General features: G+C 35.3%; 3 protein-coding genes and 1 long non-coding RNA gene across 4 annotated transcripts; 3 read left to right on the top strand and 1 right to left on the bottom strand.

Moving 5' to 3' along the window:
- Positions 1–4,401: 4,401 nt before the first annotated feature.
- On the bottom strand, positions 4,402–5,425 carry LOC145051545 (uncharacterized). Its single transcript, XR_013683693.1, has 2 exons — positions 5,363–5,425; positions 4,402–4,547 (listed from the first exon to the last, which is right to left on the bottom strand). It is a non-coding gene; the product is annotated as an uncharacterized LOC145051545 (long non-coding RNA).
- A 14,799-nt stretch (positions 5,426–20,224) lies between these two features.
- LOC145053981 (uncharacterized) lies at positions 20,225–22,724 on the top strand. Its single transcript, XM_079002113.1, has 5 exons — positions 20,225–20,570; positions 20,678–21,705; positions 21,782–21,861; positions 21,941–22,205; positions 22,303–22,724. Exons 2-5 carry the CDS (start codon positions 20,955–20,957, stop codon positions 22,554–22,556), a joined length of 1,350 nt encoding a protein of 449 aa, XP_078858239.1. The 5' UTR covers positions 20,225–20,570; positions 20,678–20,954; the 3' UTR covers positions 22,557–22,724.
- A 13,212-nt stretch (positions 22,725–35,936) lies between these two features.
- On the top strand, positions 35,937–39,025 carry MTHSC70-2 (mitochondrial HSO70 2). The gene is made up of 6 exons (XM_079002112.1): positions 35,937–36,128; positions 36,542–36,615; positions 36,683–36,761; positions 36,853–37,419; positions 37,501–38,121; positions 38,194–39,025. The coding sequence occupies exons 1-6, from the start codon at positions 36,054–36,056 to the stop codon at positions 38,818–38,820; spliced, it is 2,043 nt and encodes a 680-aa protein (XP_078858238.1). The 5' UTR covers positions 35,937–36,053; the 3' UTR covers positions 38,821–39,025.
- A 15,451-nt stretch (positions 39,026–54,476) lies between these two features.
- Positions 54,477–58,287, top strand: LOC145053979 (fatty acid amide hydrolase-like). The gene is made up of 20 exons (XM_079002111.1): positions 54,477–54,600; positions 54,685–54,766; positions 54,861–54,970; positions 55,041–55,101; positions 55,192–55,385; positions 55,465–55,594; positions 55,665–55,742; positions 55,833–55,980; positions 56,079–56,191; positions 56,292–56,367; positions 56,466–56,537; positions 56,608–56,659; positions 56,743–56,910; positions 57,005–57,108; positions 57,225–57,317; positions 57,448–57,516; positions 57,596–57,660; positions 57,765–57,826; positions 57,925–58,020; positions 58,102–58,287. The coding sequence occupies exons 2-20, from the start codon at positions 54,685–54,687 to the stop codon at positions 58,159–58,161; spliced, it is 1,833 nt and encodes a 610-aa protein (XP_078858237.1). The 5' UTR covers positions 54,477–54,600; the 3' UTR covers positions 58,162–58,287.
- Positions 58,288–72,089: the final 13,802 nt, after the last annotated feature.

Here is a 72,089-nt window from a genome sequence, read left to right as displayed (position 1 = left end):
CGTTGGTAGCTATGGATTTAGTACCTGTTGGGAATTGGTAGCTATGGACTTAGTACCTATTAGTTAGACGCTGGTAGCTAAGGATTTAGTACCTGTAGGAATTGGTAGTTATGGACTTAGTACCTGTTGAACATTGGTAGCTATGGACTTAGTACCTATTAGATAAAGACTGGTAGCTATGGATTTAGTACCCGATGAATAGACTATAGCAGTTATGGAATTAGTGCTTTATGAACGAACATTGGCAGCTATGGATTTAGTGCCAGTCCTATAACCCTGGAAGTAAGGGACTTCAGAATAAACGAATGCAGGATAGATGACTCTTAGGTTAAATCCTTAAAGAGTAAAGAAGATAATGATGATGGGTAATTGGGTTGATTGTTTGATTGAACATAATAATTATATTATTGTGGGTTGAAAACCCTATGTACTCACCAGGTTTCCCAACCTGACCCACTCAGTTTATGTATATCACAGGTGACGAAGTGAAGTGACATTACACTTAGAGATTTAAAAGAGATGTAGATCACTAGTGTAAATCATTGTAAGTTCTGTTTATGCTTATGTTTCGGTATTAACGATGACATCCCAAACATTTTAAAATGAAATAAATAAGTTTCTTCGAAAATGTTTTAATAACGTATTTACCATGTTTTTCTGGGAACAAATTCCGCAACCTTTTTATAAAATGAAGTACTCTGATTTTTATAAAGCATAAACAAAATCGGTCTTTTCTGGCCGTGATTTTGGGGATGTCACATTCAACATAAGGAAAATATATATATGGAATGGTAATTGTGTTCTCAAAATTTGATTATGATTACGACATCCCTCTTCATAATCAAAATTATGAGAACATGGCAAATAAAAATATTATAGCAAAAGACTGATCAAATATCATGTCTTTATGTTAGACATTATGAATCGTGTCACATATGCTTCGGGTATAGGATCGATTCATATTTTATAATATTCTCGTATTCTAATTTTCCGAATGTCTAGGGCATTTAGAGGGAAAAATGAATAGTACCGGATATGACTAAAGTGGTTAAACAATTGTTAAGGACAATCTAATGTTCTCCAATGACTGGTCGCTTAAGGACATTTGGAAGTATAGTAATGGAAGGACCATATTGACATTATTATGAACAGACAGGAGTCTATTAATAATGAGTTGTCTTATGGAAAATATGGAATGTTTCCATATTGGAAGTTGAAGAATAGATGAGAAAGTTAGAAGTTTTTATGCAAGAAGGATGTTCAAAGGAATGTACTTTGAATTTAAGACTTCATTTCCATGGACTTGCCTTGTAACAATCTCCAAAAGAATATTTTGTAATATCATTGGTCAAGTCTCTGTAACTTTTGGCACCTAGACATTACAAAAGAATCATTGCATGATAGTTTAGAATCTAACACTTTCTAGTAGTGACAAGAATTTGGAATTCTTACACTTGCAATAAGGATTTGGAATTTTGAAATGAGCGTTATTGAAATGTTTTTCAATTGATCTTATTCACAAAGTAAGGACCATAGACAAACATAGTGTGCATGCTTGGAGCATGGCATAACTATTGTTTAGACAAACATAGTGTGCATGCTTGGAGCATGGCATAACTATTGTTTTAATTCAAGTATTAAGTTGATTATTCGAAACATTATACAATGAAGAATGAGTAATCAATATGGGACTCAAAATTTTTAGGCCATATAGGATTAGTATTATTCTTGTGTTTCACTTTGCATGTTTTGACTTCCTGAATAACTAGGTTATTCAAACCATCCACAGTCGATCATACTTTGGAAGTAGGTATTGAGGCAAGACTGTCATGAATGGGTCTGTAGAGGTGTTTTAGTCATAGCACAAGTTTGCTACAGTGTTCATGAGTGCTCCTGGAATAAGATTCGAGTATTGGATTCAACCTACGCTCATTTGAATCACTTCATGGATTTTATCACGAGTGATCATGAGACGATAATATCATATATTCTTGAAACGGAGACATGTGAGTTGTAGTTGCAAGTTGGTTGCACATTGACATATGTAAATGCACCAGTAACTTGGATGTTATAAAACATATCATTGTATGTAATTTGATGAGTAAGTACAAACAAGCATTTGGGTTGAAGTTTATTCGTTCCTTTTACCCATGTGGATAAAAGCGATATGTGTGGGCCCCTCGATGATTTAGTGATGACACCAGGCCTGGACTGATTTGATTTGTTTAATTAGTCGGTTGTCGTAAATCGGAAATCGGGAAACAACAGATGGACAGAGAGAATGATTATAATCCACGTCTCAGTCCATATGATATCTAGAATGGAGGAATATAGCATCCCTTATCTAACGGACGTGACATTGACTAGGTCAGAGTTCGACATCAGCTTTTAAGAGCTACGATTGCTAGTCGGGCTGGAGTCATGCTTGCAATGATAGTTATTAGACTTATCCAAGTGGGAGACTGTTGGATTACTGTCTAAGTCCATAACTATAATTGGTATGTACTTGACTCGAGAGTAACATGGTCCATTTGGGTTGCATGGCACCGGAACAATCTGAAGGATGGATAATTGAAAAGAGGTTACTTATGGTTTATTAATATATTATATGTTCTAATATATTAATATCAAATCATATTATTTAATTAGTATTGATCAAGAATTAATTTGGAATTAATTTTGTGATCAAAAGAGACTAATTAAATATATAGGTATTGATTATATAAATTGTTCATTCTTATAATGTGGGCTTATGATCCATAGTTCTTTGTGTTGGGCTAAACCTATGTGGTGACCCATGGATGATCCATGGAGGTTTAAACCCATGGATCATGAGGAATATGGAAGGTCACGCACATTAGGGTTTGCATGGTGTAACCCTAATTAAGCCACACTATATAAGAACCCCTCTAGCTCATGAAATTGGCCACTAATGGTTACACAAGAGGGCAAACCGATTTTATGAGTGCAAGTAACCTACTCTCAAGTTCCTCCATTGTTGGTGGTGTTATGTGATTCCATTTGAGGTGCAACACTTGGGGCACTAAGTTCTTAAAGGTCCAAGGCTTCCAACTACAACACAAGGTATGTCATCTAACTAGAATTTTGTAGTATAGATACTCAATTGTATGCTAGTTAGGATGATGTTTTGTAATATTGAAAGTTTGCATGTATATTAGAGAAAACATAGATCCAAGCATATAGGGTTGCATGTACACCATAGGAGTGTTAGAATGCTCAAAACCCTTCAGTGTATGATTCAACAAATAGTTAGTACAAGAATATAAGTCAAAGTTTATCTATTCATTTTATCCTAAGAGGATTAAAAGCGATATATTGGGCCCCTCGATGATTTTGTTTTGACTTATGTGTCGGGCCCGGTCAGAACTAAATTGATGTGTTCAATTATGTTCTATTTCAGACAAATCAGAAATCGGGAAACAAACTGCACGACAATAAGTATGACTATGTTCCATGTATTTGTCCGCATGATATCTTGTAGAACAGAGGATTATATGATCACTTATCTAATGGACGCATTAGAGTATGACAACGGCTTTTGGAGAGCTATGATTGCTAAACGGATTTTAAGTTGCATTGGCAATTATAGTTATTAGACTTATCCAATTGGGAGACTTTTGGATTAGGTGTCTAAGCCTATAACTATAATCGGTATGTACTTGACCGGATAGTATAATGGTCCATTTCGGGTTGCCTTCACCAGAACAATTTGATAGATGGATATTTGAGTAAGAGGTTATTATGATTTATTAATATATTATAAGTATAATATATTAATTGAGAAATCATATTAATTAGTATTGATCAAGAATTAATTTAATGATAAAAAGAGACTATTTAAATTGATACATATAAGTCGGGCTAATGATCCATGGTTTGATTTGTGATGGGCTTATAGGTTAATACATGAAATATTTATCCAAATCAAATGGATGGATCATGGGCTAATGTGTATGGATTAGGGTTACACATGACCCTTGATATTCTAATATATATATATATATATATATATATATATATATATATATATATATATATATATATATGTTGTGCTAAGCCCTAAAATCGACGACTACTTGCACTCCAAGAAGAGAAGTCGATTTTGAGTCACCTTAGCCTCTATCATACCCATTTAGTTGTTTATTGGTGTTTGTGACTTGTTTGAGGCACAAAACTTGGGGTGCTAAGTTCTCACAAGGCCAAAGTCTTACTAGCTACATCAAGAGGTAACTTTCTAACTTATTTTATGATTCATATGTTAAATTTGTGTACGCTAGTTTAGGCTTCATGCTTTGGATATTAATGTTGCATGTATAATTAGAGAAAACTTTGTTACGTCCCGATTTTCAACAAAAAAAAAAATTAAACATATAGAAAATATGTCCAAAAGCCTAAATTTATTGAAATATCATTGTCATACATTTATTAAACATAAAAGAGAGTTTTAGTGGAAGTCTAAAAACATTATTAATTTCTTCGATGCGAGTACAGTCATGCTGGAGCCTTTCCACGATTAGAAGAACATCCTGAAAAATAGTTATTCAACAACTGTAAGCCAAGGCTTAGTGAGTTTTCCCAAAATACCATATATCACAATACATATACATGCATACAATCAATGGCTCACGACCTTTCGCCGATCCACCAAATAAATGTGTATCTAGACTTACGGCCTACTTGCCATTTCGTCGTCAACACACGGGTCTATAGGCTCCCGACCTGTCGCCGTTCCGCCATCAACCCCTAACTTAACCGTAATAATTTAAATATTTAAACACATAGAGATTACGTTGATTCTACTAGTTCAAGTATAGTAACAATAAGCACATAAAGACTATATTTTCGGCTCTACTCAATGACTCAAGTATAATAACACAAAACACATAAAGACTATACTTTTACTCTACTAGCTCTCTATCCTAACATACATGGATATATATTGTAATACATAGTAAAGTGAGATAAGCCACCTCAAACAACGGTTGTATATCTCACTTCCCAATAGTTTCCAATGTGATTCCTCGATCTAAATGGATAAAATTGTATTTAAGGTTACCAGCCTAATAAATATAAGCTGTAATATAACTAATAATGATATTTTAGTTATATAATAACGTTCTGTTAATTATTTTATATAACCTTATTGGTCTAATATAAAAACGGTTTTTGAAAGAATAATAATTTAGTTTTAGCTATATCATAATCATTGATTTAATATTTCATAAAATAACTATAAACAGATAAAAAGGATATGACCAAGAATATAACTTCAATATATATAAAACTAAACTAATATTTTAATTTTATAACGATGATAAATTATCCATTATAAAAATCATACCTTTGTATGTAGAGTTGTTATCTTTCAAAACCTCTACTTGAAAAACATTTTGTTGTATGAAAAGTGTTACAAACACTTCTATTTATACTAAATTTTAGATAAGGATAATACCATACTTCTCAAAAATGCTAGTCATTATGAATAATGACACGTAACCCATATTATTAACACGCACTCAAAGAGAATTAAAGGAAGTCATTTCTTTGATCGACACATACACCTTTCGTATTTCTTGGAAGCTAAGTTTACACCACTATCAATCACAATTTTCACTATATTAAATATAAACTTTTATATAGTAATAATAATATATACGTGTCTAAATTTTCTTTTGATTAAAATATGCACTGATGAATTTGGTTAAAATAAAACAATTTCCATATGATATAAACACTCATAAACATTTGCTTTATAATCAATAAATTATTTATTGTCTTTATTCTCACAAGGATCGGTCATTATGCCTTAAAAGATATATATATATATATATATATATATATATATATATATATATATATATATATATATATATATATATATATATATAAAGAGAGAGAGAGAAAATTATAATAGATATTATTTTACGACTATCTAGTTTAATAATTAATAACTAACACCGTAAATATATATATATATATATATATATATATATATATATATATATATATATATATATATATATATATATATATATGGTTAATTTTTGTCGAAAAGACGGTGTTACAACTCTCCCCCACTTATTAGGATTTTGTCCCAAAAATCTTACTAAATAATTCTGGGTAATCACTTCTCATCTCATCTTCCAGTTCCCACGTCCATTATGTTCTTTTTTCGGTGTTGCCACTGTACCTTTACCAATTCAATCACCTTGTTGCGTAAGGTCTTTGTCTTTCTATATAAGATCGCAATTGGCTTTTCTATGTAGTTTAGACGTTCATCCACATGAATATCATCTAGAGGTACAATTGCGGATTCATTTGCAATGCACTTTCTTAATTGAGAAACATGAAAAGTTTTGTGGATTTGGCTAAGTTCTTCTGGAAGATCCAAACGGTAGGCAACTTTGCCTACTCGTGCAGTAATTCGAAAAGGTCCGATATATCTTGGGCCTAACTTGCCCCGTTTTCGGAATCTGATGACGCCTTTCCATGGTGAAAAACCTTAAGTAGTACAAGGTCTCCAACTAGAAACTCAAGATCCGACCGACGTCTATCTGCATAAGTCTTTTGTTGACTTTAAGCAGTTTGTAATCTCTCTCGTACCTGTTGAATAAGATCGGTAGTCTTGATCACAACATTAGTGCTTCCCATAACTCGCTGACCAACTTCTCCCCAACATATTGGTGTTTGACATTTCCTCCCATAAAGCATCTCGAATGGAGGCCTACCAATACTGGAGTGAAAGCTGTTGTTGTAGGAGAATTCCGCCAATGGTAGATATGTATCCCAACTTCCACCAAAGTCAAGTACACATGCCCGCAACATGTCATCAAGAGTTTATATCGTCCTTTCACTCTGTCCATCGGTCTGGGGATGATAGGTTGTGCTTATATGTAATCGTGTGCCTAGCTCATCATGGAACTTCCTCCAAAATCTGGAAGTGAAATGAACATCTCTATCAGAGATTATATAGACAGGTACTCCATACCGAGAGAACACTTCTTTAACATATATATCTACAAGCTTCTCAGCCGACGAGCTCTCCTAAATAGGCAAAAACTGAGCACTTTTAGTCAACCTATCTACTATCACCCATATAGTATCTACACCACGAGAAGTCTTTGGTAACTTAGTGATGAAATCCATTGTTATTTGCTCCCATTTCCACACTGGGATATCAAGAGGTTGTATTTTTCCATGGGGTTTCTGATGTTCATCCTTGACCTTTCGACAAGTCAAACACCTCTCGACGTACCATGCCACATCCCTTTTCATACAGGGCCCCCAATAATTTTATCTGAGGTCTCTATACATTTTTTTAGCTCCTGGATGAATCGAGTACTTGGACTTGTGTGCTTCGTCCATCAGTATTTGTCGGGTCCCACCAGAGTATGGAACCCAAACCCTACCATGCAAGGTTAATAACCCATGACTGTCCACGCTAAATGCTGAAATTTGCCCCATAATTCTTTCTCTTTTGCGGTTCTCTTCTTTTATTGCTTCATTTTGAGCTTGTTTGATTATTTCTAGGATGGGAGTGATCACAATCATTCTTAAACACATTTCCTTTATCGGCGTACTAGTTGTCTTTCGACTTAATGCATCAGCCACGATGTTGGCCTTACCTGGATGGTAAAGGATTTCGCAGTCGTAGTCTTTTACTATGTCCAACCATCGACGCTGCCTCATATTCAAATTTGGATGATCCATTAAGTAAATCTTTACGATGCTAGTCCATACCTACTATTATATTCACTTCTCGCATAGGAATGGGAATGAGATTTATCAGAAAACTAACATCGTAAATCTTTAGGGTATAGTTACGATAAACTTTTGATGCTTTAATCATTCGATCGTCAGCCATCTCGACTTTTAGAGGGTAATCTATATCCCCTAAGGTGATATCGATGCTTTTGCTAAATTTAAGTGATACGAAGGAATGACTTGCTCCAGAACAAAATAATACTAAGGCAGGCATAGAGTTGACTAGAAACGTACCAGTTATAATATCTGACACCACCTTGGCCTCCTCTGTCGTGAGCTGAAAAGCTCGCCCCTTGGCCTTTGGAGCTTCAACTCTGCCCTGACGCCCATCTGTTATCCTCAAAGTTGTCGGTGTTGGAACTTGTATTGCATTTGTTGATTTTAGAAGGGGACATTCAGACTTGATATGACCCATCTGGTTGCAGTGGAAACAAATGCGCGTCCCCTGCATCCCCTGTTTACAGTCTCGACCGTAATGTCCCTCCTTGCCACACTTATAGCAAACCAGGGTACGAAAGAATCCTTCGTGTGGTTTCCCACATTTGTTTCACTTAGGACCCTTCTGTCCTCCAGACCTTGAATCGGCGTGCTTGAACCTTTTTGCTGTTGGATGAGATGGAGCTGGAGTATGCCTCTTTTCCTTTGTTTGGATTTCCAAATCAATTTCTCTTTTCCTGGCATGCTCTTGCATCTCTACTAAGGTCATGTATGGATTTTTTGATACAAACTCCCTAATCTCCGTCTTAAGCATACTTAAGTATCAAGACATTTGCACCTGTTCTGAGGATGCATACTCCAGGCAAAACAATGCCCTTTCGGTGAACATCTTAGTGATCTCAGTCACTGATTTTGTGGTCTGTTTGAGTGACATATATTCTTGAGGGAGTCGCTCCCTTTCTACCGGTGGGACATACTCTGCCCTGAACTTTTCAACAAATTGCTCCCAGATCACCGCATTCTTCTCAGCATGTGAATAGTTCATAGTGACAAAGTTCCACCAGTCTTTTGCTCCCGAACGAAGAAGATTTTGTGCATATCTAAACTTCAGGTTAGCCGGACAAGCACAAGTGTAGAAACATCCTTCCACATCTGAAATCCATCTTATGGCAACAATTGGATCCTTGACACCATCAAACTCTGGGGGTTTGGTGTTGTTGAACTCTCGGTAAGGCATTTCCTTATCTCTAGACGGTGTTGCAGCAGAAACAACAGCAGTGGCTGAGGCGGCAACAGTACTAGCGACCGCAACATACCGTTCATCAAAAAGGGCTATTAATTCGGTTTTGATGGATTTGAACATTTCTGGAATCATCTCCCTTACAGCTGTCGATATCACCGCCTCTATCCAATCGCGTATATCAGTCTCGCTTGGATCTAACCCATCCGTTCCCGTTCCAGAACCAGAATCGTTTGCTCTTGTGATCATTATCATTCTGATGATATAAAATGGGAATAAATTAATATGAATGTATAACTCAAAATAACAGACCCTTTCTAGTTCCTTAGTAACTTTGTGGTTTTTCTTGATTCATGTATGGATCATGTGCTTCCGATAGTACGGGCTCATACTACTTTCCACACCTATCCACACTAGATCCAAGAATTGTCCCAATGTTTCCAAGTCACTACACTTATTTGCCAATAGGCCTTTTCACACACCTAGTGTTACAGGGGTCAAATTATTAGTTTCCCTAGACTTTCTTCTAGGATTTTTACTAACCGTACGATTAGAAATCTCTCCTAACATCAATAGTCGCCTTGTGTATGCAAATCGTACATAATCCAGGATCGGATAGATAGTCGAATAAATGATTCTACCCTAAGTCCACAACCAAACAAAGAACAGGAAGTAAGACTGAATTAAGCATTCTAAGGCTATAAAATCCTAGTTAGGTACCATTTAAAGCATACACTTAGTAATTATTGATATCAGCATGGGTTTCAAGTAGCACATAAAAGCAATCCTTAGGGCTACAAGGCACACTAGATATCAGACAATTTAAAATGCAACTCCTTTAAAGATCATTAGCCCTTATACTAGCATGCATTTCTAATAATTCATATATCAAAAAAATATGAACAATATGGATATATTGGGAATCACTTTCATTTCTGAGCTCCGACTGACTGTACGCATCACATCCTTTCCATTTGAATGGAATTCTTTCAAAAGATATATAAAAATTATTCAGATCCTTAGTTTGAGTCTGGAATCACATAAGTATTCATCCAATTCTCTCAAACTAGGGCTCTGATACCAACTTGTTACGTCCCGATATTCAACACATTTTTTTAAACATATAGAAAATATGTCCAAAAGCCTAAATTTATTGAAATATCATTGTCATACATTTATTAAACATAAAAGAGAGTTTTAGTGGAAGTCTAAAAACATTATTAATTTCTTTGATGCGAGTACAGTCATGCTGGAGCCTTTCCACGATTAGAAGAACATCCTGAAAATAGTTATTCAACAACTGTAAGCCGAGGCTTAGTGAGTTTTCCCAAAATATCATATATCACAATACATATACATGCATACAATCAATGGCTCACGACCTTTCGCCGATCCACCAAATAAATGTGTATCTAGACTTACGGCCTACTTGCCATTTCGTCGTCAACACACGGGTCTATAGGCTCCCGACCTGTCGCCGTTCCGCCATCAACCCCTAACTTAACCGTAATAATTTAAATATTTAAACACATAGAGATTACGTTGATTCTACTAGTTCAAGTATAGTAACAATAAGCACATAAAGACTATATTTTCGGCTCTACTCAATGACTCAAGTATAATAACACAAAACACATAAAGACTATACTTTTACTCTACTAGCTCTCTATCCTAACATACATGGATATATATATATATTGTAATACATAGTAAAGTGAGATAACCCATCTCAAACAACGGCTGTGTATCTCACTTCCCAATAGTTTCCAATGTAATTCCTCGGTCTAAACGGATAAAATTGTATTTAAGGTTACCTACCTAATAAATATAAGCTATAATATAACTAATAATTATATTTTAGTTATATAATAACGTTCTGTTAATTATTTTATATAACCTTATTGGTCTAATATAAAAACGGTTTTTGAAAGAATAATAATTTAGTTTTAGCTATATCATGATCATTGATTTAATATTTCATAAAATAACTATAAACAGATAAAAAGGATATGACCAAGAATATAACTTCAATATATATAAAACTAAACCAATATTTTAATTTTATAACGATGATAAATTATCCATTATAAAAATCATACCTTTGTATGTAGAGTTGTTATCTTTCAAAACCTCTACTTGAAAAACATTTTGTTGTTTGAAAAGTATCTATCCTAATAAATGAAAATGTTATTGCCATTTGTCATTCTCTTATTTATTTGGACACATGTCATTTTGTTATAATTTTGAAATATATTTATTTTCCACTTGTCAATTATTTCATTATTTATTTCCACTATATCATTAATTTAGTTTCCATAAATTAAACCTACTATAATAACTATTAATTTCAAATTTGAAATTTCAATTTCAATTTTAAATAAATTTATACTTTAAACATTTGTATTTAACATTTTATTATAATAACTCGCTTAATACATGGGTCTAACAATTAAACACATAATTTTAATTAATTTATTTTTTGCACGTTTTTTTTTCATAATTTTCACTTATTTCATATTTCAAATTCAAAATAAACTTTTCATCTAATCGTTTCAGTTTAACATTATGTTTTAATTAATCCGTATAATATACGGGTTTCACAACTAGTTTATACTAAACTTTAGATAAGGATAATACCGTACTTCTCAAAAATGCTAGTCATTATGAATAATGACACGTAACCCATATTATTAACACGCGACAAAACTGCAAAATTGGTCCCTGTGGTATTCAAAAAACTTTGGATAGGGTCCAAAAAGTTTCCAACTTGCATGGATAGTCCAAAATCAAGGATTTTTTTTTGTTTTGGTCCTGAAAATATTGAAATGTCCATTTTACCCTTATTATTTCTTTTTTCTATTTTTTTTATTGAGTTTAGTATTTAAAAAATTATATAAAAATAAAAAATAACAAAATATCACCGCCCCCCTCTCCATGACTACACCCACGGTACCCCTTCTCTCTTTCTCTCTCTCTCTCTCTCTCTCTCTCTCTCTCTCTTTCTTCTTCTTCTTCTTCACCTGCAAATTAAAAAAAAAACAAAAGAGCAACCCATAACCCTATCGTTCTTCCATTTGACTTTCTCGTTGTCCCTCTCTTTTACTCTCTCATACAAAACCTGCAACTTAAGAAAAAATTCTAAACAAATTTTTTTATGCGTGTACGCCTCTTTAGAAACCAAGATCTCCTATGAACACCTGAACTTCGATGAGCACTGAAACTTCAAGATCGCCCCTGCAATCTTCCTTTCTCCCTTTCACATGCAAAATCATACTTTAACCTGCATCATCTTCCATTTCTCTATTGACATCTTCCTGATTCAAAACTCTTATACACTAATTAACACACATGCATAGATATATACATACACAAACACTCTACAATCAATTTGCACGTGTGTATCTTAACTTTACAAGCCCTAGATTTGCAATATCCATGGCAGTTAACCCTAGAATTTACAAGACCCGTGTTGAATCGATTCAAATCGATTCATCTGGTTCAGTTGGACCTTGAACCTGTGATTGAAGGGTAAGACTTCCATGTCTCTCCTATCTTCTTTTTAACCAAGAAACCCATCTGGATTAATCAGATGAAAAGATTCAGAATCTGGTCCATCCATAATGCATTCATAGATTGTATTGATTTGAACATGAGATAGATAGGTTTTTCTGGGTTCAGAATCGCCTCCAGATTCAAATCGGAAAGATGGGATAACGCCAACATCCACAGTCGTGGATTGAATCGATTCTGGTGAGTTATGGCATTCAAGGGCTAATCGGGACAAATTGCGAACCAAATAGGGTTGCGACGGTGACCGACGATGGTGCCGATGACCACAGGTTTAGAGGATCATGGTGGTGTCATTGGGTTTAGGGAGGAGTATACGAAAGGAGAGGAATAGTCTGAGTCGTGACCTTCTTGGTCATCGAAGAGAGAGAGAGAGAGAGAGAAGAGAGAGAGAGTGTGTGTGTGAAATGGGTCATTCTTTTCTTTTCTATTTTTAATTAATAAAAGATTAAAATAAAAATACAAAAAATACAAAAAGGAAATTAGAAGGGTAAAATCGTCCTTTTAGGTTTCCCTAGGACCAAAAATACAGAAATTTCTTTATTTTAGGACTAAAACCACGGAAAGTATTCGATTTTGGACCTTTCATGCAAGTCGGAAACTTTTTGGACCCTATCCAAAGATTTTTGTAAACCACAAGGACCAATTTTGTAGTTTTGTCTTAACACGCACTCAAAGAGAATTAAAGGAAGTCATTTCTTTGATCGACACATATACCTTTCGTTTTTCTTGGAAGCTAAGTTTACACCACTATCAATCACAATTTTCACTATATTAAATATAAACTTTTATATAGTAATAATAATATATACGTGTCTAAATTTTCTTTTGATTAAAATATGCACCGATGAATTTGGTTAAAATAAGACAATTTCCATATGATATAAACATTTGCTTTATAGTCAATAAATTATGTATTGTCTTTATTTTCACAAGGATCGGTCATTATGCCTTAAAAGATATATATATATATATCTAGAATTATAATAGATATTATTTTACGACTGTCTAGTTTAATAATTAATAACTAACACCGTAAATATATATATATATATATATATATATATATATATATATATATATATATATATATATATATATATATATATATATATATATGGTTAATTTTTGTCGAAAAGACGGTGTTACAAACTTAGATCCAAAGCATTAACGTTGTATGTACACCATACGAATGTTAGAGTACATAAAACCCAACAATTATTTAATTAATTTCATTCATTTTGGCAGGCCAACTCAATGAGTTGGGAGCACCAACTTGTCGAGTAGAGAGTGTAATGGCCGCGGGATTTTAGAGTCTACTCGACGAGTCGGAGGACCCCGACTCGACGAGTAGGAGCTGGGTGAGAAAACCTTAATTTTCAGGGTTTGTGTCCTGTTTAAAGAATCTTAAGCCCTCATTTTCCGCCTCCCTTATCATCCTAACCCTCTGTGAGAAACCCTAATCATGTGTATCCATTTGTGTGTGAGAGAGAGGGGAGCTAACTTTGGGTGTTTTAGTGCACATTTAGAAGAAGAGTGAAGAACATCAAGCCTTGGAACGAGAAGAGGCTTGTGGATCAAGTGTTTCTCTGTGCTAGCTTCAGTTTGGAGGTAAAAAGCTACTACCTTGAGCATTTCTTTTTATAGATCTCTTTCTAGGGATTTTTAGGGCTTTCCCCCCCCCCCCCCCCCCTTATCTTATGGTTCTTGAGTTGCTGGAGCTTGCCATGGAGTTGAGACTCCAGATCCGAACAAAATGAGGTATCATGAGCCCAAAAATCCAAGCTTTATCAAATCTTTGGGCAAGTTTCCATGCATGAAAACATTTATGGAGCTTGTTTTGGCATTTTGAGCCCTAGATGCCATGCATGAACGTAAAGCTTGCAGCTTTACGTAACGATTCAGCCTTAGAAGGCTAGATCCAAAGTATGAGACCTTATTTCTACCTGAAAATGCATGAATGAGAAAATTGACTGAAGGGACTCGGCGAGTTGGTTAGTCGACTCGACGAGTAAATTAGGGTTTTTCCCGAAGAGTCTGAACGCATCGTAACTCGGCGAGTTGACGAGACAAATCGACGAGTTAAGTTGGATTTTCATAACATTTATGAGGAAACGAGGAAACTAGACGAGTCACATAGATGCATTCGATGAGTTGGGTCAACATGGATTGTTGACTCAAGTGTTGACTTTTGTTGACTTTAGGGTTGGTCAAGACATGGATTATAGAGACCATGGAAGGGTAGAATTGTCTTTTACCCATTCCAAGAGTTATAGTGATGGGTTAACTTAATTTATTTAGAGTTGAGGTTATAAGTGTTAATTAGAGATTATTATGGCATGTAGGCGGAGATTAGACTGTTCGAGGGGTACGAGGCTTACTTGCTTACTTACAAGGTGAGTTGTAACACCCCATTTATAAAATAAATAAATAAATGTATATAAGCCCTAAAATGAATAATAATTGAGCGAGACGTTAGTTTCGAGGAGTTAAAAGTCATAATTACAGAAGTCAGGGTGCATTTGGTAATAAATGGATTTAAATTGAAAAGATTTGAAGGCTTAAGGGGCTTATTGGTAATATAGGGATCTATTATGAAAGGAATTTATGGGATCAGGGTTTAAAAGGTAAATTTTGGATTGATGCCGAAAATTATATGGCGAAGAGGGACCAAAAGTGTATTTTTGGCAGTGTAGTTTGATTTGGAGTTATGGGATATATCCGATCCCTCATCCTCTCGTCAAAGGGGTGCAGCCAAAGAACCCAAACCCTAGATCGTGAGTTATCACAGCCGCCATCATCAATTTTGCTCTTACTCCGGTCACCCATGGTTGCCAACGACAACTACTCCCAGCCAACGTCGCCGCTACCCAGGGAAGCCGCCTACTATCCAATTTCGTCGTCGATTTGGGCCACCGTTAGTCGTTGTGGACGAAGACAAGGAGTCGCCTCCTTCCACCGTTCCATCCGCCATTGTTTCATCACCTCTCCGACCACCGAGCGCCATCTCCGGCCGCTAGCGCTGCTGTTGCTGCAGTACCGCCGTTGGGCCGCCTCTCCGTGTTTTTTTCTTCTTCTTCTTTTACTCAGTCAGCCATATCGCCGGTATCGATAGGATGGGACACCGCCATGGTCGTGGTGGGGTACTACCGACGACGCTGTGAGCGTCAAGAACCACCGGGAGCTGCTGCCCGCCTCCCTATGTACGCCGCCGCCTTTGCGGTTCTTCTAAGTTGCTCCGGTTGTGCTCCGCCATCCTTTCCCGTCGTCACAAGCTCGCTGCCGCTGGAAGATCTCACGAATAGTATAGACTAGCCACTGCCACCACCGTGAGGTGGTGGCTGCCATCGCAGTGTGCCATAAGGTGGGTGGCTAGGGTTGTGTTGTAATCATTTAGGGTATTTTGTTTAGTAGGAGTTCACGGAAAAGCTACCGGTGGTGGCTGCCGCCTTGTACCACCGCCGGCCACCACTAGGGTTGTGTGTGTGTGTGTTAGTTAGTTAGTGTGTGTATATAAAGCATTGTAATTGTAATTTCCAAAATATTAATGAAAATAAATGGAAAACCACCACCTTAGGGTGGTGGCCGCCGCCGAGAGCCGCCATTGACCACCACTACCCGAGGCGGTGGTGGGTGGTGCCCCACAAGCAAACCCTAATGGGCCTAGCAAGATCCTAATGGGCTCAAAGATTAATTTTGGGCCTATTGGGCCATGTTTGAGTGGAAACCCTAATTAGGGTTTTGGAAAACCCTAATTGTGAGTAATTGGGCCTTAGACTTATTGGACCCATCTTTGGGCCATTGGGATTGGAGTGTGTGTTAAGCCCAAATCACTCCATATCACTTATCTAGTAGAGTAAAGGACTTAATGGATTAAGTCCTTAATGGGTTAAGTAAGAAACACTTAACCCTAGTTATCATTTGATGTGAAACCCTAATTTCACTTGGGTTTTGTGTTGGTCCATCCAAGAATAATCAAATGGACTAGAGTAATTAGTTGGGCTCTAGGGTAAGGCCCATATGAAGGATTGGGCCCAATTTGGAAAATTAGGCCATAGATGGGCCATAGTTGGGCCTTGATGGTTGTATTATATTGGGCCCTTAGAATGAGACATGTTGGACTGGACTGAACAATTGGGCCTTAAGGGAAGTCCATGTAGAGGTTTGGGCCCAATTTGGAAAGTTGGGCCATAGGCTGGGCTTTGATCCCTAGTTGACTTTGGGCCTATGGATTGAGCAAGGGCTTGGGTAAGCCAAGCTAGGGTAATGTAGTAATTATCCAAAGTATGTATTTATAGTTATGAGTTCGAACCCAGTTATTAATTGGGTGTTATTTTGGTGTTGACAGTTCGGGAATCTGTCATCCAGCAGCTAGGGTTGAGTCTGCGGGACTTTAGCAGTGTGAGGTGAGTTTCCTTCCAGTAGGAACAGGTCTACGGCCACAATGTGGGCCCATTTAGTTAGCAGTAGTTCCGGACTACAGTCTGATGCAGTAGTTCATTATGTCTGGTGTCTTTGTGATACATATGAGTTATGTGTTCCAGACTATGGTCTGATGCAGTATGTAGTATATGTGTTTAGATTACATGCTATGATTATGTTATGCTATGTTCAGTTAGTTCCGGACCTCGGTCCGATGCAGTAGTTAGAGTGCTTGATATCTTTGTGATTCAAGCATGGTTTGTGTTATGTGTTCCGGACTCTGTTCCAATGCAGTATGCAATATATGTATTCATGCTAGTTGATATGTTTATGCTATGTTCAGTCAGTTCCGGACTTTGGTCCGATGCAGGGGACAAGGTCCCAATCAGTTCCGGACTTCGGTCCGATGCAGTCATTTCCGGACTTCGGTCCGATGCAGAGGGCAAGGCCCTGGTTGGTTCCAGACTCCGGTCCGATGCAGTTTCTGGTCTTCGGTCTGATGCAGAGAGCAAGGCCCTAGTTAGTTTCCGGACTTCAAACCGATGCAGTTTTCGGACTTCGGTCCGATGCAGTGGGCAAGGCCCAATAGATGCTTTATATGTTATTGTCTGTTATGTGGTAGTTTGGGGGAGCTCACTAAGCTTCGTGCTTACGGTTTTTAGTTTTGGTTTCAGGTACTCAGTTTTCAAAAGAGTAGCTCGGGAAGTTGCAGTGTACACACCATTTGTTCAGCATGGGATGTTTATACTCTGATATATTTGACAGTTGTTATGATATTTTGAGATATATTGTTTATGATTCTTATATGACGTCGATGAATATGGTTTTGTTGCTGATTTAAAACGAAATTTTCAGACTGTGTTTTTGGGATGTTACATGAGTCTTCTCACTATACTTACCTTAGTGGTAACATTCTGTGACCGAGGGCCTTGTATGCTTATTCTGAGTTATGTGATATCATAGATTATGTCTTTATGATTTATGTTGTGTATTATCCTGAGCTTTATTGAGTTAGGACCGGAGGGTCCAACCCGAGTTGTGGGACTGGAGGGTCTCCACGGAGACACATTGACCGGAGGGTCTTTATCGAGTTATAGCCATGAGAGGCTAATGAGATGTGTGTGGTATTTTAGGGAACTCACTAAGCTTTGTGCTTACCGTGTTTTGTGATATGTGTTTTAGGTACTTCTCATGATCGTGGGAAGGCGTCAACTTGATTGTACACACGAGATGGAGTTTATGTTTTGAGGATCCTGGATTTTAGCAAACAATTTATGAATTTGTGTTTTTGAAAATTTGACAATTGGTGTTTTTGGAATGTGATATTGAGAATTATGTGATTTTGAAAATGAAAATTTTGTTTGAAAATTTACGGTGTTACATGGTGAGCGACGGAGACAACGATGGTAGGCATGGCAGACGGAGAAGGCGACGACATGCATGAGCTATTATAGAGCAGAGAAATCTGACGACGTTGTTGAGTAGAGTAGAAATTAGGGGAAAATCTGGCACTACATTAGAGTGCGTGCGGTGGTGCGGTCGGACAGGAAGGAGACAACGGTTTTGGTCTGGACGGCTATGGCATAAGGAGGAGAAAAAAGGTTGAAGAAGACCGATGGAGGGAGGTACGATGATGAGGGAGCATCGATGTATGTTGAGGCGTTGCGAGAAAAGAATGTGTATTTTTATGTTTAGATTTTTGTGAACACCTTAGAAGACATTGGTCCATGTCTTGTCAAGAAGATCTCACGCAAAGTTTTTAGTTTTATTCATTTCCAAAAAAAAAAACAGTATGCGATGACATATTTGTACGTGTGGTCTGTGTGGCACAGACAGAAGTGGTTAAGCAGATCTACAGACAAAAAACAAACAACACCTAATTTGTTCTTCGACCCAACAGTTGACGACCAAACACGACAAATAAAACCTCAATCGATTTACAAATAATGGTCGGATATCCACTCGTTCCATGGCTCCATTATCTATCAATACTTGCTTCAATTCCCAAATCTTAATTAAGATATAGAAGGTTTGACTAAAAAATTACTATTGTGACCTAGATAATTACAACTCCTTAGGCTGCTACTCTCCACCTCCAATACAAATTTTGTTTTTTTTTCCGTAAGTTTAAACATAATTCAATGTTTTCATACTTCAACTTGCTATGATTTTTATGGAAGAGTTTACTCAGATCGATGTTGTGAGTTAACAAGATGAATTTGACTTTTGAAATGTTGCGCAACTAATCAGATGTTCAATGTAGAGTTGTGTTTTCATTTAGAGAACATTGTCACTTCAAATTCATATATATATATATATATATATATATATATATATATATATATATATATATATATATAATGTACTAACTTAAGCAAATGGGAACTCTGCGGTATCACATGATTCGAGAAAAAATATTTTTAAACAACAAAAGAGAATGCTATCACCGAAAGAAAAACATGTGACACACCTCCAAAAATATAACAAACATAGAACATGGAGATGGTGATGAGTTGTTGGTGTGTTTATTTTCAAATCTTCAAATGAGACTAGAAGTCTCCAAAGTCGTATTGTTATGACAATTACTTCGATACCTACCATTATTGATGTCATCTTCTATCATTTCATTTAAAGTTACAATAAAATATTATTAGTTGCTGGGGAATTCGTGTATAAATATATATCTTATTATATCGTGTACAAATACACTTTTCAAAAGTTGTGTATACACCTTAAAAATATATGGGTTTTACATATGAAATCAGCCACAAGATACCCACACCAAAAACAAGTTCAAATTTGGCACAAAACAAGAAGTTAAGTTCACAGTCACGGAAGGTCTTGAGTTTTGAATCTTAGACCTTAGACATTTCATTCATCAATCTCCAGCTCCCATCGCAAAACAAGTACAATGTTACAATTGTGAGATCATGCATTTATTCCAAAAAAATTGAATTTGGAAGATATAAGAAGTCAAGTTACGAAAAGTCATATCATATTATAATATTAAATCTAAATTATTGTCATTATCTTCAATTAAAATATTACTATATAGAAATCATCTTCATTTATACAATTATCTAAAAGTAGGATACCTGTAAATAATGAAGTCTTTTTCTCACAACATATTCATGCCCTTGCACCATGACGCTTTTGCAAGGCTGCAAGTGCGGCGGAAATGGACCGACTTCCAACAACCTTCGCACCAACATAAATAGGTTGTGCCCAACTTTAAAGGTTCTCAATTTTAAGATAATAATGATAAACAATTTAAACTCCAAATCCAATCTGTCATTTTTTGAAATTAATAATCTGTCATTTATTAAATTCAACAAAAATCAGAATAATTGGCGAATTCTATCAGCTGCTAACCATTTAAGGATATATCTCAAGTTCACAACTGTAAATTTGGGTGACGAACCTTCGAGGAAACTGCTCTCCCGATTTGACAAACCCATTTTCAAGAAATCGAGTATTGCAATTTGCAAATAATCATCTCGTTTCTTCTATTATACTATAATATATATATCATCACTACACGTTTTTTTCCCATCATACCCATGATCTAAACGTTGAATTGATCATCAACGTTTAGAAAGAAATCGCCGGCTTCAATAAGGTGTGTTTTTCTTGATGGATTTATTTTAATTTCTATTTCTTTTTTTCGTTTTCCGGTTGCTCAATGGATCTTAACCCAGTTCTAATAATTCAATTGCTTGCGCACAGGGATCAACGAAAAACTCTGTTTTTCAATCTTCAATTGGACGATTTCTTGTTGGGTTTGATTGGGTTAATGCAGTTTTCAGGAGTTTGTCATGATTATTGATCGGTAGGGTTTAATTTGTTCGTCCCCAAATTCATGCATCTGTTCATTGGATTATCGTGATCTTCGAATTCGACTGAAATTACAGCTGGGTCTTTTTCTTTTAGCTAGATTCTTTCTGCTTAGATTGATTTCTGTTTTATGCAAGAATCAAGATAGTTGGATAAATCTCTGATACAAATGGGTAAAGGAGAGCTAGGCATAGACACCGAGATAGATGAAATTGAGGGCGAATCGTCTTCACGTGTTCGTATCGATGAAGTGCGCCCCTTTCGAACACGTTACCCTGGTTTAGTTAGATTGAAAGCCTACATATTCGATGGATTAGGGGATTACTACAATAAAGAATGGGATCTGTTAGAGGGTAATGACAAAGAATTTTGTTGGTATCATGTTGAAATCCCCAAAGGGAATCAAAAACTTTCGCAATCTGCTCAATATCTTATTGATGTTCTTTGTCCTCCATTAAAACTACAAGACATTCTTTCTTTAATTAGCAATGGACCATATTGTGGGCATGTCGATGGGGCACTTGTATTTAGGGTCAATTCACCAGGTCCTCCTTCTAGCAAGTTTACCTTTAGATTAGCTGCTAGGGTTACTGAGAATTCTGTGATTACAGTGTCACTAGGGCGAGTGCCTAGATTAGGGTTTTCTCCTGTTGGTCAATCTCTTTTATCTGAAATCCCAAGTGTGGAGAGTCCAAGTGCTAAACAAAGTGGGTCATCGGAAAATGATGGTTTTGTGATCAAAGAACATGTTCTTGAGTTCTTGTTGACTATGAATCATTCTGAGGAGGCAGACAATCCTGTTCCTAAATCGGTTTCTAATTTGGTTGTTCATATTGTTGATACTCATGTGGATCATCTTGAGGATGTTGTTACTAAACTTGAGATCGAGCTTGATTCTGTAGAAGTTGATTTGGATAAAGGTAAAGTTCACATTTTTATGATCAATGAAGTTAAAGATTGGATAATTGCATTGTTTGACTTTAGATCGACTTTCAGGTGGTTTTTACTTGAAGAAACAGCTGTTGGATGATAGAAGATTCCCTAAAATGCATCTAGACTTGCAACGCCTCTTGCAGGTAATTAATCATTGTGGCCTTCTTTCTGTTTTTAATCTCTTCTTTATGCAAAAGACGTAAATACCCTTGGATAATGTAGGTGATTACACATGGAGAACAAGTGTTTCCAAGAGTGAAGGAAAAATGTTCAGCAAAAGATTGGTTTGCTAATGAAGACATCAATTCCCTTGAAGAGTTAATCAGACGATTGAAAAGATTAAAAGATAATGTTGGTTTTATCTCCAATCGTGTGACAGCCGTACAGGCTGGACTTGACAGCTGGCAGGCAGAGCAAATCAACAGAAAACTCTACTATCTCTCATTCCTCTCCATCATATTCCTTCCTCTATCCATCATCACAGGAGGTTAGATTCTACCACCCTTTGACAACTTTTAACTCCTTTTGGACCTTAATGATGTTAATAATACTAATAATAATAATAATAAATGATGACGTGGCAGTTTTTGGGATGAATGTGGGAGGGGTGCCATGGACAGGACAAAGAGATCCAAAGATAGCAGATGGATTCAGAAACGTGATGTTGGTTTGTGTGGCAACTTTAGCTCTTGTGTTGTTATCCTTCTTGTTTCCTTTTCTTTATAGCCGAATAACTGCTTGGAGAAAACAAAGAGCTTTGAAAAGAAGCTGGTCGCTTAACAAGAGGTCTTTCCTCAGAAGAACTGGTGGAGAAAGAGGAGGTTACCTTCGCCTCTGAGAGTATGTTAGCTGTTTGTATATCACGTTTTTCTGAATCACATGTATAATCCAATAGTAATACTTTTTCGATGGTTTAATCTTGTGAATCATTGGTGCATAACTAGTTGGGGTTTTTTGTGCATATGAATCATTTAAAATGCGTTTATGAGGGTGTGATTTTTGGCTAGTTGACTGCATATCGTTTTTGTATATGGATGTTTGCACCCTAGGTGGGTAAAAGATACGAAGTTCTTCAACTAATTACGATTTGGAGTCATTTGTGAAGTAGAATGTAAAATATTAAATAACAAATCATGACGTGTGACGTAAATTAAAAAGAAATATTGATTTTTTAAAAAGCTATTTATCTTGATGATATTTTAGACAAAAAATTTGGTATGTTTTATTTTAATTTATAAGAAAAGAAGGATATCTACGTTTGTATAGTGTTGGGCCATCCACTCATTCTTATTTGTATGAATCCGAATTTTGGCCAACTAAAGATAGAAGTAGCAGATGAGAATGTTGAGGTGGACATGGACATATGACAGGAACTTTATTGGATAGGAATCCAAATGAGGTTATAAGAAACTCTTTGGGAGTGATGGTTGAGGTAATATAGACATGTCCTTAAGAGGAGACGGCAAGGAAGATAAGGTCAACGATCCTCAAATGAAATGGGAGGAGGATAGTGTAGGCTTAGGCCGGGTCCAAAGGTTTTTCATGTTCAGGATAAAACGATACAATAAAGCCCCATTTTTTATGTCGTTGAAATACAACAGCCAAATATAGAACATAAATTTCAAAATCAACAATCTAACAACTTTTTTACTTAAAAAACTCATCATACAAACCAAATGTTTCAAAATCCCTATGTAAACATGTCTTCATGCATTTCGTAAAGGCAAATATATTAGTTAAACTCAAGAGAATCCAACCTAACCAACCCAAAATTATAATAAACTTTTTGTGACAATCCAAAAATAACAAATAACAAATGATTAAATAATAAATATGGTCATGTACACACTAAAGTTATGTACATAAGCCAAGAGATTTCACAAAACTAGAACCACATATATAAAACAGATTAGACCAGAAACCCAACTTAGTATCCACTTTTCATAGATTAATAAACAATAATTACTCGGAAAAAGCTAAAACAAGATATAAACTAACAAGACAAATATTACATACCCTTTCTTCTTTAAACTCCCTTCAATTATTAATCCTAAAATGTGATAAAAACAGTTAAAAAAACAAACGATTGTGGTCGAATAACACTAAGCATACTACCAAAAAAGCACATTTATAAGACTACAAAACATTAAACAATAATTTTATAAACTAAAACCAAACAAAAGTTAAGACGGCAACAAATAAACAATGAAAGTTGAAATCTTTAAACAATAAATACAATATGTGTTTGAAAAACAACAAAGGATAATTACCACAAAGTTTGACGTTTTATGTAATTGAAAAGCTAGATTTATTATTTATAGGTTTTCTTCTAGTTTTAACCGAAAAGTCAAAAAACTTTTCGATTCATTTGTTGGCTATCTTGAAGAATTTGCACTACTGAGAAGTGAGAAGTAAATAAAACCAATGAACGATAACGAAGGAAGCTTGAAGGCAGTTACGTTGGTGACTAAGAACAAATGAAAACCATCTAGGCACTGATTTCGAAGAAGAAAACGAGGTAGAGAGAGAGCGAGATTTGAAGATATATCGACTTTGAGAATACACGAAACATAGTTTTTTTTTTTTTTTTTTAAGAATTGAGATCACCAACAACTCATTTAAATCAATGTTATTGTTAGACCCCGTCTCCTTGTCTTCCCTTATACCTCATCTTCTTCAGCGCCTCGACTTCTTCAATGGCATGCTAACTTTGGGAGAAACTTGCCAAATTGTGATTTGCGCCTTCAGGTGTCGAACTCGATGTCCTCCCTTTTAGTTGGGCTCATGGACTGAACCTTTTATGGATAAAAGGTTTGCCCTAAATGACATAATACCCATAAATAGCTTCTTACAATTTGATGCCCCCTATTAGTATGTTGCCCTGGGCTTGGGCCGACCCTGGTCAGGCTTGACATGGATGAATTTTCTCTTTAAAGGACATGACCTCATATAGGAGGGTGTGGAGGCTAAACATCAAGGTAGATAGGAGCCTCACTCCCGTGTATGTTTTGTTTCATGATTAATAGTTTGAATTATATATTGTGTTCATATCTTTGTATCTTGGTTTATCCATCTATTGTTTTACTGCTTGCATTTTACTTACTTCCTATTGTTTGCCTCTTTTGCATGTTCTCGGAATTGGAGGCCCTAATTTGATTTTCTTTTATATTTATGTTGTTATGCCCACTTTGATGTACTTGTTATGTTTGCTTCTTTTATAGGTTGTTAGTCACTCATGTCGAAGGGCATCTATATGACACAATTGTTTTACCCTTACGGATGCACAAATGTCTACATCTACCTACCCTCCACCCCATATTAATGGGATTTTCGGGGTTCGTTGTTGTTCTAGTGTATAGTTCAAGTTTTGTTTTCAACAAGTTATCCTGTGAAAATATTTGTTGAACGTAAATATAGGGTGCAAAAAGTTTGAAGCAAAGTCTAAATTATATGTTTGTTAACTATCCAAACAATTACATTTTATCTACGACAACTCTGATCTTGAAATATCTCAAACAATCTTGAAAAATATTTTGTCATTTCGTGATCATTCTAAATACGGAATCTATCAAAGATATGACCTCTAAGTTTGTCAAACTGGAAAAATTCGATGATAGTGATTTTTCATAGATACCAAAAGAATATTTTTTTCCTTTGACTACTCTAAAATTTTTGTATGTTTTTAGCACCCTAATTCCAAAAAAAAAAAAAGTAGAGGATGAAACCTTGGAACAAATTTGCAAAAGGAGCAAGTAAGAGAATGACAATTACATATGTCGGGGACATACTTTGAATGAGATGCATGATGTCCTTTTTATGTTTATAAAAAAATAGTCTTTAGAAGAATTACGAGATCAATTGGAAACAAAATATATGGCATAAGATGCTTCAACAAATACGTAGATGTAATTTTGCAAACTATAAAATGGTTGATTCTTGACCAATGAGAGAGGAGTACAACTAGTTAGATTTTTTGGACAATTTTCCCAATATGACATGAATATGGATGTATCCATCTTTATATCGAGTTGTTATCAACAAGTCACCTTTTTCATGGAAATATTTTAAATGCATGTTGAAGAATAAGAATAAGAAGTGTCTTAGGTTTAATTGGGCAGTCATTTGTGTATTGAATTTTTTTTATGTTCATGAAAATGCAACGCCCAACGATAATGCATTTGAACATGTGAACATGGCCGAGGACAAAAGTAATTCTAAGAATGATAAAGGAAAGAACAAGAAGGCTAAATTTGGACAGCACGAAGAAAACATAAAATATGGTTTGTTGGAGATGTCATAAGGTTTTTCATGACCAAAACGATTTATCATGTGAGATTGAATGAAAATAGAGAAATTGGTAGTGGGTCGGGACATGGGTCTACATGTCGGTCATAACCCTAATGTCACGGGATGACTCTTTTAGACTAGTCAATACCGTGTGCCACTTAGTGCTTCTCCGACTAAGTCAGGCTAACTTCGACGATCTAGATGTACTAACGAACATAGGAAGCAAGAGTTACGACAAAGGGAAACTTCAAGAAAGCTTTTATTATATAACTCAACTTCTTTACAAGGCAAATTCTTGATGGTTTGGACAAATGAGTCCTCCCCTTATTTATAGGAACCTTACACCTCCTCAAATGGAAGTTTCTAGGTCCCGACCATTCATGACTAATCTAGACTCTTCCTATTATATACATGGATTTTACAAGACTCTAGAATATGGTAGACTTGTATACGATGCTCTAGAAATCTCTAAGTCGTCCCGACATTATCCAAATCGTTCTTGTATGATTTAGCGTGTTCTAGATCCTTCCAAAGTCTTCCGGGTCGTTCTAGCTTCGTCTAATGCCTTCTTGATTTATTCCGGATCGTTCTCCTTTATTCCACGGACATCTATAATATTCTAGCATCTTCCAGGGTCTCGTAGAGCATTCTTGATCTCTCCGGAGATTTCTCGAGTATACTTGATTGTTCCAGAGTTCTCTAGACAATCGTGGAATTTTCCAGAAACTTGGTCCGTGACACCCTCCCCCACTTAAACCCTTGACGTCCTCGTCAAGTCTTTTATACATATGTCTTGGTCTTGTCACAGAGCTACTTCGTGTCTTTTCTTTTTCTCCAAAGTATTTCTTTGGGTAAGGTGTGCTTTTATTTCTCAACGTACCTTGAATCCTACTTCTTCTCTCAGCCTCATAACTTCTTGAGTAAATCTTCAAGGGGGATATGGATCCCCATTCCTTCATGTATGCCTTGTTTACTTGAATTTTCCTTTTTGGCTTCATATTCTTCTTGATCATATTACTCTGCCAATAACACATGTGCATACTTCCTTTTCTCCCGGGGCCTTTTTGAAACTTCATAGTTGAAAGGGTTCGAGCTTTTGTCTTGCTTCTTTCCAAGGGAATTATATGGATAGTTGATCCCTTGGTTATACGCATGGTGTTGTATTTTCGAACGACCAAGGACATACCATATCTAGGAAGTCCATTCCTAGTACCATGTGATAGTCGTCCATCGGAACCACTATTAAGTCGATGGTTCCTTCCCATTCTGCAATCTTCATGGGTATTCCATGAGAAACTCCGAGGATCGGATTAGATGAAGAGTTGACAACTTTCAACTGATCTAACTCCTTTGTATAGTGAATACCCAACTTCTTAGCTTCTTCCTCTATGATGAAACTATATGTTGCTCCGGAATCTACTAGCGCCTTAGTGTTCCTTGCATTCACTTTAACTTCGACGAACATGAGACTCTCTCCTTTATTTTCTTCCTTCTTAGAAGATTTTATCTCATCTTTCGATATTGAGTTCAGAAAACGCATTGAGCTTATTTGTGCTTCGTCTTCTTCTTCTTGGAAACCATCGCATAGAAAGTCTTTTTCTTCGGAAGGTCTCGAATCAAGTGAGGACCATCACACAAGTAGCACTTGATCTCTTTCACTCTTCTCTTCGGTTTCTTCCTTCAATTTCTTTTCTTTTCGTATTTAAAGGTTGGGGTGTGTTTTGTTTTGGTTCCGGTTCCGTCATAGTTTGTTCTCTCCCAATATTCTTCTTAACCGTGCTTTCTTTTCGAAATTTCATTAGATCTTTTGCCACGACAATAGCTTCGTCAATGTCTTTGACATTTCTCCTCTTGAGCTCGTTGTAGGCCCAATATTGTAGTCCATCCATGAAATAAAAAAGTTTGTCCTTTTCCTGCATGTCGGGTAACTCTAGCATCAAGCTCGTGAACTCGACTATATAGTCTCGGATGGATCCCGAGTGCTTAAGCCCATGAAGTTTCTTCATCGCTATGTCTTCAGCATTATGTGGGCAGAATTGTCTCTTGAGTTGCCTCTTGAATTCTTCCCATGTGTCTATGGTATATAATCCTTTTTTCAATATCAATGTGCTTCCTTCGCTATCATAAAGTTGCACTCTCGCATAGATAAAGTACGGCTGTAACTACCTTCGTCTTGTCGTCCTTCATTTGACTAGCATTGAGGTAGCATTCCATCGACCAAAAGAATTCGTCAAGTTCCTTGGGGTCGCGTTTACCTCCATACTCCAATGGTTTGGGTGCTTCTGTGTGCGGAAACGTTCTTGCAATGGTCCCTCCAGTGATTGTTGCCTTGCACAGGTTTACTTCGACTTGTAATGCGTCTACCTTCTCATGGAACTCATTCCGTAGGGTGTTGATAAGTCCAAGGACTTCTTCCTTGATGACACCGATGGTCTCCTTCAATCCATCGCTTGTGTCACTTATCTCAACAACGAATTGGTCGACGGTATCCTTCCATTCAAGGATCTCACCGACGTTAATCTCTATCCTTGTAAGCTTGTTTTCTAAGCTTGCCAAGGCATCTACCGATTGATCCCTCTTCTTGGACTTCCTTCCTTTCTCCTCGACGACAGGGGGAATGTTGAATACTTCACTTTCTCCTTCCATCGTAATGGTCTCTTGCTTGCTCGAACCAGTCTCTGATACCACGTGTCACAGGATGACTCTTTTAGACTAGTCAATACCGTGTGCCACTTAGTGCTTCTCCGACTAAGTTAGGCTAACTTCGACGATCTAGATGTACTAACGAACTTAGGAAACAAGAGTTACGATAAGGGACACTTCAAGAAAGCTTCTATTATATAACTCAACTTCTTTACAAGGCAACTTCTTGATGGTTTGGACAAATGAGTCCTCACCCTATTTATAGGAACCTTACACCTCCTCAAATGGAAGTTTCTAGGTCCCGACCATTCATGACTAATCTAGAATCTTCCTATTATATACATGGATTTTACAAGACTCTAGAATATGGTAGACTTGTATACGATGCTTTAGAAATCTCTAAGTCGTCCCGACATCATCCAAATCGTTCTTGTATGATCTAGCGTGTTCTAGATCCTTCCAAAGTCTTCCGGGCCGTTCTAGCTTCGTCTAGTGCCTTCTTGATTTATTCTGGATCGTTCTCTTTTATTCCACGGACATCTATAATATTCTAGCATCTTCCAGGGTCTCGTAGAGCATTCTTGATCTCTCCGGAGATTTCTCGAGTATACTTGATTGTTCCAGAGTTCTCTAGACAATCGTGGATTTTTCCAAAAACTTGGTCCGTGACACTAAAGTCTGATTTCATTTTATCTTTAATGATTTTGTTTCAAAATTATTTTCTTATAATTTCTTATGCATTTTATGTACATGATGATGTTTATGTTGGATTAAGGTGTCTAAGCTCATAACTAAATTGACATATTCTTGTAACTAGAAACAAAGTCTTTTCTAGGTTACCCTCATAACTAGAACATTGTTAGAATGATATTTTTAGAGAGAGTATAACTTTATTAGATTATTATATGATTAATAAATTGTAATAAATGATTTTTTTAATATATTATATGATTAATAAATTGTAATAAACGATTTTTTTAATATATTATATGATTAATATATTAATTGGAAATAGATAGTTGATTTGTTAATTTATTATGTGATTAATAACTTAATATGAGATCAATAGTTATATAATTGATTTGTTAATTTATATGATTAATAAATTAATAAGAAACCAATAAGAATTAATTAATTATTAATCATAATTAATCTCGAATTAATTTAGGATTAATTGGAATTAATTAAAGGTCCAACGGTTGAATTGTATTTGTTCTTAATTGAGCAAGGAATGAAAATTCTAGAACCCTAATAGTGGTGGACGTATTTAGGAGGGATTGTAAGGTTTCTGGAATATTCCTAAAGCTGAAAAGGATACCATATTTGAATAGATTAAATCTGAATATTTGAATATTCAAATATAGGGTTTTCCTTATGTCATCCATACTATAAATAGGACCATAAGGCTTATAATTTCCGTTCACCACATTCCCAAGAAGATACTCTAGACACAAATGACTTCCTCCTCTCCCCTCTCTGTCTTATAGTTCTAGGGTTTGGGTGTGATCCATTATGGGCATCATCCTTTTGGTGTTAAGCTTTCTAAGACCAACAACTACAAGGGATTGAAGTGATTTGTTTACCACAACAAATCAAAGGTATGTAACCCTAACTTGGCAATTTTGATTACATTAGGGTTCATGTTAGGTTTTGTTGTTTATTGTATGTTACCTTCAAAGTGTTATGACATAGATTCTTATAGATTGCATGTGCCCTTTTGTGACATTCCCTTGTTTTTAGAATCGATTAAAACTTTTTCTTTACACTTTAAGTTTTTGTATTGTGGAAAGTCCCAGTTTAAAACAATTAAGATAACATAAGTTATTTCATTTTATTAAAATACCATGGATGTCACCATTAATATCCAAACATAGGTTGCAGTGTAAAAATAAAAAGGTCCTGAATTACTATTACAGGAACATCTCTTATTTCACTTGGTTGACTAACTAGTTTCTAGCAGCCTTAGTTCCGCTACTTGTGATGCATATAAATTGAGTGGGTTAGGACGTGAGTGACCATTGACCATTTCACCTGCATTCTTAAATCTCATGACGTGATCATGAGTCCTCACAACGTGAGCAAAGCCTGATGACCAAAAACCCTAATTTTCGAGTATTAATGGAATAAGAGAGCTAGGGTTTCCCATCCTCAGCTTCCCTCACTCTCTAGCCTCCTGAAAAGCCTAGATTCGACCTCCTTGAGACCTTTAACCATTGTTGGTGACCTTGAAGAGCTTATTTGGTGGTTTTTGGTCCATTGAAGTGGAAGACTCTTGTGGTGCTTCATTTTGGCTATCTAGCTTCTACCTCTTGGTCTTGCTGAGCCTTTGGACCTCTGTAAGTCATAAAGCTCTTACTTTTTTGCCTTGTGCATGCTAGATCTAGGTTTTGGAGCTTTTCCTTGCATAGTTGGGTTGTGTAGCATGCATGGGATCCATAAAGTTGGAAACTTTATGGATCATTGATACATCTTCTGTATATGAGGCTTTGGAACTGAGTTTTGGTGTTGGTTTTAGACTCCAAGCACGAGTCTTGATCTTATTACCTTTTTTTACCTAGTTAGTATCTAAGTCATGCATTGGACATGCATGACTGAAAAGCTATGATTTTTATAGTCCTTAGGGTTGAGGAAGGTCCTCTACAAGGTCCCAAAGAATATCTTAAAGGATTAAGAGCTTAATGCTCAAAGTTGGTCAGAACAGTTCTCACGACGTGAGAAACGGGAATCTCACGACGTGAGAAATGAGATTATCCCGATCTAAGCATTCTAGTGGGATGAGTTGTGACTGATTCGACTCGTTGAGTGGGACTGGGTTGAGTCCATGTTCATGACGTGACTAGAGAACGGGTCACGACGTGAGGGTGAGCTAATAGGAATGGTGACTATTGACCTTAGGCGTTGACTTGTGATTAGAGTTGACTTTTTGTCAACTCTTGATTTCGAAGGGTAGACTAAAGGTTTGCCTTGTATAATTATCTAGGTGTGGAGTAGCACCAATGTAGCTGACCGTGAGAGCAGCAGTAGTTGATTATCGATCGAGAGGTAAGTTTCCTTCACTATACTCGTGGGTTGAAAAAACCAATCCCGGCCCACCAAATTATGTTAGAGTTCGATAGTTGTCTTTGTGACAATTTCATGTTATACTTGTATGTGCTTGCTATCTTTGTGACTCTTACTATTATGATGTAACGTTCAGAAAATCATAAGATAAAAATTTCATTTTTAATTCCACCAAAATGTCAATTATCTTTTAATCAAACATTCAAAAGTATTTTATAATAAACACGTCATCAGAGTACAATCCCAAAACGCTCCATTAAGAATGATAATTTTTGACAAGGCCATCATATCAACTTTATAGTCCTATATCAGTGTGTTGGTTAACTACGCACGTTCCACTAACAACTTATAACGAATGAGGTGCATTTTTATGGATTAGTATACTTTTCACAATTTTCTAAAGTAACCAGAGTAGGATTTTATAAGAAGGTTCTATTATTTTTATATCATTATACTTTTAATGAGGTTATGTCCTATCGAACCCGTTCTGCTAATAACCCCCACCACACATGAAAACGGTGGGTGAAAAAGACACTCATTCAACTATCATTTTATAGGTCGTTTTTTTATATTCTCTTTATCATATGGCTTCATAAATAAGGCGTACTAGCGATTTGCCCAACTTTATGTTATACATATAGTAATTAACTTTTAATATATATATATATATATATATATATATATATATATATATATATATATATATATATATATATATATATATATATATATATATATAAGGTGTATTTTAAAACATTTTAAAATACAAGGTTTAAACATTTTATTATCTAAATTAAACTTTTTGATTTAATTAAATTTAGCTTATGATTTAATCTTTATTTTTTAATTAACTTTTAATTAAATTAATATAAATCATTTAGGGATTAGATAATTATATTTTATTAAACAATTAATAAAATAATTCAAATTTAATCTTAATCCAAAACCCTTTTAATTTTCAAAATTAGGGTGTGGGTTTATCCAATTTTAATTATTCTATTTTAAGGCTATTAAAACAATTATTAAGAAAGCTAGAAAACCCTATCCATTTTCGAAATTTAAAGGGTGGAGGCTAGGGTTTCAAGAACCCTAGCCTTATGCGAAAATTCAAGCCTTTGGGGTTTAATTTCTATAAACCATAATTTTGATTTATTTACTATTATGCACAATCAACTAAAAACCAAGTTCTGATACCGCTTATAGGTTTCATAGGTTATAAACCTATGTATGAGGCAAAAGATTACTTAACTCTTAAGTTCACATACAATCTATTTGGATCTATGTTTTTTCTCTTGATAGCAATAAACTACGAACATCAAGAACACTAAAGAAACTCTATAATAATCAAAATTTATATATAGTTAAAGTTTACATACCTCTTGATTATTATGACAAATAATCACACAAATAGATAGTCATGTTTTGCAAAAATATCTGGTCCAATAAAATCATTTTTTTTTCAAAAATATATACATCTCGAGTGCTACCAAATTCATATCAATCTTAAACCATAACAAGTAAATAATTAAACATATATGATAACAAGGAGTCAATGATAAAAATCCACTCCTAACTATCTTTCAAAGTGCTTAGCATGTTAGCAAACTTTTTATAAGTCTTGGGGTAAATTACATGGATGGTCCTTGTGGTTTAGGGTAATCTGCATGCTTGGTCCCTAAAAACTTTTTTTTTAACTCGGACAGTTCCTAATTTATATTTTTATTGCATGCTTGGTACCTGTCTGTTCTAAAAAGACTGATTTAAACAAAATATATTTTCAAAAAAGGTTAAACGAAATATATGTGGCACAAAAGAAAATACATAAGACAAAACGTGTCATGGCTACATGAGTTTAGACACAAATATATTTTCAAAAAAGGTTAAACGGAATTCTTTTTTTTTCTTTCAAAAGCTTTTACTAAAACTTTTTATTTTTCCTTTCAAAACTTTTACTAAAACATTTTATTTTAGTTTTCAAAGCTTTTACTAAAGCATTATACTTTACTTTTCAAAGCTTTTACTAAACTCTTTATTTTACCTTTCAAAGCTTTTACTAAAATGTTTTACTCTACTTTTTAAATCTTTTATTAAAACATTATACTTTACTTTTTAAAGCTTTTACTATAACTCTTTATTACTTTTCAAAATCATGTAATTAATATGTATGCAATGAATGATTCAACACTATTGCCTTTCTTTATATTACTTGGTTAATTATTGATTCTATATTTTTATACTCGAGCCTCTTCACATTTAGTGATACCCTAATACTAAACGAGAACAACAAATTAACCTATCTTGGCTGGCTTTTCCATAAGACATTGATTCACGATAGAAGGTACCATCCCGATAGAGTAATCTCTCCCGTTATGTGGACATGTCCATGCATTTTGATTAATTAAGAAGAGATATTCTCAACAATCAAGATAGTCTCCGCATAATCATAAAAAAACTATATCAGACCAAAGGACAACCATAGATACACAATTTTGAGAAACCCTCAACAATTTGAGTATATTTAGGTATTAACAAACCCTAAATATTTAGGAAACAAATTTAACTGGATGATCCTAAAAATGTAAGACACCGCTCTCTTAGAAAAAGGCTTTGTCGAGATCATGTTTCAAGATTAACAACAAAAGTCTCATAACAATTCATCCAAAAAGATCACAACAAGAGTCAAAAACATGGAGACACACACACACACACACACACACACACACACACATATATATATATATATATATATATATATATATATATATATATATATATATATATATATGAGGTTAACCAAGATTCCAAGAAGAAAGAAAAATAAATTTTGAAGAACAATGTTGTTCAATCTAATAAAACAATATACAGTTTGTATGACTACCATGTTAAATTTGAGCTTCTCAAGAACTAATCAACATTCATAGTACTATTAAAGTTTTTAGTAAAACACAATTTCATCTCTATCAAACTTTAGAGATCTCAACAAACATAAAATAACAAAATATAGATCTACCAAGATTACCTTATGACAAATCTTCTAAAACAACCAAATCCATGCAAAATTCATAATCGTAATCTAATGATTGATTTTTACTAAGAACTGAATGAGAGAAGATCAATGAACACGTATTCTGTCTCTCTAAGCTATATATCAGAGAAAACTATGGGAAAAAATTAACGAAATTATGAAGAGAAACGCTCAGTCAACAACTTTATATAATTCTGGTCATAATATTAACAAATAGTCCAAAGACCCACAAAATTTCCTTCCAATAGAATGACCAATGTGAACCGTAGTCCATAACTCCTCTGAAGCAACAATAGTCCCTCATCTTTCATAAACGACAGGTTCCCCCTTCATGCAACCATATTAAGTTAATTATTCAGAACTTCACGTAAAGGACTTTCTAAGGTTATGTTTGAATATTGAAACAACAAATTCAACATAAAAGACTTTCCAAGGTTAGGTTTGAACTTTGAATAATGAAGCACCAAATTTAACTGTAATTAAAAGAACCTAACTATATATGTTTGTTTTGTATTTTATTATGAAAACAATAATATATCTTATTCAATACTGATTTTAATTAAACTTGAACATGAAAAACAAATCAACCAAATTTAAGAGGTTGGTCTCAAACTAAAAAATTTGAATACATGCTGTGTCTGCTTTCATGAATTATTATAGGGAATTTGTTTTGTTAGTTTAATGTCATTTAAATAAATTAATTGAACGTCCTAAAATTGTGTCGAATGATTCTTTAAGACAAAATCAAGTTTCTCTCAAACATATATATTTAAAGAGCTTATTAATGGCTAACTTTTATCCTTTATCATTAAAATGTACAACTATTGTATGCATAACGATATAAATATTTCACTTGAGAAAAAAAAAAGTCTCATACTAAAATTTTCATGACAATATCCTTAATATCAAAAACAAAAAATATAAATTGATCACAACTATTGAAATAAAAAAAAAAGAAAAAATAGTATATAAGAATTTATCGATTGAGTTTTTAACAAATGGTATCATGTTCCTTGATAAAAATAAAAATTAAAAAACTTTTGTTTGTAACTTTGTATCTTTAGTTTATATTTTGTATTTATTTGATTCAATCTTTTGATTATTTGATTCAATTCAATATCTTGGATAGAAAGATAGAAGTCGAGGAGCATCTAGAAGCTTCAACGAAACCTAACACAAAAGAAACATAACTGGTAACCCCACCTCCACGCAGCCCACACACCTTCGGTCGACAATTTATACTCTCTTTCTCTCTTTCTCTCTCTCTCTCTCCAAAAACCCTAAACCCTAACAAGGATCACCCGGAGACTTCATAGATCCATGGCGACCGCCGCGTTGCTCAGATCTCTTCGTCGACGAGACATCGCATCTGCTCCTATCTCCGCCTTCAAATCCGTATGCTTTCTCATGTCTACTTTTATTAATTCATATGTTATTTTTACGTTTGTTTTTCTCAACCTCTGTTTAATCGATCGATTGATCCATGAAGCTAGGAAAGATTCAAATCCATATCATATTTGCTTCTTCAGTCTATACTTTTATTTTCCTTTAAATCCAAACGATATACTTTTTGAGCAACAAATGAATCACCTTTCCGTTCACTAGGAAAATCTTTTATGTTATAATCATAATACTACTTGTTAAATTTAATGTTCAAATAATACCCGATTTGTTGCTATCTATTTAATAGACTCTGATTTGGAATTGAATGGTATTTTTTTATAGAACTTTTGAATTATTTGGGGTATAATTGTGCGAATCATGAGTTGGGGAAAGTAACACATTTTTACTTGCTATTGCCCATTCAGTTAAGTGGAGCTAAAACATCATCCACAGGGTCATACTTGAGTCATAAATTGGGTGTAATTGCCAGACCCTTCAGGTACAATGTTTTGTATTTGTATACATTCTTCTCTTTTCATTCAAGCTAATCAATACTTGTATTACAGTTCGAGACCTCTTGGAAATGAAGTTATTGGGATTGATTTGGGTACCACAAACTCATGCGTTTCAGTCATGGAGGGCAAGGTAAGATCTATTTATTCAGTTGTTCAAAACACAAATATGTTTGATTTTGAATATTTCTTAAACTCACAATTGTTGTTGCTCTTGTATATAGACTGCTAAAGTTATTGAGAATGCTGAAGGAGCACGAACAACACCTTCAGTTGTAGCTTTCAACCAAAAAGCAGAGTTAATAGTGGGAACTCCAGCTAAAAGACAAGCAGTCACTAACCCAACAAACACTGTATTTGGAACAAAACGTCTTATTGGGAGACGATTTGATGATTCCCAAACACAAAAAGAAATGGCAATGGTTCCATATAAGATTGTAAAAGCTCCAAATGGAGATGCTTGGGTTGAAGCCAATGGACAGAAGTATTCTCCAAGCCAAATTGGTGCATTTGTTCTTACCAAAATGAAGGAAACTGCTGAAGCTTACCTTGGGAAGACAATCAATAAAGCTGTTATCACAGTTCCTGCTTACTTCAATGATGCACAAAGACAAGCAACCAAGGATGCTGGAAGAATTGCTGGTTTAGATGTTCAAAGAATCATCAATGAGCCAACAGCTGCTGCACTTTCTTATGGATTAAACAACAAAGAAGGTCTCATTGCTGTTTTTGATCTTGGTGGTGGAACCTTTGATGTTTCCATTTTAGAGATATCCAATGGTGTTTTTGAGGTATGTTATCATTTCTTTTTCTATTGGAATTTAATAAAGTAAAGTGATAAAAGTGATAAAGTGATTGTTTTGTTTATAAAGGTGAAAGCAACAAATGGTGACACGTTTCTTGGAGGAGAAGATTTCGATAATGCAATGTTGGATTTCTTGGTTAGTGAGTTCAAAAGAACAGAAGGAATAGACTTGACAAAAGACAGACTTGCCCTTCAAAGGCTTCGTGAAGCAGCTGAGAAGGCGAAAATCGAGCTTTCATCAACCACCCAAACAGATATCAATCTCCCCTTTATTACAGCCGATGCATCCGGTGCTAAGCATTTGAATATAACCCTAACAAGGTCAAAATTCGAAGCTCTAGTAAACCATTTGATCGAAAGAACAAAGAACCCATGCAAAAACTGTGTCAAGGATGCAGGAATCACAACCAAAGAAATCGATGAAATCCTTCTTGTTGGAGGTATGAGTCGTGTTCCTAAAGTTCAGGAAGTTGTTACAGAAATCTTTGGGAAAACACCAAGCAAAGGTGTGAATCCAGATGAAGCAGTTGCCATGGGAGCTGCTATTCAAGGTGGAATCCTTCGTGGTGATGTGAAAGAGCTTCTTTTACTTGATGTCACTCCTCTTTCCCTTGGTATTGAAACACTCGGTGGAATTTTCACCAAACTCATTGGTAGAAACACCACAATTCCAACCAAGAAAAGCCAGGTAAGCTTTTTTCTTTTCACATATTTGGGAAAAAGAAGTAACCTATTATTAATTAATTTATTATATTTGTAGGTGTTTTCAACAGCAGCTGATAATCAAACACAAGTAGGAATCAAGGTGCTACAAGGTGAACGTGAAATGGCATCAGACAACAAAATGTTAGGAGAATTTGATCTCATGGGTATTCCTCCAGCTCCAAGAGGAATGCCACAAATTGAAGTGACATTCGACATAGATGCAAATGGTATAGTGACAGTTTCAGCTAAAGACAAGGCCACAAACAAAGAACAACAAATTACAATTAGGTCCTCGGGAGGGCTTTCAGATGATGAGATTGACAAAATGGTTAAAGATGCTGAGCTTCATGCGCAAAAGGATGCGGAGAGAAAGGCGTTGATTGATGCTAAGAACACTGCTGACACGACCATTTACAGTGTGGAGAAGAATTTGAATGAGTATAAAGAGAAGCTTCCGAGTGAAGTTGTGGCTGAAATTGAAGGGGCGGTGGCTGAGTTAAGGAAGGCGGCTGGTGGTGAGGATGTGGCGGAGATTCAGGCCAAGATTGATGCTGCGAATAAGGCGCAGTCGAAGATTGGGCAGCACATGCAGGGTGGTGCGGGAGGGTCGGATTCGGGAGCTGGTGGTGCACAGGGTGGTGAACAGGCACCCGAGGCGGAGTATGAGGAGGTAAAGAAGTGAAAATGAGATTTTGGTTTTTGTAATTTTACTAAGACGTGAATTGGAATGGGGATATTTAATATATTATGGGGTTTTTCTAGTTGGGGTAGAAATAATTACCAATTTGTTTTTGTTAACTTATATGGCTGTTATTGCCGATTGGGAACCAGATACATTTTTGGATGAGAATTTTTAATGAGATTTTACTGATTGTTTTGGGAATGAATTATATGATATGATATGTTATCTTTTGGTTGTTTTTTTCCCCTTGTAAGTGAAACTAAAAACTGAAATTAAGAGATTTTAACTGTAAACAAATTGTGTTGAAGTTAAGTTTACATTTTAGTTAATTGGCTGGTTTTTCATAACTACTAAGATAAATATTTTGTAAACGCTTATTTGATATGTACACCTAAAATGATTACTTTGAAAGAGACGAGTAAAGTCAAAATCCAACAAACATAACAAGTTTATTTTTCAGACGTCTGTATTTCTATACAGTGATTTTGACGTAAATAAGATATGTCTATTTCATGCTTTTCCAATGAAAACCATGTTAATTCCTACAAGCTTTTATTTGCAAGTTTTTGGTTTACTCTTCTACAAATCAAAGAATCGTCACATCAAATAAATAATGGGAAATTTAGTAATCTAAAAGAAACGTTTAAGGCATTTTGAATAATTTTTTTAAATAGCCACATATTTCTAAATGGGGCATTTAGGAGTGGAGTTATCCCGTCCAACCAACTCCATCCCGGGTTCCAGCCTTAATGATCATTACATAAGGCATTTCAGAATGTACTCTAGAATGAATTTCCTACTCTGGAACAAAAAAACATATCCGGAATGTAAGAACAATTTGAAATTATATTAGGAGTCTTATTGAAACCATTTTTTTTTTGTGTGTGCTTTTCAGCACGACCATATTTTTGATGCTTCTCTTACAATTTCTTGCAAACATGTCAATGGAGTACATATTATTGCTAAAATCAAGAGCCGATCAATATATGAGGCTATCTTCTGACATACATGTTTTGGTATGCGGTTATATATTCCTGCTTTTACATTACATGTTTTGTGGTAGTAGAAGAGATCCTTTGCTTTTACATTACATATTCTGCAAAGTAGTTGTCACAAAACCTCAAAACGATGTAGAGAAATGGTTTTTGAGATCGGGGAGTACAAGCTGACATTTGGGAAGAGGGAATTCTACATTGTCATCGACTTCTAATTTGGTGATTCTTTTGCAACTTGTAACATACACATCCAGTTATCGTGTTTTGTTAATTTTTAAAATGAATATTATTAAATAATATATGGTTTTGAGCAATGAGTTATAACAAGATAATTTTATGAGAATTGAAGTAAAACTATGTTTAGAATCATTCAGAAAAGTATTGAAAGTCTTATGAGATTCTAATCAAAAGTCAACTACTAAAATTAACGAAAATGTTGAATTTAAGTTGAAAATAAGTAGAAATAATGTTATTGAAAGTGGTAAATTATCTCGTTAGAAACATTTAGGCGAAAACCTCATCGAAATCCGAGTTATAACGAAGAAGTTATGATTTGTTGAAGTTTCGCGACAAAACCGACACAACGCCATAAGACGTAAAAAGTGAGTTTTCGATACACTAATTTTTTAGTTTTAGTGATCTAAATGAAAGTCGTAGTATTCGTTAAACCGAGAACTTTCATAAAAAGAACGTTAAAATCTGACTTCATATAAGGAAGTTATGATTTTTTTAAGATTCGGTATGGCAGTAGAGAGCTAAAAACTCAAAATAAAGATCGAGTGATTTTTAGCCGAAACAACCTAAATGAGAATTGAAGGTCTCGTTAATAGTATTATAACGGTAAAAATACAGACTAAAACGGACGGCAGATGAAGAAGTTATGAAATTTTAACGGACTTATCTTGTCCCGGCCTGTTAAAAATATAACTTTAAAAATAAAGTCAAAATTAGCCAATGAAGTCTAAACAAAAGTTGTAGAGTATAATCTCACCTACGCGTGGATATAAAGAACGTCAAAAACGGAACTCGTATGCGAAAGAGACAAATTTTTGAAGTTTATGGCCCCAATATCGAGACTAGTCCAAGGAGGTACGCCCCGTGTAGAGGCTTACGCCCAACGTTCGCATGGCAGGGCCTCAGATTGACCACGTCTCCTGTCTTCGCATGATAGCCATGTAACAGACACGTCCGGGCCACGTGCCCTTTCTTCGGAGAACCAGATGCGTGTCTTGTACACCCTACGTACTGCGAGACTACGCCCCACGTAGTAAGGTGCTTCGGACCCTATATAAGGGATGCAAGGTTACCCGTATTTTGGTTGCCATTTTTCAATCTCTTTTACTCTAAAACCCCTCTCTAGCCTACTTTTAATCCCTGAAGTCCTAGTATCATCTCCGACACTCGAAGCAAGTCCCAGCGCACCAAAGACCCGAGAAAATGATATTTTCAAGTTGAAACTCTGCCCACGTAAAGCTCGGTTTTCAACTAAAATCCTCGGTTTCATCATAGAAATTCATTTTTAGAGTCGAAGTGCTGCCCAAATTATCATTTATTCCTTTGGTTAATTCACGGTGAGTTCAATATATAAGAGCAATTGTATGTTATGTGTTATATATGCTATGTGCTTTTCCATGTTATTTTCCCGTGATATTATTTCGTGTTATTTTGATAGCAAAGTTGTACCTTTAACCATGTGATCAGTGAAAGGACTTAGATTCACTGTGGTATTGGTATGTAGCATCTGGTTGTGTAGAGCATGTCTTGTAAGAGAATGACTTCTACCCCTATGACATTGGCAGAAGGTTAGATAGGGATGAAAGTCTGAAATCTACCAAAATGTTTAATCAGAAATTGTATGTCTTCTGTGCCATTTGGGTCGAAGCTTTATTGATGTATATCAAGTATTGAAATTGTTATGTCTCATTGATTGTATATCTTTGAATCAAATCATCGATTGATATGGAAAGCTTGTCACATGATTCACATATGCCTTTGTTGTTCCTTGTTCCTATTCTTGTGCCATATTGATGTATATATATATGGCATAACGTTATATTGTATCTATTATTGAACTCACTAAACGTCACCGCTTACCACTCTCAGTGTTTAATTATTACAGGTGATAAGCATCCAATATAGTTAAATACTGTTAGAAGATGTTGAATAGATAATATTATAGCTTTTGTATTTTGTGTATAAATTCCCGAGAAATTATGTAATGTATAAACCTTTGTAAGAACCTAGTTAGTCGGTTTGTATCCAGTCTTTTGTAATTAAACTATCAATGTAAAATATTGTTTATGAATATGCATGTAGCATGTTTTGGAGTAATATGATGTTAATTATGAAAAGAGGTCTTTCACAACCTCAAATTATGATCATGCTTTCTGATTACGTTTGTTTCCTACGATCAAGATGAATGAGCCTTAAAATTGGAACATGTTAAAATATATTTGAAACGTCTCTTGATGACTTATCAGACGGGGATTGCGATCCATATGTCTCTATTTTATCTGTTGGAGAAGGGTTCATTGGATGGTTGCCTCGCCAGCCCGTGAAAGAGGAGTATATTGGTTTGATATCAACCTTTGATGAATTCAACAAGTATCAGGTCGTTAATATACAACTATCATTAGTAATTTATTTTTACGTAAGTAATTGTGTATTTTTTTTTTGTGTCACAGATGTCGTTGGGGAGATAATTTGGGAACAAATGAATAGTTAGCTAGAAAGGTATTTTGGAAACTTCATGAACTTCTTTATCCTATCAAAGTTAACAAACCACAACCTCAAAAATTAACGTACACCTTAGGCAGTTTTTTATTCACTTTTTAATGTAAAATGCATTATATCAATATGATTTTGTTAGATATGGATTCTAGAGACTTTTCCGGTAAGCAATTTGTTTGCTACCCGAAAACTGGATGTGATCCCTCCGGCCATTAGATGGTCCAGGCATACTAGATTACAGATGATGTATTGCGCTAATTTTGTTGATGTTGATCTGGTATGTGATTATTTATATAAACTTGCCATTATCATCCTTATGTATAAGTTTGTTAACAATTTATGTAAAATTATATTAGGAGAATAATAAGCTTATAGAGAAGTTAGAGTTGACAATGGAAGAGGGTTGTGTTGCTTGGTAGTCTTAAAGCTTCCAATGGATTGAACGTGATGCTTTACTTTAGGCATAAGATCCCAGAGCACTGTTTCCAACACCATCACTTGGTAGGTCACCTAATTATGAGTCTTCACAAAAAGAGACATAGTGAGATGCTGGAAAAGGTTCATATACATCAGACCCATAACCACCATCAGAAACTTGATCAATAATAAATAAGGGCAAAATCATAATGGAATTGCAAAAGCAACTTCAGTAATGTCAGAGGTAGTTGTTGGCATATGATATACATATGTGTTGTGTTGAGACTACGTTAGGTCTACATATAGATTATATTGTAGAGGAGCATGATACATCAAACAATAATGGTACCATATATACGACGACACGTCACTTGGGTTGAAGGTACATTTTTATTTTACTTTATGGTACACCTATTATTGCATCATTGATTTAATAGTATGGAACCGTAACATCATTGTAGGGTGACAAGGTTATCCCCATAGTCCAGATTATCATAGAGGACTATGGTACGTCAAATGATGACATTTTGACAAATAGGTTTGAGGTACATAATTAATTACATATGTGTTATTACCTGTTGTTGTATTGTTGAATACTTAATTATATTTAATCTTATCTATATGTAGGGTGTAACTAATAATGTTGTAAAGTAGCCAACAACATATGATGAGAGATTGAGAGCCCATTACAAGATGATGGACCTGATCGGATGTCTGCCATATACATAAACAATGTATGTACACATGTTGTAACGTCCCAAAATGGCCAATAAAAAATTCATTTTAAAACATCGAGTTATACAACCAATTGATCCAAAACAAAACAAAGTAAAATGTATTTTCAAACATCAGAGTATATCAAGAGTAATCAATGTGGAAAAAGCCATTAGAGGAAGCAGTGTAGTCAAGTTGGGACCTTCCCTTTGGAACTGGAAGTACCTGAGAATGTTTAAACCACATACCGTAAGTACAAAGCTTAGTGATTTTCCCAAAATACAACATGATACCATACATATCAATGGCCCTAACCCGCACATTGGGCTCAACCCATCATAGTATTAAGTCCATCCCATCATACCAATGGGCCCAACCCCACATATCCATGGGCATCGCCAACATACAAATGTTCCCAACCCAACATAACAATATGCTTAGCCCACCATGTAAATAGGCCCGAACCACATGCATATCAACGGGCTCAGCCCAACACACAATGCAAGAGTTACAAAGACAACTAACATCCTACACAGTACAGTGAGAGACTCATCTGACTCACGAAATCCACTAAACCGTAGCTCAATGCTACACAACCCGTGCTACAACACACCTATAAAAACATATAAGGTCCAACCTTAGCCTATACCCTGAGTCCAACAATTTGACCAAAAGTTAACGGTCAAAGTCAAAGTCAACATTACTAACAGTTGACCCTCATGTTGTCTCCAACCCTTGGTCACGTTGTGAGAACGTATTGAGCCTGATTCCAACTCCTATCGCACCAAATCAGCCAACTCGTTCACGGAAAACCCACTCAGTAAGCATCACGACGTGAGCACAACAGGGAAATACAGACGAAGGATCCACCATTGTCACGTCGTGACATACCCTATGCCACGTTGTGATCACCGATTGAGGCAACTTCTTAGAAGATCGAGTCCTTAATCCATTAACACATCAACTCTAACTTTCCAAAAAGCTTTAAGAGATTCGATTGGTTTATAAAAATGACAACTTTAGGCACATGCATGCTCCATGCATGTCCTCTATCCAATCTAGGTCAAAAGGAAAGAAAGTGACCAAAAACTCATGTTAGGTTCACAAACCACATCCAATTATTAGATCCATAAGATATGATGCTCTAAGGACTCAAGAGGACCATAAAGTTGCCAAATTTACTCCATCGATTCACTCTAATAAAAACAATGAATCAAAAAGTATTAGAATAACTTAGATATAAGAGAATAAACGATAAAGGTAGAAGCTTGAATCCTTACAAATGGTCTAGAAGGTGATATCAAAGATGAGAAGATGTTGTTTGCTTGATCCTTGCACCAATTCTCCTTTTACTTCCTTCTAAGAGCACCAAAACCACCAAAATAAGCCAAGAACCACCAAGAGAGGCTAAGGTTAGGGTTTATGGGGTTTGAGGGTGATAGAGGCTGATAATGAACCCAAAATTCGAGATTAGGGTGCTTAAATACGAAGGAAACCCTAAAAGATCATGGGATTAGGATGCAACTTACCTCATGACATGACCACATACATGTCACGTCATGACAACCCTCCAGACACACGATCCTTCATTTGGCTGGTCATGTCGTGACACATAATTGTTTCCCAGAAATCAAGCCTTTGATTCCTATATGCCCTACTCTGAACCCATTTGGAAAACAGATGCTACACATGCATCTATAGGGCCACCGTAGATCATTAAGATTGCAGTCTTCGTGGATACAGATGAAAAGGAGAGACATCGTACGTATACACCCACCATAGTTAAACGTATGTATAGATGATAACATTGACTATTTACACCAAAACCAACATGTTTCAATAAATTTTGTTCATCACTTTCTCATTTATAAACCAATAGGAGTTTTGGATATTTACATATGAGGACTTTGACACAGGATGGTTAGAATGTGATGTATGTTTTATATGTATGTTATTATTGTATGCTAAACATTTAGTTAAGTTATTTACTCTATTGTATACATGTGTTGATCAACATCATATCATGCTCTTGCTCTGGATTTACTCGCTTCTAGATCGAAAGTCGGAATGTCTTGATGGACATTTTTATCGATAAATTTCAACACTGATTTACAGGATTGGCATGACATGACTGATGGATCCCTGTACCATATTGGTATAAGTGTGATACATTATAATTGTGTTTCAATTAAATCACCTGAGTAATAGTCACTTGAATGAAAACGTTATTTCATGATTTGTTATTTCCAACCTTTTCAGCAACCATACATCCCCATTAATTATTGAATGCCTAGTGGTTTTTTAGGGGTTTTAGATTTTCATTCATTCACTTTCACTATATACGATAGTTACTAAGTTGATCTATTTTTCAGAATTTGCATCTTGGTTTATAGCTATGCGACCCCGTATCCATAAATTGTTAGTAAATATCTTTTACTGGGGTACCAAACCCAATGATGTAATCTCTCTTGAGAGTTTCATTGTGACATCCCATTTTCGCGACCATAAAAGACCGATTTTGTTTATGCTTTATAATAAAATCAGAGTAACTTTTTAAAGAAAAGTGTTGCGGAATTTGTCCCCAGAAAAACATGATAAATATGTAATCAAAGCATTTCCGTGGAAATGTATTTTATTCATTTTAAAACTTTGGGATGTCAACGTCAATAAAGAAACATAAGCATAAACAAAACTTACATTCATTACACTAATGATCTACATCTCTTTAATCTCTCGGTGTAGTGTAGCTTTATATCGACACATGTGATACAAATAAACTGAGTGGGCCAGGTTGGGAAACCTGGTAAGTACATAGAGTTTTCAACCCACAATAATAAAGTTATTATGTTTTATCATCAAACAATTAACCCAATTACCCATCCCCATTATCTTCTTTATTTCTTAAGGATCTACCCTAAGAATCATCTATCACTCATTCCTAAGGAATAGGCACGAAGTCCACCGCTGCCCGGGGTTTATACAACATGCACTAAGTCCACAGTTGCCGAGGTACTAAGTCCATAGCTACCAATGTTCATCTATACGGTACTAAATCCATAGCTACCAACGTACATATATAAGGCACTAAGTCCATAATTGCCAGGGTTTTTAGAGTACATCGGGTGAACATATCGTTTACAACACCTACAAGTTACGAGCCTGCTAGTGTTCCATGAATCGTCTAGAATAGTCCATGGTTGTCATCCATACTCTGCTAGATGACGGGGCCAATGCTTGGGTAAAGGCTTCTCTCATTTTTCACCTCTCACCCTCATCTCATGTTCTATATCACCTTTCATCTCGTCCTCCAATTCATGTTTCATCACACACCAACTATTTCATTTACCCATGTTCTACCCAACATATTTGTAGATATAAAATACATATACAATTCAGATTTGAAGAAAAGTTTAGATCTGAAAAGAAAATACATATACGATGCAGATCTTAAGAAAAGGTCTAGATCTGAAAAACAAAGTTTAAATCTTTCATCCAACATAACTTTCAAAGCATATAATACATATACAGTCTAGATCTGAAGAAAAAGTTCAGATCTGAAAAGAAAGAAGCTTAGATCTTTCATCCAACATAGATCTCAAGTATAAAATACATATATACAATTTAGATCTGAAGTGAGATAGTTTAGATCTGAAGGGAAAAGTTTCAGATCCAAGAGAAAAAGTTTAGATCTGAAAGATAAAGTTTAGATCTGAAAAGAAAGAAGTATAGATCTTCATCCAGCATACATCTCAGGTAAACAGGTAATATGTATGTGTATATATATATATATACACACACACACATACAAAGCACTTAATTTACATAAAATACTTCATATCTATGTGTAATATGAAAGTGACCATGCACTCACTTGATAAGGTGGTCATTCCCACTTGGACGATGCTTCACTTCGACGAAACCGGGAGGTTTGCTTGAAAACCGGGCTCTGCGGGGGCAGAGCTTCAGAACCGTAAAACTCTTTTTCTTGGAACCTTCGGGTGCTCCGGGGATTTCTTCTAGTGCTAGGGAGGTTTCATAGGCTTCGGGGGTGTTTTGGAAGGCTAGAGGGAGAGTAGAGAGTGAAAGAAAGGTGTAAGGAATGAAATGGTCGAAGTTGCTATTTATAGGCAGTTTTGGGCTCTCTTACGTCGTGAGAATCCATGCTCATGTCGTAAGCTTTTGACCTATCACTCCCTAGACTTGCCAGCTGCATTCTAGGCCTGAAAAGTGACGATTTGACTCCTCACATCGTGAGAATCTATGCTCACGTCGTGAGTCCAGTCAGATTAGGGTTTCTAACATGTGTCATGCTCTCAGACAGCTGTATTTTCAGAAGGTCATAACTTTTGCATAAGAGCTCCGTTTTCGACGTTCTTTATATCCACACGTACATGGGAACATGATCTATCACTTTTATTTAGACTTTAAAGGCTAATTCTCGACCTATTTTAAATTTAACAATATGAGAAGATTACACTGCAAAATGACCGTGGAGAATTCATAACTTCTACATACAGACTCCGTTTTCGACTGCCTTTTTATCGTTGAAATCCTATTAATGAGATCTTCAATTCTCATTTAGGTTGTTTCGGATAAAAATCATTTGATCTAAAATTCGAACTTCGGATTGTGCACTGCCGATTCGAAACTTAGAAAAATCATAACTTCCTCATACGAAGTCAGGTTTGGACGTTCTTTTTATGCACGCTCTCCGTTTAACGAACACAACGAATTTCGTTAAGACTTCTAGGCCTAAAAATTCCTCTATCATAAATCCACTATTTACTTCGCGCAGTATCGTGCCGGTTCTGTCGCGAAACTTCGACATACCATAACTTCTTCGCTATAACTCGGATTTCGGCACTTTTTATATGTCCGAAATCCTTGTCACGACCACTACAAATTTCTTCGTCGATATCGGGTTTATCTAAAATTTTATTTTTGAAGCTTATTTTTCTCCTTTATTTACTATATTATTATAAACAAGTAATAAGCACGCAAAAGCACATAATTCACATAATATTCAAGTAATTCATCTTTATTACTTTAAAATGGGTTACAATCGTTGACCTAGACTATTACATCATCATTAGTGCTAAACCTAGAAACACGGACGTTACATTCACATTCACCCTTTATTGGCACAAACATTCCACAACAATTTGGCGATAAAGGAGACCATGGAGTTTTCTTATGTTGTGTAACATCCCGATATCATGTACTTTTATTATTTCTTGTATCTTTATCAAAAGTGGCACATTTGGTCCCTTGAAGAAAAAGGCTTGTGATTTTGGTCGTACATAGGGCGTATGTAAGAGTACGTGCAGCGTACTCACGCAACATGAAAATTGTGGATGATCAGCTAGTATGTTGGGCGTACGCATGGTACGCCAGGCGTACTAGCCCATACTTGAAACCATGATTTTAAGGGTTGCCCCTATTTAAAGAACATGATGTCCCCATTTAATCATCCTTATTAGCCACCAAACCCTCCCTAAAACCAAATTCTGATTTGAGTTGTTTGTATGAGTTTTTGCAAGCTTTTTGAGTGTTCTTTGTACTTTTAGTGGAAGAAGGAGACTAGAGAAGAAGGAGTGGGTGCTAGCAAGCTTGTAGATCTAGAAACCTTCTCTCTTTGTGCATCATTTTCAGGTATAAAGTCTATACCTTAGCAAGCTTTTCATTAGATCTTCATGGCAAGCTATACCTATAGATTCATAAAAATGGTTGCTTGATCATTCCCTTTGGCTTATGCATGAGTTAAGTAGCTTAGAGTGTGTTAGAAGTTAAAGATTGTTGCATTAGGTCCTTCCTAGCCATGCAAAGGCTTAAAGCCAATGAATTTATGGGTTAAGACATCTTAGAATAGTCAGATCTGAGGTTGGTTTAGTTGTCTTAAGGGATTAAGACACTAAGTTGGTGAAAGTAGAAGCAGACGAAGTACATCGGTCGTACTCCTAGCTACGTCCCACGTAGCCGGTTCCACCCCCGATGGATTCTTATTGCGTTGTATGCCCCACGTAAAGAAGAGTACGCCCAACGTACGCGATGGACTGTTGACTTCGTTGCCTTTTGACCTTTGGTCAATATTTAGGGTTTTGGACCATGAGAAGGGAAAATAGTCTTTTTGCTCTTAAAAGATTTAGTTGTGGTATTTGGACACATGAGACGAGTTTTGGACCTTAATTATTAATTAGGGCTATCTATTTTGTTGATTATGCGGACTCTAGATCCGACAGTTCGAGTGTGAGATTTACTTGTCGTTAGTATCAGGCGAGTCTCCTCAATTATTCTTATTTGTGTGGTATAATAGCTGTATCTTTAATGATAAACCGGGTCTAGTTGTTATTATTATGTTATGTTGTTTATATGTGTCTGAAGACTACTGATAGTCTCCACGGTTGCTGATAATCCACATGGTGTATTGTTAGCCCACTGGGATTGCTGATAGTCCCCAGGGTTGCTGATAACACATAGTTGTTTATTTATGTTGTGTTGTATGTGGTATCTTAAGGAACTCACTAAGCTTCGTGCTTACAATTGTTGATTTATATGTGTCAGGTACTTCCGAGGACCACTAGAAGGCGAAGATGTGATTGTACACACTCGTTGGGAGATTTGTTACTGGGACAATTTATGAACTCTGATATTTGTGATACTGGTTGTTTTGGATAATTATGTATTTGATAACTTGGCTTGTGAAACCTTAAATTTGGTAAATTATAAATGAAAATTTTGGGCTAAAATTTGAGGCGTTACATGTTGGTTTCTATATAGGTTGATCGTTGGTCAATTAGTGAGCATAAATGGTTGCACTAAGACCTAAGCCTACTCATATTGGAAGCGATTTGCACAAATTGCATGAGTTAAATGGCAAAACTAGGGGTCCATTTTCACATTATATTATTATTTGAACATATATGAGTTTTTTTGTAATTATTAAATTTTTGTTTTTTCCTCTAGATTTTTTTTGTTTCATGCAGTTCTAGAAGTATTTGTTTCATTTGAAAAATATGAATTCTTTTCATTATTAATCATATAAAGTTAGAAAAGACCACTAAACCAAAATTAAACACACAAAGACATAAAATACATACATCAATGCTCATTATATAAAGAGGAAATTATAAAAATAGCCAAATATGCTAATTATTTTGTAAAAAATAGTCAAAAATCAACAAATTATACAAAATAACCATCGAAATCGCATGTGATTAGTGCCCATCTACGATTTCCTCATTCATTTGTGAAAGTACAAACCTTCAATGCATGCATTCTGCATCACCCACTTGTACCTTCGCAGATGATAATACCCATCTATGATTTTTTTTACCATATGCTATTTCTTTTTCAGGACTATAAATACCCATTTTGTTTGAAATACCTCATTTTTCTAGATTCAAAGTTGGGAAAACTCTCTGAATCTCTCTGAATCAATAACGATGGATCCTCATTACAACTTAAAATAATTTAGAACAATGAAAACTCTCTGAATCTCTTTTCCAGGCCTCATGATGATCATTTAATTTAGTGTTAAATAATTTAGAACGTGTGTTAAATAATTTAATTTAGTGTTTCAACTTCATACTATATTATAAAAGAAGCATTTTTTCTTTCACCACATTCATTTGAAACTCCCATGTATTTTTCCTTTCATCACATTCATTTGAAACTACCATGACTGTTCAATTTCTTTCTAATAATGATTATAAGTTGGTTAATAAAATTAAATAAATATCAAATCTAAAGTGTAATCATATATAAACAAAATTTCAATATTAAAAAAATATATTTACTTCTACTTATAAAGATATGTTTTTTTTTAACTTTTTACATATTATACTTAATTGATTAGTTTTAATGTGTTGTTTGATGTAAGCCGTTATCATTTTAAAGCTACAACTTTTGAACAATTTGTATAAAATATTTAAATTATAAACTTAAATATAACATTACAGGAACAACTTAGATATAAATTTTAGCTTAACTTAAACAACCCAAATAATATTTTGTAAATAGTTAAAAGTGATAAATTGTAGTGTCGTTAACTTCTACTTATAAAGTTATGTCCTTAACTTTTAACATATTATATTTAATTTATTAGATTTAATATGTTGCTCTATGTAAACAATTATCAATTTAAAGCTACAACTTTGGAACAGTTTGGACAAAATACTTAAAATGTTAATTTAAATATAGCATTACAGGGTCAAGTTAAATATAAATTTCAGTTCCACCTAAAAAACCCAATGAATATTTTATGAATAGTTAAAAGTGATAAATTGTAGTGCGAAATTAAAAAACTAAATTATAATATCAATTTAACTAAAATATTTCCTAAAGATATGTGTATAACCGTTAAAAGTTTTTAACGGTTATACATTAGGCCTGGTCTAATGGATAACCGTTAAAAGTTTTTAAATAAGTAGCTTAAAATAACTTACAATAACAATAGTTAAAAATAACTTTATATAAATGATTATATTGTTACCTTTAAAATAAAAAACAATGTCTAATGATTTAAATAATTATAATGATAGAAATTAAAACGTTAAGAAAATAAATTTAAAAAAATTAATTAACAATAACAAAAATTGTAAATAACATTAAGTCATATATTATATTTAATTTTATTCATTAGCAACTCGCGGATACAATTCAGTCAAACGGTTGAGATTATATAGTTATAATAGATGTATATATTGTCATATAATTCAAAATAATCAATATATTATATCAATTTATTATACGAATTATTATATCAAATTTAACAATGTTATTGTTATATTTAAAAAAACATATATTTGTAAAGATTTCAACTATATAAGTGTTTCTGCGCAATGCGCGGGCATTCGCCTAGTATATTGATAATCATTACAACTTAAAAGACAACCTATAGATCATCATTACAACTTTGAAAATTTTTAGGTAAGTACATTACTTCGTCCATCATTCTTGATTCAGAGAGATTCAAAGAGTTTTCTTAATTTTGAAACTAGAAAAATGAAGGCCGTAAAGAAGAGTTTTTATAGTCCTTAAAAAGAAATAGCAAAATAAATAGATGGTTAAAAGAAATCATAGAGGAGTATTATTTTCTACGAATGTACAAGTGGGTGATGCAGAAGGCGTGCATTGAAGAATTGTACTTTCACAGATGAATGATGAAATCGCAGATGGGCACTAATCATCTGCAATTTCGATGATTATTTGCGTAATTTGTTGATTTTTAGCTATTTTTTACAAAGTAATTATCACATTTGATTATTTTTATAATTTTCTCTTATATAAATTGTCAACCATCAATTGAAATTAGCATAAAACAAAAACATAAAAATGGTACTCAAGAATGACTAATCCGGAATCGGGATCTGCTTCAGAATGCGATGTTCCGGACTTTGTAGCTATTTTACCCAAGGTTCTAAATAACGTAAGACATGATTTGGCGGCAATGTCAAGCCTCGAAGTTTTTTAAGTCGTGGCGAACCACATCGTTTGTAAGGCGTGACTTAAGGCGACAATTTTGTTTATATATATATATATATATATATATATATATATATATATATATTCTACTATTATTCATTTTTATATACATATATGATTTAAGGCGACATTTTGTTAAAACTTAGCGGCAAGTACAAGCCTTGGAACCATGGTGTGTCATGACGATTATTTTAAAACCTTGATTTTACCAAAACAAAAATATAATTTGTTATTTTTATAAAAAGATATTTATATTGGTTAGATTAGTCACTTTCTTATATATAATAAATAATATCTATAAAGTAGGTTGATCGGATAATATTTTTCTATTCATAACAATTCATGTTTTAAAATGTTGAATTGTACAACTCTATAATACATAAATTGTTATAAATTATTATGTATAACAAGAAAATTGTATACAATCATTTTATATATTTCTTCTCTCTATTCTAATAAAAAAATAGTTTTAATCTCCTTTTGACATGTGTCATCATATTATGCCTCCTAATTAATGCATATTTTATTCTTCTTTTGTCATGTGTCACCTTATTAGGTCTCTTAATTAATACATGTCACTTGTCAACCTATTAATTCTCCATTTTAAATTTCAAATTTAAATTTTCACTCTAGTTATATTAAACTAACTAGGTGTGAGACCCGTATATTATACGGGTTTATTTAAAAAAGATTAAATATTAAATTAAAGTGTAAACATAAAATATTTTTTTAACGTACAAATTTAAAACAAGAAACGTATTTATTACAATTTAATATCATATATATGATATTTAATACTTTACATATATAAATATATGCCTTTAATTTTAAAAATTGAAACAAACCAAAAATTGACAAATGAATAATATTTATTTCAAAAATACTACAAAATGACAAGTGTCAAAACTCATAAGAAGTTGATATGTGGCAAAAAAACATTCATTTATTAAGAAGGATAATATTAGAATAAAATTAATACAAATTATAAGGGGATATAATTTCACGTATTTATTTAAATTAATGATTATAATTTTATATAACTATAAAAATATCTCTTCATTAATAATTTATTTAAAATAATTGATTAATAATTTTAAATTAATTTTGTAACCGTAATTTCTACAAATTAAAAATTTGTTACAAATATAAATATGTAATTTAATTTTTTCAGTCAATGGTGGTTAAAGCTTTAACGTTATTCAATTTAATAAAAACAGATGACCAACCTCTCCAGCATCTCCCTGTAGCTAAACGACGCCGTACTCGTGCTCTAAACTGAATAGCTTTATACCCCCCCCCCCCCCCCCCCCCCAACGTTGAATGCTAACAATAAAGCGATCATTGCCCTCGTCAATGCCAATATTGATGCCACCAATCATCTTCACTGCACTTACATAGCAACCCAAGTTTTCTTCCCTCTAATTTCTCGCTCTCGTCAATTGTAAGCATTTCAAGTTCCAAATTTAGTAATTCAAATTGAACTTTAGAATGCGCGTCTGATGTTTGATAAATTGTCTGTGTGAAGATGGGAAAGACGAGGATCGTTATGTTGCCGGCAAGTGAGGTTGATTTGACCAAGGTCAAATACGATCCTGGAGAAATTGAAGGTATTTTTCTTAATTTGTACTTCTTGATTGGTTTTGTGACTGATTGTGAAATGAAGTTCATTTTGATGTTCTAAATTGTTGTGTTTTGTTGTAGCCCCTCATATAACTGGATTACTCCTCAAGTTTTTTGTCAAATTAGTTGAAATGCCTTTGATCGGTTCTTTGCTCATCGGTCACTTGAAGAAACAGAACAAAATGAACCAGGTGTGTTCTAATTAGAAACCATATCCTAATTGTTTATTATTTACACTCTCGTACACTGGATATTAAACAGATGTTACGAGATACTCTGATACCAGAACCACCGATGTTCAGACCTGAATTCCCTCCTCAAGGTTTGACCTCCTTCGCATTCCAATTTCCCTCAATCAGTTAGCCGCTCCCAAATGCATACAAGTAATCCATCGATTTTGAACTGATATTAGAACCAGAATCTGGAGTCGTTTTTCTCAAAGAAGATGGAAAATCTGAAGACCGCGTTGAATCAGCCGTGGAATGCCTTCCCCAATACGATCCTGCTAGCAATAGCAATCACAGCTCTGACTCAACTCCATTCCGCTACTGGAAGATTCGTGATTATGCATATTCTTACAGATCGAGCCTTACAACTCCATCAATCGTAAGTCATCTACAAGTTTCCCCATCTCCTTGATCTTTTTCTATAATGTTGAAATTGATATCCAATCACTTTACACTAGGTCGCTGAACATGTCATCTCTGCGATTGAAGGGTTCAGCAATAAAACCCCCCCAACACCTCTTTTGATTTCCTTTGATGCTGATGATGTAAGAAAGCAAGCCTCATCTTCAACACAACGGTTTCAGGAAGGTACATAAGCTTCCATATTGAAATTGGAAAAAAGGAATTGAATGGAATTGACGATTCTTGGTTTATACAGGAAAACCATTGTCAATATTAGATGGCATCTTTATCGCAATCAAGGATGATATAGATCTTTATCCTCATCCATCTAACGGTATCCATCCAAAGTATCCACTTTTGTAAATGACCAAAATATCCTTCAACTATGTTCATACTTAACTTAGCTTACATTTCCAACAAACAGGTGCGACAACATGGCTTCATGAGCTACGCAGTGTTGAGAAAGATGCAGTTTCTGTATCAAAATTAAGAAGCTGTGGGGCCATATTGGTAGGAAAAGCCAATATGCATGAACTAGGCATGGGTACTACTGGAGTTAATCCTAACTATGGGTATGGTTTATATAATTTTTTTTTTTTACAAATAAACAACTTTATTTTTTTATAACAAGTATGAATGATCATGAATGGTGTTTACATTTATATGACAGAACTGCTAGAAATCCACATGATCTGGACAGATACACAGGTGGATCTTCATCAGGCCCAGCAGCTATAGTAGCTTCTGGAATATGTTCAGCTGCACTTGGAACAGATGGTGGAGGTTGTGTAAATAATAAAATATCACTTTGGTGTTTAAAAATTAAGAAATAAAAAATTGTTTTTATGATAAAATAATAATGTTCAATGTTAATAAATTCCAGGTTCAGTTCGTATTCCTTCTTCTCTTTGTGGTGTCGTGGGATTGAAAACAACATATGGGCGTACCAACATTAAAGGGTAAGTAATCTTATTATTATTATTTTTTTTTTTATAAATTTTAACTCAATACCCTTTTGACTTAATTTTTCACGAATTATTTGTTTATTTTTCTGCAGTGCATTATGTGATGGAGGGACAGTAGAAGTAATAGGTCCAATTGCATCCAGTGTTGAAGATATCATGCTAATGTAACACTCTTATCTAAAATATTTAGGAGGACATTAATAATTGAATTTTAATTATTATTATTTTGTACAGTTATGCAGCAATCTTAGGATCCTCTCCTGCCGACAAAATCAGTTTGCATCCGGTAATTAATTAATCAGAGTGCTATATCATATACTACATACATTTTAATAATATATATTGATTTTATGTTTATTTTTTATGCAGTCTGTCCCTTGTTTGCCTGATCTATCATCATCACATGAGAACGTTAGTGTTACAGGATCATTGAAGTTAGGAAAATACAGTGATTGGTTTAATGATGTATTCTCACCTGATATTTCAAATAAATGTGAAGACATTCTTAATACGTTTTCAGAAACGTATGGTTGTAAAGTAAGTATAAATATTGAAAATTTTCACATCTAAATTACTATTTTGTATCTACTATTAAATATTATACTAACTCTTTCTACATTTGGTATTGAAGGTGGTAGAGATTGTGATACCAGAGCTTGACCAGATGCGAACAGCTCATGTTGTGTCAATTGGTTCTGAAGCAGCAGCCTCATTAAGTCCCGACATTCAGATTGGGTATAAAATAAATATAATATAATTTATGCGTATTTGGAACTTTTCTAAATTAATATATAATTTTTTATTTGTTACTGATATGTGTTTGATGTTTGTTATGTTTTGTTATGTTATAGGATGGATAAGAAACTTACATTGGATTCACGTATTAATTTTGCACTTTTCAACTCATTCACAGCTGCAGACTATGTTGCTGCACAACGTCTCAGGTAACCCTAATTTATCCTTTTTGACTGAATGGTGTTTCTTTTTTTTTTCTTTTTTTTTTTTTACGAATTTGCCCTCATCTATTTTTACCATCAATTTCAATCTGAAACATTTATATTTATAAAATGGCAGGCGCAGGATTATGTATTACCACATGGAGATCTTCAAGAAAGTGGATGTCATAGTTACGCCAACAACTGGGTATTTTAATCTCACCATGAAATATATTTATAAAACAAATCTCACTTGCTTATTATTCTCATTTCTTTTTAATTTTTAGTATGACAGCTCCTGTAATTCCCAAAACCGCACTTACATATGGCGAGTCAAATATAAAGGTCACAGGTGAGTTGACTATCTATTTTCATTTCACCAATTTAATTTGGTCATATTATTTTCATGAAATTTAGTTAATGCTTTTTATCATTGTTAATATTATTATTTTTCAGGCAATTTGATGCGGTTTATCATAGCAGGAAATCTTCTTGGGCTCCCAGCTATTTCTGTACCTGTAAGCATTTGATCTAATAATTTTTTCAAAGATTCACATTCATCAATTATTTATTTATGTTATAAAAAATTAAAAATCTTACATTTATTTATTTGTAGGTTGGGTATGATAAAGAAGGGCTTCCAATAGGATTGCAGATTATAGGCCGACCTTGGGCTGAAGCTACAGTATTGCGGTTGGCTGCTGCATTTGAGGTATTATAATTATTTACATTTATACTACATAATTTAAGATTTTCATACTAAAGTTTTTAACAACATGATTTATAATTTCAGGGCTTACGTGTTGAGACAAAACGCCCTGCATCTTATTTTGACACTCTAAAGGGAAATTAAGAGTTGTATGGGTAAAAAGGTGTTGTAAACTTTGTTGTGGCTAAAAAGATGGTTTATATGACTTGTCACATTATTTTGTTGATATGACATGATAAATAAGTTAAAATTGTCATTTATGTGTTTTCAGTAACAGTTGTAGTCTTGTAGATGTTATTAGAAAGAAGCCAATGTGCGCTTATGCTATTTCGGGTTGATAAAGTTATCTTGTAGTGTCGTTTTTAGTAATATTCTTCTAGAGCGAAATGGTAGGATGATTTGAACCTGAGCTTTGAAGATATTTACGCAATAACTAGTATAAACCATTAATTTAGATCAAGCAAACCAATTTACTTGATATTAGGATAATTAAATATAAGGAATGATTTTTGAAATAATTGAGCTACAAATTAAATCGAGACTTGAGATAGCTCGAAAAAAAATGCACAAGAGTAATGTTCGTTATCCTTCTACCAACCTGCAAATCCGTTCAAAGTTAACGGGCTGGATGTTAGCCACTTGACTTGCTTAGATAAGATTTTGTATATTTACTAAATAAAATCAAAACCCTATATCTTAAACTTGTGTCCCTCCTCGTTTATTTGTTATATATGAACCTAATTGACATCTTTCTTCGCATTTTTCCTGAGCTCTCTTAAAGTTTAACCTCTTTTGATCATTAGGCATGTCAACGTTTTGACAAAAACATAATGCTTAGGGTAGATTCCACGTACAAGATAATACCAATACCTGTAAGACAATCCATGCACTACAAATGAAGAATCTAGTGCAATCCTGTTATATATGTCGTTGAATATCGGTGACATATTTAGAACATTGATGTCATTAAGGGATCCGGGAGCACTGAAGAAGGCAAGTCATATCCACAAATCATGTGACGCAATAACTTCAAGTATGATAGTTGGATATCCTTGATTACCTCTCGTGTATTGACCATGATATGCATTTAAATAGTTTCCTCATTCCTAATGGAGGCAATCCAAGCTTTCTTACATTCTAGGCAAGCCTTATACGTTTGCATAATGACCATACAATTGTTGGAAGTCATTGTAACTAAGTTTACCCAAATATAATGTACCACACAACTTCATGACATATTTGCAAAATATATTAAAGCTTTCTCATATAGTACGTGCAGACTTCCGAAGCTTATCAGTCAGTCTATCCCTAGGGATAGGGGTGTCATATGCTATCATAAGAAGTGTGGATGTGTATTTTTGTAATGGATTTGTAACGCCCTGATTCAGATCGTTTCCTTTTCGGGGTGGTGATCAAGGATTGGGTATTAGCAGGCTTAGGATCCTTGAAGAATTGAGTTTTTGGGTTCATTTGGAGGTGGATGTTGTAATTTGGATGATCGGGTATTCGGTTTGTGTTTTGGAGTCAAAGGGTATTTTGGTAATTTGTCAGCTCGGGTTTCTATGGATATAGGATTTTTGTTCGGGAAATCTTAAAGCAAGCATGAGTTGATAGAAGTGTAAAGCATCTCGTAACCTTTTTGTGGATATAAGGATTGTCGGAATCGGTTTTATACCGAATGAGTTATGGCCTTCGTAAGGTTGCAAGGTTTAAGGCAAAACCCTAGTACGCGGGGCGTATATAGGGTATATGCAAGGCATACTGAGGCAAAGGTAAGTACGCTGAGCGTACCTCGGTGTACACTGGGCGTACGTAGGTGATGGATCGCGAGCATTAAAAGGAGTACGCTAAGCGTACTAGGAGTACGGGGGCGTACTCCAGAATCATGCAAACCGTATTTTAGGGCTTTGGACCATATTTAAGCTCATTTTCTCACAACCTAAACCTAATATCTTCAGCCTCCATCCCTCTAAACCCTAAAAATCGGCCCTTATCCCCATGTGAGTGATTCTTGAGCTTGGTATGTGTTTGATGGGTGTCTTGAGAAGAAGAAGAAGAGAATCATGTGGAGTTGTGGTTGGAGCTTCTAGATCCAGGAGTACCTCTCCATTTTCAAGCTTCCAAAGGTAAAAAGCTTTGACCTTGATGATCTTTGTGTTTTGATCTATTTCATGGTGTTCTTGGGCATTGTTAAGTCATTTGATGAAAAAGTGGGTTTTTGATCTACTCCAGAAGAAGTGGATGTTAGATTTAAGCCCCACCAAGGTCCCTTGTTCATAAAAATGGAAACTTTATGAAAGGTTTTGGTCCATGCATGTATTAAGCTCTTAATTAGTCTGTTCTTTAAGTGTTGAGTCCCATTAAGTTGTGCTTAGGAGTAAAGTTGGAAACTTTACTGGTTAAGACCTTGGTTAGGGACCAGATCTAGGTGTTGGACATCTTGAATTAACCCATTAAGAGCAAATTAAGAAAGGATTTTTAGACTCCTAATCAGTACGTTGGGCGTACGAGGAGGTATGCTCAACGTAACGCGAAGATTGTGCATCAGGGTGTTGTACATTGCACTTTATGATTGAGTACACGGGGCGTACGTCTTCAGTACACTGGGCGTACTCCCCAGAAGGGCGTTTTGGGCTTTTGAGGTTTTGGTCAATGTTGGGTTTTCATAGTTTGGGCCTTGTTGGGCCATTAGATTCTTTTTGGGCTTCTGGTTGGTATCTTTTGGTCTCTTTTGGATGTTACGCCCATAAAGGGGTTTTGGGGACCCAATTTGTAACCGGTCATAAGGGTAAAATGTGGACACTTTCAAATAATCCAGGGTAAATCAAGCACGAAAAAAAGTTCAGTGACTAAATATGAACAAAGTTGAAAGTTCATTACCCTTTCAAGTCATTATCCCTTTTTGTAATCATCCAATGGTTTAGTTTGCCTATTGGTGGCAATTAGATTAGTAATTTTGATGTCAGTCGCTACGATTTGTTTTGTTTTGTGTTTGTAAGGAGTATTACACAATAAAATATGTACCATATAACCATATTTTAGTTCGTGGATTTACTCCTAGTCCATGAGATAAACGTTTAACTAGAGTTTCTTTAATCACCTATAAGTGAAATGACAACCCACAAAAAAAATCAATAGAGTTTCCCAACAATAAAAAGATCCATATACGAGCAATAAAACGAAAAGTACGATTAAAAATAAAAAAGAACACGAAGAGAAGGTATATATAGAACCAACATAGAAATAGAAAAGGTAGATGCAAGTAATAACTACGAAGAAAAGTATCGACAAAACAAGTGGAAAGTAAAAAATAGTCACTACAAGAAAAAGACCATTTTATGACGTGCAAACCACGACACTCATTGATTTATGTTACATAAAAGAGAGTGACATTAAAAAAGTGTTGTCTCTTCAAAAAATTAAGGATTTATGTCACGCATTATTGTGTGCCTGTCACACCCCCAAATCAGAACGGCGGAAACATTCAGGGGCGGATGACGTCATGCTCAGTATCATAACCATAGTGAAGAAAGTAAAACACAACCATCATAGATATAATTTAAAAAGATTACATTTTTTCCAAAATACATGTTTTCCAATTAAATTACATATGATGATAAAATGTAGCAAAAGAATCTATGCCTTAGCGTCTTGACTTCAGAAATCTTGCGGTTACATGTATTACTGAGAGAATACAAGTTGTTTTGAAAAGAGAGTATCAGCATAAAGCTGGTGAGTTCATAAGTATTTTATAAAAATGAATGTTGTTTCCTTAACGTTTGTTACAAGTTTGTTTCCATAAAATCCAATATTTTCTAAAAGATTTGTTGTAAACTGAAATGAAACAAGGCTTAGTATTTATAAGTAAATCGTCATACTTATGTGTGTGTTTTATATTTAAATAGAACTCCTTTGTATAAAGCCTTAAATTTCCGTGAACTGTATGATGTGTTAATATTCCATGCGAGATGTTATAATCATACTAAAGACTAGATGGCCTTGGATGCGACGTTTTTCAAGCGTCAGAAAGTTATGACACTTGTCACCACAGACCTGCCGGTCTAGCTGTTGCAAGCATCTCAGGTGCGGGTTTGTCGGACCCAGTATAGATCTATACACAACTATCACGTTCTCCCTCCAGGAGATTCTGATTATAACTAAAGGAATTTTATGTGGTACTTAGAGTACCCCGAAGGAGAATGTCTCACAAATATTCATTAATGAATTCACATAGTGTGTAGTGAAAAATTCGTTTTGTAAATCGATAATGTTATTGTTTTCTTTGTTAAACGGAGTGTTCAAAACTATACCTATTATAGTTTATCAAAAGTGTTATATGATGGTGTGAAACTTTGTTACACATGTATATGTATTTCAAATAAAGGACATTGGAAATACTAAGTGTAAATCTTACACACCTTGCTCAACATGTTACAAGGTGTGAATAACTCTTAAATATGTATTTGACAGTTTTACCCTTAACTGTCACTGTTTTTGAGTATTTATAGAAAAATCATCGTAAGTCGAAAACTGAATCCGCAAGATCTGTGTATTTGGAAAAAGTGTCTACTGTGTTCATTTATTTTCCCATAATTTTTGGTGGTCTCAAACTAGTGTGAAAATGTTCATTTCACAACCTTGTCTGATTTTGTTGTTGCAGTGACATGCACTTTTGTAAAAATCACCATAAATTGTAGAAAAGTTGTATGGAGATGTGCAAGTAGTCATTTTAAAGGTATAAACATGAACTACTTGCATATTATACGGTTTTGAAAAACATTAAGTTTAAGTTGGGTAAAACAGTTCGTGATCAGGTCACAACCTTTCTGTTGTAAGCTGTCAAGTTGAGTTTTGAATATGTTTTGGTGTTTTAACTTGTATTTCCCCCCTGAAAACTGAATAAAACTAGAAAATGTAGGGGTATGAACTCACCTTGAGTGATGACTTGAAGAGTGGAAGGTTGAAGTTAAGGAATATCAAGTCAAGAGCACTTGGTGAACACGTGAAGACTTGGATGATCCTAAGAACGATTTTTGGCATTAAGATATGAGTCAATGATCCAAGAGTGTTATGAAATTATGGGATAACACTTGAGTTTAGATGGAATACTTACCAAAAAGTGCAATAGCAACTCAAGAACACTTGCACAAGGTGGTGGAAAGTAGAGAGAAAGAAGCTTTCTTGAGGTGATATGAGAAGTGTGTATGTTTGAAATGAGCAAGTAAATCAAGAAATTCTCCTGGGATTTCTTTATATAGAAGGTTGCTGGAGCAACTTGTGAGTTTGAAGTGATGTGTGCATTGGTTTGTGTGATGTGGATAAGGTGGCAAATGAGAGGGTGACACATGGAAGACAAGTGGGCACACTTGACCCACTTGTGGGGTAGAATACTCCTCTTATTATAAAATAATGATTTTTAATTAATAATATTTGAAAAATAAATAAAATATGAGTTCTGGGGGTTAAAAATGGTAAAAATATGAATTTGGTGAAAAAATCCCGTAAAAAACGGGCTTAGGAAGCGAATGCGGTCGAAAACCGGACAATAGAGACCGAACCTGCGAGGTTCGGCTCTAAGAGGATGAGAACCGAGAGAAGGGAAGAAGGAACCAAGAGGGAAGGAGAAGGACCGAAGGTGCGAGGGGGAGGGCTGAAGGTCAGGTCTCGGTCCGAAGTAGCCGGGGAACCGAAATAGACCGAACCCTCGGTCCATTTTGGCTGAGAGGGTTTTAGTTCTGATGCATGTTTGGTCCGAGAATGGGAGGTTCGCTTCTGACAAGTTCAACTCCTAAGAGATTCGGTTCCTAAGAGGGGTTTCGGTTCTATTTAGCTGTTTTTCGATATCACTCACTGTTTCGAGCGGTTTTTGGCCAAGTTAAGGGTCGAGATGACTATAAAAAGTTGAGAGAGATTTGGGAGAGATTTCACATACTTGGAGAGATTTGGGGAGAGATTTCACTTATTTGGAGAGATTTCACATACTTGGAGAGATTTGGGAGAGATTTCACATACTTGGAGAGATTTAACCTTAGCCGTTATTATCGTATAATCTCGTAATGCAAGGTTCGTGACCCCCATTATGCTTCGTTTATGATTGTTTTAAGTCCCCGAAAGGGCCCTTAGTCATGTTTTGATGCGTTTAACTCCCATTTTTGGGTTTTTTTTTTTTTTTTTTTTTTTTTTACATTGATAACACATAGATCCTTCGAGACAATTGAATCCTTGACATACAAATGCACATTTTTATACATAGAATAAGTTTTAACATTCAAGTACAAATTAAGTTGACCGGTTTTGACTTGTTGACCTTGACTTGAATTTGACGGTTGTCACAGTGCCCTTAGATTAGTGTCTCATGTAAAAAAACAAAAACACGAAGGGAACTTTATCTAAAATGTGCGTCCTCTGTGAATGTCGCTTTATGTTTTACTCAAAACGCGCGTTCTTGAAAGGGGGAAATGAAATCCCAAAAATTAAAACCCCTCTTATTCCATGTGAAAAATTAAAACCCGCTCTTTTTCCAATTAGCAAGAAAGAAGCCTAGGGTCTTCGTCTTCCTCTCTCTCTTTCTCTCTCTCTCTCTCTCTCTCTCTCTCTCCCTCTAACTTAAAACCCAACTTGCGATTTCATAGAGATTGTTATTACGATTTAAGAAGCAAAGAAGAATACAAGCAAGGATAGTACTACTAAATTCCACAAAATCGCAGGGACTAGGGATTTTTTTCAAGAACGGAAACACTTGGTGTTCTCTAGCCTCTGCAACAATTGATCGATGATCTTACCTCACCTCGCCGGCAACATCTTTGATCACTTATCCTCCAACGACCTTAGGAGTATTTTCCTCCGGCGAACTCGGGCTCATGTGACCTCGACGGAGACTGCTCAAATTTCCACACCTTAGCCCGACTAAGATATGCTTTGGTTATTCTCTCTTCCTAATGTTTTCATTCTTCTATTTCTTTAATTTATCCTCTATTCATAGCTTTGATTTCGATTTTGGATCTTCTCATCCTCTCCTGTGTAAAACCCTAACTGAAAAACTCTACAGGTTTCAATGGCGATTTCCTCCTCATTCCACGATCCTCACTTATACTCTCTAAGCATATCAGGTATGCTCTGTTCCTTCTCCCTGTGCGATATCCTTCCCCCTACTTCTCTGATTCTCGATCCCATTATGATACATTGTGAGCAGTCGCACATAGCACCTCACACACATACTTACATTTAATATTTTGAGCATAAATTCGAGAATATGTGATGGTCCGTTGAACTTTTTGTGTGTTTATCTTATCCAGGGTTTGAACTTTTTGTATTATGCTAAATTACATCTATCTTGATATATTTGACATGAACAGAGTGGAGAGAGGAATACTAATGGCAGATGGTACTCAGTTTTATCAACTGCAACAAGTAGTGGGCCCGCTTCCACAAAGCCTTGGAAATTAGGAAACATGCTTTCAACTGAGAAACGTTATGAGTCAACAGTATCTGACTTTCAAACACCCGATGCACCTGTGGAGAAGTATGAATATCAAGAAGAGGTGTGTTAAATGGAAATCATGTCTTACTTTTTTTTATAATACAAAGTTGAGTATCATCATGAATCATGATGCTCATGTTTATGCTACAGGTATCTCATGCAAGAAAACTTGCACAAAAACTATATCTACTTGCAAGGATGGTCATCTTGTGGGTCATGAGAGGACCAAAGAGGTACATACATACATACATGAATACATACAATGATTATTATACATATTTAGCATCTTTGCTTTATTATTTGAGTACATAAGAAAAGTTCCTAGACACATAAGGCCAGTCAGGGTAGGTATTGCTCCCATATGATGATGATGATGATATTATATGGTAACCAATCAAGTTCATTCTTTAGTAATAAGTCTTTTTATCCTAATAATCTTAAACACTCAATACCAAATTACCATGTAGGTAATTTACTAAACATATTGATGTAAGGCTCAACAAAGTGCAGAAATATTATATTGTAAGCAATCAAATTCATTCTTTAGTAATAAGTCTTTTTAACCTAATAATCTTTGTAACAAACCGTTATTTCAAACCTATGTAATAGTGTAGGTCAATTTGTACTTCTTTTTAATAAAGAGAAATTTTGGCATATTGTGTATATTTACATAATTGACCCTCAAAAATAAATTATTAAATAAACTCATTTGGGAGGAACCAAGTGATAGAGATTGTAACAAGGTTTCCAAAAAATATAAAGAACACTAAAATCCGAGTTATAACGAAGAAATTATGACCAATCGAAATCCGCGACAAAACAGACAAAACAGACAAAACAGACAAAACATTGTTCAGTGTAAAAACTGAATTTTTAATAAAAGGCTTTTTAGCCTCAACAATCTAAATGAAAATTGTAGTTTATGTTAAACTGAGAACTTTCATAAAAAGAACGCCAAAATCTAACTTTGTATGAGGAAGTTACGATTTTTCTAAGTTTGAGCATAGCAGTGTACAGCTAAAAACTCGAAATAAAGATCGAGTGGTTTTTAGCCGACACAACCTAAATGTAACGCCTGTGTTTCTGGGCTTGTCATTAATGTTGATATAATAGCCTAGGTTAACCTTTGTAACCCGTTTCGAAATAATAGAAGTGTATTATTTGAGTATTATGTGTTTTGTGCTTAATTGCTTAATTATGTGATTTGATTAATTAAGAATAAAAATAAGCGTCAAAATTTAAGTGTAAAATAAACTCGATATCTTTACATAAAGTTTTAATGGCCGAAACGAGGTTTCCGAATATATATAGAACGCCCAAATCTGACTTCGTATGAGGAAGTTATGATTTTCTGAAGTTTCGACTTAGCGGTATGCAGTCCGAATACTCGATTTAAAATCGAGCGGTTTTTAGCCGAAACAATCTAAACGAGAATCGAAGATCTCGTTGTTAGTAGCGAAACGATGAAAAGTTATGCGAGAACGGTCGCCGGACGAAGAAGTTATGAATTTATAACGAAGTTTTCCTGTCCCGGCCTACTAAAAATAAATTCAAAATTAGCCGACGGAGTCTAAACGAAAGTTGTAGAGCGTAGTCTCACCTACGTGTGGATATAAAGAACGTCGAAAATGGAGTTCGTATGAAGAAGATATGAATTTTTGAAGTTTATTAAATAATTAAAATATATAAATTTAATCTTTAATTCGGATTTATATCCGAAGGAGTCACCGATCTGATCCGAAGTACGCCCAGCGTACCCCGATGCATGCACCGCCTCGGACTCGAGTGCTCCGATGACGCATGCAGTGACGATCCGAGGAGTATGCCCCGCGTAAGGGCATTACGCCCAGCGTACGTGCGAGGCTCAGCCTCTATAAAAGGCTTGCGAGGGCAGCTGAGAGGTTTGCTCTTTTTCTCTTCTCTCTCTCCCGTTTTGCATCGTTTTGCGTGCCATTAATACCCCGAAGCCCCGGTAATATTCCCGAGCCCCGAAGCAAGTTTCGAAGCCCTGAAGATCCCGAGAAGTGCGATTCCCGAGCCGAAGCTCTGCCCGCGAGGAGCCCGATTTTTGTGAAGATCTTCCAGATCTACCGAATAATACCACTTCTGCAAGTCGTAGTGTTGTCCGATCATCTTCTGATCAAGTGAGTGTGTAGTTACTTTCTTCTAACGCATAATTATGAAGTATTTTATACGAAATACGTGTTATGTGTATAATTTTGTTGTTATGTGTGTGAATGTATATTCACTCTCTTCTATCTCATAGATCTGATTTATTTTCTATGAAATACGTGTTATGTGGGTGTGCCTCATCTGTTATGTGGAATATGTATTGAATGAAAATGCTATACAGGTTTTAAACTATGTATAAAAATATATATTTTTATCTACTAATATGTTGGGTAGAACATGGGTAGATAGTTGGTGTGTAATAAACAGATGAGAGGCCTCGATGTTGTTGTTGTTGATCTAGTTATTCAGCGGAGTATGGATAACAACCACAGACTCTTTCTAGACAGTCCTGTGGAACGCTAGCAGGTTCATAACCTGTAGGTGTTGTGAACGATGTGTTCACCGGTGTACTCTATCCCCCTCATGGTTTCCTTTAGGACATCTATTGTTGAGGAAACCCCTTAGCAGTAATGTCTGTCCCGATGAAAATCCTAGATTAGGTCCCTTGAGATAGATGTTGTTTTAGGGACGTAAAGTGAGGATAACGGGAATGGGTAATCAGGTTATTGTTGGTTGGTGAAATTAAATATAATTTATTTATTGTGGGTTGAAAACCCTATATGCTCACCAGACTCCAAAGCCTGACCCACTCAATTTTATTTGTATTACAGGAAGTGGCGCAAGGGCATAAGATGGATGAATCATCGAGTTGTTTTGTTTACAAGTCTGTATATGTATATATTTGTTGAATGACTTGTAATGTTATCGTTTATGCTTTATGGTCTGTATCGGAACATGACATCTCGAGTTTTGATTATATAATGAAAATGCATCTCTTGATGAAATGCTTTGATAAATATTATTTTGTCATATTTTGTTTTGGGAACAAATTCCGCAACTCTTTTAAATCAAAAGGATTTACTCTGAAATTATTTTAAAAAGCATAAATGAAATCGGTCTTTTCTGGCCGAGATTTTGGGGATGTCACAGTTGGTATCAGAGCATTAGTTTAAGCGAACTAGGAATTTGTAGGATTTCTAGACTTAAACTTAGAATGCTAAGTGGAGATTGTGAGAAGTGTGTCTGATATATTATAGACACGAGCACTAGTTTATTTTAGGAAAGTTGCCTAAAATGCTTTTATGTGCTAAATGTTATATGTTGCCATATATGATATTAATTGTTCGGATCTACGGTCTGTTGTTGACCGGATCTGGAAACCTTATGTGTGTAGGATTCTAAGCGTATGTCTACGGTATTAGAACTAACATGTAAATGTTTTGGAGTAATAAGGATGATTTGAATATCTATCGTGAATTTTTCGGAGTAATAAGGATCTAATTGCACCTTATACGGTGTGTAGATAAAAAATGGTGAGAACAAGGAGTGGCGTTGGAAACGCAGATGAAAACAGGAATCAACCGCCAGTGATTGAGCAAATACCTGTTGTAGCAGGAGCAGCAGAACCAATAACGATGGCTGGGGTGCAAGCCATGATTCGGGCTATGTTAGCCGAACAAAGGGATGAAATGCGACAGATGTTGCATGGTAATAGGGACGAACCTATCATACCTATTGAGGAACCCGAATTGATTCCCGAGCAATCGGAGGAAGGGAACAATAGTCGCATGGTGAGTCAAGTTGGGACTCAAGGAGAACGAAGGAACGATCCGGAAAGGAGAAACAACAAGGATGGGAAAATGTACAAGAATTTCTTGGGCGCCAAGCCACCAAGTCTTTCTGGAAGCCCGAAGACTGTTGAGATTATGGATTGGATCTCCGAAATGGAGATGGTATTTGAAAGTTGCGACTGTAGCAACAAACAGAAGACTGTCTTTGCAGTTAGACAACTGAAGACTGGAGTCTTGAGTTGGTGGAAGTTTTTGGCAGATACTATGCCACGAGGAGAAGCCCTGAAAATGTCATGGGAGGAGTTCTTGGAACAGTTAAGGGTACAGTATTGTTCAGAGATAGATCTGATTGATCTGAACAATGAGTTCCAAAACTTGAAGAAGGGGAGGATGAGCATAGATGACTATGATACTGCATTCGCTGAGAAAATGAAGTTATTTCCGTACCTAGTGCCAACGGAACTCTCCAATATTGAGAGGTTTGCTAATGGACTGCCTGCCGACTTTGGTCCAACAGTCAAGATGGCAACTACTCTGAAAACAGTTGTTCGTGCAGCTAAGAATGTGGAGGCCCAGCAGAAGGAAAAGGGTCTGGAAAGGATAGATGTTGGTGAAAAGAGGAAGTTTGATGGAACTTCAGGGTCCAACAAGAAAAACAAGTTCTCGAAGTCTAGTTCGAGAGGAGGAGGAGGGGAAGCGAAATGGTGCGACAATTGTAAGAAGAAGCATCATGGAAAATGTGAGGTAGTGGCCACATGCTACAAATGTGGAAAGCCATGACACTATGCCAATGAATGTACCCTCGCTAAGAAAGTTTGTTATGGTTGTGGTGAGGAGGGACACATGTCGAGGGACTGCCCGAAGAAAAAGGAGGCAGCAAGACCCAACATTCCGCCAAAGCCGAAGGCGAGAGCATTCCAGATGACACTGGAAGCTGCTAAAGATGAAGCTGATGTCGCTTCAGGTACCTTTCTCGTTAACAAATTGCCTGCCCAAATTTTATTTGATTCTGGAGCCAACTACTCCTTTATATCGCATGAATTTGGTAGAAAACTAGATTTGTCTGTTGATAGACTAGATAATGCTTTATTAGTCTAAGTTGCTAGTGGCAAGTTTGTACCTGTTAGTCATCGTATGAAAAACATCTTAATTGACTTGAATGGGAATAAGTTCCACGAGGAATTATTGCCTATAGAACTTAATGGTTTCGACATCGTGTTGGGAATGGATTGGCTTAGCGCCAATGACGCCGAGATATTGTGCAAGAAAAAGATAGTCAAAGTAAACCCACCTGGGAAAGAGTCATTTATGGTGTATGGAGATAAACGCAGAGTAAATTCTGGAATCATTTCATTGATGAAAGCCAAAAAGTGTTTGGCTAAAGGATGTACGTCGTATCTAGCATTCGTGATCGATGCTAAAAAGGAGAAAAAGGTGATGCAGAGCATTCCTGTGGTGTGTGATTATCCGGAAGTATTTCCCGAAGATCTTCCCGGATTACAGCCTGATAGACAAGCGGAGTTTAGAATAGACATGTTGCCAGGGACGACGCCAATAGCAAAAGCACCTTACCGACTAGCACCGACGGAGATGAAGGAGCTGATGATGCAACTTCAGGAGTTATTGGACAAAGGTTTCATTAGACCTAGGTCATCACCCTGGGAGCTCCGGTGTTATTCGTGAAGAAGAAGGATGGAAGTATGAGAATGTGCATCGAATACAGAGAGCTGAACAAGGCAACGATAAAGAATAGATATCCATTGCCGAGGATTGATGACCTGTTCGATCAACTACAAGGCTCAAGTTATTTTTCAAAGATCGAACTGAGGTCAGGATATCATCAGCTGAAAGTAAGAGAGCAAGATATAGAGAAGACTGCATTCAGAACACGATATGGACACTACGAGTTTTTGGTTATGCCGTTTGGACTAACCAATGCTCCAGCAACATTCATGGCTTTAATGAACAGGGTTTGTAATCCGTTCCTGGATAAATCTGTGATAGTGTTCATAGATGACATTCTGATTTATTCGAAAAGCCAAGAGGAGCATGGCAGACACTTGCGAGAAGTGTTAGAAGTTTTGAAGAAGGAGAAGTTGTATGCAAAATTCTCCAAATGCGATTTTTGGATTCGAGAAGGCCAATTCTTGGGTCACGTGGTCAACCAAGAAGGGATAATGGTTGATCCAACAAAGATTGAAGCTGTGATGAAGTGGGAGCAACCAAAAAGTCCCACATAGATTCGAAGCTTTTTGGGACTAGCCGGATATTACCGAAGGTTTGTCCAAGGCTTTTCTTCGATCGCTAGTCCATTGACAGCTTTGACCCATAAAGGAGCTACCTATGCTTGGAGTGATAAGCATAAAGAAGCATTCGAGAAGCTAAAGAAGAAACTATGTGAGGCACCGATACTTTCTCTACCCGATGGAGTTGAAGACTTCGCTATTTATAGCGATGCGTATGGGGTTGGATTGGGTTGTGTTTTGACCCAAAGAGATAAGGTGATCGCATATGCGTCTCGACAATTGAAAGAGCATGAAAAGAACTACCTGACTCATGATTTGGAGTTGGCAGCGGTAGTTTTCGCTCTGAAAATATGGACGCATTACCTCTATGGCACGAAGTGAAAACTTTTCACTGATCATAAGAGTCTCCAATATCTCTTTAATCAGAAAGAATTGAATATGAGGCAACGACGCTGGCTAGAGTTACTTAAGGACTACGACTGTGAGATACTTTACCACCCTGGTAAAGCTAATGTTGTTGCTGATGCTCTTAGTCGGAAAGTC

Source organism: Lactuca serriola, chromosome 5, assembly GCF_051521515.1.
Source record: "Lactuca serriola cultivar US96UC23 chromosome 5, Lser_US96UC23_V15, whole genome shotgun sequence".
Taxonomy (NCBI): domain Eukaryota; kingdom Viridiplantae; phylum Streptophyta; class Magnoliopsida; order Asterales; family Asteraceae; genus Lactuca; species Lactuca serriola.
Note: the sequence above shows the minus strand (reverse complement) of the source record. Positions and strands in the feature narration are given on the sequence as shown.

Excerpts from the sequence above, each read along its gene's own strand:
- LOC145053981 (XM_079002113.1), top strand. The coding sequence starts at position 20,955 with ATGGGTAAAGGAGAGCTAGGCATAGACACCGAGATAGATGAAATTGAG. Across the intron at positions 21,706-21,781 it reads AGAAGTTGATTTGGATAAAG|GTGGTTTTTACTTGAAGAAA; the intron begins GTAAAGTTCACA and ends ATCGACTTTCAG. Across the intron at positions 21,862-21,940 it reads ACTTGCAACGCCTCTTGCAG|GTGATTACACATGGAGAACA; the intron begins GTAATTAATCAT and ends TGGATAATGTAG.
- MTHSC70-2 (XM_079002112.1), top strand. The coding sequence starts at position 36,054 with ATGGCGACCGCCGCGTTGCTCAGATCTCTTCGTCGACGAGACATCGCA. Across the intron at positions 36,129-36,541 it reads CTATCTCCGCCTTCAAATCC|TTAAGTGGAGCTAAAACATC; the intron begins GTATGCTTTCTC and ends TTGCCCATTCAG. Across the intron at positions 38,122-38,193 it reads TTCCAACCAAGAAAAGCCAG|GTGTTTTCAACAGCAGCTGA; the intron begins GTAAGCTTTTTT and ends TTATATTTGTAG.
- LOC145053979 (XM_079002111.1), top strand. The coding sequence starts at position 54,685 with ATGGGAAAGACGAGGATCGTTATGTTGCCGGCAAGTGAGGTTGATTTG. Across the intron at positions 57,517-57,595 it reads ATAGTTACGCCAACAACTGG|TATGACAGCTCCTGTAATTC; the intron begins GTATTTTAATCT and ends TTTAATTTTTAG. Across the intron at positions 57,661-57,764 it reads GTCAAATATAAAGGTCACAG|GCAATTTGATGCGGTTTATC; the intron begins GTGAGTTGACTA and ends ATTATTTTTCAG.